Source organism: Capsicum annuum, chromosome 1 (genome assembly GCF_002878395.1).
Source record: "Capsicum annuum cultivar UCD-10X-F1 chromosome 1, UCD10Xv1.1, whole genome shotgun sequence".
In the NCBI taxonomy this organism is placed as follows: Eukaryota; Viridiplantae; Streptophyta; class Magnoliopsida; order Solanales; family Solanaceae; genus Capsicum; species Capsicum annuum.
In genome coordinates this window covers 73,667,252-73,739,340 of record NC_061111.1, presented here as the reverse complement: position 1 = coordinate 73,739,340, position 72,089 = coordinate 73,667,252, and positions in this window count along the sequence as shown.

Sequence of the window (72,089 nt, the reverse complement as noted above, 5' to 3'; positions counted from 1 at the left end):
TTGCAATAGGAGTAGTAGTCATAATCACTTGTCTTATACTGAAATCTTTTGGGGCTTGTCATTATGAAAGCTATGTAGAAAAAAGGCCAGTATCAGGAGAAGTAACGGAGGTTAGCTCTTGAAATTAATGTCTGAAGATAATTAACATTATGTTGGCCTTAGCTAATGTTGCAATAGGATCAACAATCATAATCACTTATTTTACACTAAAATCTTTGGGGGCTTATCATGATGAAGTTATATAGAAAGGTTAGTATCAAGTGAAGTAACCGAGATTTTTTAGGGCGTGTTATGATAAAAGCTATACAAAAGAAAGGATAGTATTGAGAGAAGTAACTGAGTCCTATTGAATTTTTCAATAGAAGAAAGTAAGATAAATTTATGAAACATGTGAAGAAGAGCCAAACTATGGTAGATCAAACTCTTTAGAGGATTTATACAATGGTAGAATATACGTAATCTGCTATGAGTATGACAATCTAAGAAACTATTTCTTTGATCCTTATGGTTATTGTGCAACTTTCAAAGAATGCTCCGAGGTAAATTATGCCTTTAACAGTCTCAATCTATGTTTCTTGGATTTTCCAAAAATGGTGTTGTGCCCCGTGTGAAGGTGTAACACCACAAACTTTCTTTAACGTCTCATTTAGCCTTTAGAAGATTAAGGGATGAATTCTTGAGTGAATAATGTTTAAATTGGATATAATTTCCAAAATTTTAAACTTTTTATCATGTGGGAAATTGAATTAGCTTTCCAATGATAGTAATTTCGCAAAAATCCGATATTGGGGTAAAAAGTTATGGACATTTTATAGAGAACTGTCTGAACTGCCCAGGAGAGACAGGCAGGCCGACTGACTGTTGCTCCAGCCGTCGCAAATAAGGAAGAAAACCCATTCAATATCCAAGTGTGATGGTCAGGTTGATGGACCATCGAGCTAGCGACGGACCATCGCCCAAGTCGTTGGAACTGAGGCAGTAAGCCTACTTTCTGGGCAACGTGCGATGGGCAGGCCGACGAACCGTCGAGCCTACGATGGAACGTCGCTCAAGCCATCGCACACTTCCATTCAGCAAATTAAAGTCATTTTTAATTGGGTATTTGAGTGTTTTTTCACCCTTTTTAACACCTATTTATATCAGATCAAGGCTCGTAACTCCATTTTCATCTATAACATCAAAAGTTAGGGTTTCTTTCAAGATCAAAAACCCAAGAACAAGATTCAAACCCTTCTTTAAGAAACTAAGAAATTCAAGTTCTTCAAGTTCAATAACCATCAAGAAAACATCAAGATCTATGTTTCCCGGTCCAAGAACGTTCAAGAAACGTTAGTTATCTTTTAAGATTCAAGCTTTTGAGGTATGTTAGATGTTGATTCTTGGGTTCCTTCCACCCAAGAAGTCCAAGAATCCTTTTTAAAATTTCAAAGTTTATGTATTTATGATATTTCATGATTTATGTGTATTAAAGTTTATGATTATGTGTTGTTGATTTTTATTTATGATTTAGACTATAGGTTTTAAGAATCTATTCTAGCATGTGATAAATTGTGTGATGTTCATGACAAACCCTCTTCAAGTTGCATGTTGGTTGATGAAATCATGACTCTTAGGTGCAGTATTTGTTGTATAACCAAAGCATGCTCCCCATATGTTTGATAAAATTCTTGTATGAAGGAAATAAGGTCATTATAGCATATTGACAAGAAATTCCCAAACTGTGTATAAGTTCATGTATGCCAAGTGTTTGTTGAAATGCCTTAGTGAGTGAATTATTATATGTTGCATGCATTCTTATGCTTGTGCATTCCTTATTGAATGAATTATGAGAAATTAGTATGCCTCCCTATACCTTTACATATTTTAAGATTCCCAAGTGCTTAAAGAAATACTTTAGTGATTGTAATGGTGAATAAAAGTTCATTGTCATGATTATTCCAGAATGGTTGTGTTTTATGTTATCGAGTCCTAGGGTAATTTATACTTGATAAATTTACTACATGTCTAGCGCCAGTGTCAATTTCAAGATACACTCAATCAAGCCATAATCACTAGAACTCAGTCAACTACAGAACTCAGTACTCTCAGACAGTTACAGAACTTAGGAAATCTCAGTAGTCTCAGTATCATTAGTATTCCAACTTCAGTTCAGTACTCAGCTCAGATCTTAGTAGTATTTAAGTGTTCAGTTCAGAGCTCAGTAGCATTCAAATAATCAATTCCAAATGTAGTATCTTTTAGTCAGATAACAAGATTCGGTGATATTTTGTCAGTCTTTGGAACCAAGTGAACTCAAGTTAAATCAGATAATCAGTATGATCAGTAACAAATTCAACTCAGTCTAGTATAGCTTAAGAAAAAGAATCAGCTCAGAGTCTTTCGGTTGGGAGTAGGATTTAACACTGAATGAACCTAGGGATGGGGGTTCACCCGGTAGAGAGGATTAAGATCCCTAGAAGCAATCCCTAAGTTATAGAACTACATAGCCAGTGTAGGTATGAGATGTCACCTATTAGATAGGACTTACATACTTAGGGATCACCCGTTAGTATAGGATTGATTCCAGGGGTTACCCGTTAGACAGGATTGACTCCATAGCAGAAGTGTATTTACCCATGGCACAGTACTAACACCCTTCCAACTGGGGTTACAGGTTGGACCCCAACTTAGCTAGAAGGGGCATGTCGGTTAGATGAATACTTCCCATATTCTCAGTTTAGAATAAGTCTCAGTTCAGAATAAGTCTCAGTAAAAGAACTCAACTCAGTAGTACAGATTCAAGACTGTTAGATACAATCGATCATTCTCATTATCAGCAGATTTAGAGATTACCCACTAGATAGGACTGATCTTGGATTTAGTCAAATAGTATCAGTATCATCATAGTTAGAGATCACTCGCTAGATAGGACTGATCTCAGACTCAGTTAAGCATTCTCATTATAATACAATTCAGAGATCACCCGCTAGATAGGACTGATCTTAACCTCAGTATTAAGTTAATAATATTAGTAGATTCAGTTATTCAGTATCACAGTATTAGTAAGCTCAGATGTCAGTAAAGAAGCATTTAAAACTCAGTATTCAGTATCACTATGATTTTAGTGATGGTTTATATATTTATGCTCGTGTCCTTATTTAGTATACTCAGATTATTTAGTCAGTATTGTTCATTCATATAAACCCTTGCATTCATTCTTATCTCATCTAGCATACCAGTACATTCAAAGTAATGATGCATACTTTTCTCTTGAGCTATGGTGTCTTATACCATAGGTTCCGAAGCGTGAGAACCAGAGCACCCTTAGTAGTCCAGGTTCAGTCAGTAGCAGTTGATAGCAGTGAGTCCTCATCATTCGAGGATAATACTTTTTTTATTATTCACTAGATTCAGTATTCTAATAGATGAATTTAGTTGGGGACTTGTCCCATTAACTCTACTGTTCAGATAGTTTAGAGGCTTTTAGACCAGTTGTTCTAATAGATGTTTTAGTTTTGATATTGGTAAACCTATTTCAGTTGCATTTTAGTAGTTTTGAACCTTATGGAAAGTTTCTACTAGTTTTTCACATTTTTAGAGTATATTATGCAACGCTCAGTTACAGGTACCAGAGGAGGGTTAGCTTGTGGTCCTTCGGGATCATAAGCACCGTGTAGCACCCGAGATTCAGAATTTGGGGCGTTACAGAAGGGATGTTACGGATTCATCCTCATTTTAGGAGCCTATTCTAAGACAAACGCACACAATAAGAACTAGGTGGTGTATGAACTGCAAAGTGCAAGAATAAAGTAAATAGTGGAGACAAGGTTTTACGTGGAAACTCCTTGCTCAAGGGAGAGAAACCACGACTTGCCTCCAGGATTTCTAAGCTCCACTATACTAAAACAAACTCCTTGAATACAGACTCCAAGGATTAACCTCTTAATCCTTTGTTTTATAGCAAAAACTCTATTACAAGGAAACTCAAGTAGTACCTTTACTACTTCAACCTCCAACTAACTATAACTAGACTCCATTAGCTAAATCTAGACTAAACAATCACCTAACTCTAGATGATTACAATAGAAAATTTTACACCTCAATACCTACTATAGTCATAAGCTAATATAGGTAAAAGTATAAGACCAAAACATAAATACTAAAGTACAAGAATTAAATAAAGATACAACTAGATAAACAATCAGTTCCCTATTACACACTGCAGTCTTTTGATTCACCACTTTAGAAAGATATTTTATTGTAATAATATAGAAGTGTTGGTTTTCTTATTGCAGAAGATGACACAAGAAAATCTAGGAGAGATCCCATTGGTTGAGGCAAGAAAATGGCAGCAGCTTTTTTCACCAAATTTTGTACTTTGTGTTAGTTATGATTGTTGACTGCAATAGTGCTAGGTGGGCCTAACCTATTTTGCTAGTTAGTAGTATCTTTTTCATCACAAAAATTCTAGGAAACAGGTCCCAACGTACAATCTACATATAGTTTGTCTATCATCAAAAGTAAGGACTTAACAATTTCCCCCTTTTTGATGATAACAATTCTATGCAAGCATTCAGCAATTTCAAAATATCCACACAATAGAGTCTACATCTCAGCAACATACCACAAGCTACAAAGCCATGCCAAACTATTTTTCCTAACCAATTCCCTCTATCACTGATACTTATAAGTATATAGGCATCCTACATCTTATTTCCTCTATCTACTAGTATTAAGTTCCCCTCCCCCTGATTGAGAGAACTTCTAACCCACACACCGCTATATATGAGTATCAGGTTTCCCTTGAGCAAGAAATTTTCTAACCCACACACCCCCTATCTAAACAGAGCAATTCAAGATAGAGGTTAAGCAGTAAACTAGATATAGACAAACAAATATGTTAACTTATAGCCATTGGGGCTAGACTTACATATGTAAGGAAGGGTACAGAAAAAGAATAGAAAACAACATCAAGATATCTCATGTAGGGACCAGGAGGTAGCATCATACACCATTAGACATAGGCCCAAAATAAGAAAAAATAGTTGTGCCAAGGAGAGAGAGAAAAGACTTCATGTGAAAAGGATCATCCCCCACCTTTTGCGATATATACATGAACATACACATATATTTTTTTGTTTTAATTTTTTTCTTTTGATAGTAGATTCCCAATAATAAGAGAATTATGGGCAATGACACCATAAAGAGTGACAAGTATATGGCGCTACTGCTAGTAAAGAAGAATTATGGCCTCTAGTCCAAAATAAAGTATGATAAAAACTTGAATAAGTACCAGGTCCCTACATGATGTTTTGAGGACGCTAAGGTACAAAGTACTTGAGCTATTTTATCTTTCTCCTTATTATTTCTTTACTGCCATGGGTGTATATCTACATGAGATATGAGGATGAGTTATACATAGATAAATCACCCAACATGGATACTCGCCCACTAAATCATAGCCATAACAGAAGGAGAAAGATGATTAACAAATATTTAGCTTAGTTTCATCAAGCCCAGCCTTGACCTATTTCTATCAAAAGATTCTCTACCAAGAGCCTTAGTGAAGATGTTAGTAATCTGATCATCAGAACTACTGAAAACCATCTTCATCTAACCCTTTTAAACATTATCCCTCTGGAAATGATGTCTAACATCAATATGATTTGTTCTTTTATATTGAACTGAATTCTTTGCCATATTAATTGCACAAGTGTTGAAGTATAATGGAATACAATCTGAGGATGCCAAATTCTTCTAGTTCTTGCTTAATCCAAAGAAGTTGTGCACAACATAATGCTACAGTAACATATTCAGCTTCATTAGTGGAGAGTGAAATTAAGTTCTATTTCTTAGTTCCCCAGGATATCAAATATGATCCTAGGAAATGAGCCATTCCTGAAGTGATTTTTCATCCACTAAGAACCCAATATAGTTAGCGTCAGCATATCTAGCCAAGTTAGGAGTTCTTTTGAGATATCTCAAGATCCTCTTGGCTGCCTTTAAGTGAGATTCCTTTTGGGTTTTCTTGGAACCTAGCACACATTCCTACACTAAAAACAATATCAGTCCAACTAGTAGTTAGGTGGAGAAGAGAACTTATGATCCCTCTATACATAGTTTTATTTACAGAGAAACCAGGTTTATCCAGGTCCAGTTTGAAGGAGGTGCCCATAAAAGTGTCAATAGGCTTTGCATCTTCCATATGAAAATGCTTAAGTAGTTCTTGAATATACTTTTTTGGCATTTAGTGGTTTCGAATCCACACTATTTAATCTGAACACTAAGAAAGTAGTTTAGTTCTCTCATTATACTCATTTCAAATTCACTACTTATTAGTCTGGGAAATGCATCACAAAGGGAGCTGGTGGTGGCTCTAAATATGATATCATCCACATAGACTTGAACACTGAAAAGATTTCTTCCTTTGACTTTCATAAATAGTATGTTGTCAATTTTTCCTATTTTGAACCAATTTTCAAGTAGTAATTTGTACAACCTTTCATACCAAGCCCAGGGATCTTGTTTCAAACCATAAAGAGCTCATTCCAGCTTAAATACATGATTTGGTAGATCAACATTCTCAAATCCTGAAGACTTCTTGACAAATACCTCTTCCTTGAGAAGGCATTTTCATATCTGTTTCGAATAACTTGAACTCCATGTATAAGGCAAACGCAATCAAAATTTGAATTACCTCCATACTTGCCATTAGAGCAAATGTTTTATTTTAATATATGCCCTCTTATTTGTTATAGGATTGCACAACCAGCCTAGAATTTTTCCTAATAGTATTTTTATGTTCATTTATCTTATTCCTGTACACCCACCTAGTTCCTATGATGGTTCTGTCTAAAGGCCTTGGAAGTAGATGCCAAGACTTACTTCGTTCAAACTGGTGGAGATTTTCTTGCATAGCATTGATCCAATCCATATCCTTTAGTGATTCCTTTACATTTTTGGGTTTAATTTGTGATAAGAATGCAAATAAGTCACAAATTTTCTTAATTCTGTTCCTTATTTCCATACCAGAGTTTAGAGGAGACATAAGATTGTCAAGAGGATAGAAGTATTGATGCTTCCATCTGGATCTGAGAGGAATAGGCTGATGAGAGATGGGACCAGTTTCCATTGAGATATCACCTTCACGAGACTGGTCATTTTCTTTAGTGGATGGAGGATCAAAATCGGAGGGAATGGCTTCATTCTATTGATTTCTTATATCTTCATCTTCTGTTCTTGATTTTGGACCTTGAGACATAGCATCATCATTTTCTTCATAGGGCTTTTATAGAGAAATTAGCGAGTTTCCTAATTCATTATCATCATCATTGGGTGAGCTACCCTTGCTAATATTTCCTGTTTATCAAATATGACATGAACACTTTTTCCACACAATGTGTCCTCTTGTTGTAGATCTTGTAAGCTTTGCTTGTGGATGAGTAACAAAAAAATATTCCCTCATAACTTCTTGGATCAAATTTTCCAATTTCTTCCTTGCTATTATTTAGAACAAAGCACTTGCAACCAAAAGGTTTGAATTAACTTATCTTGGGCTTCCTTTTTGTTAGAAGTTCATAGGGAGTTTTGTGTAAAATGGATCTCACAAAACACTTGTTGGTCACACAACATGTTGCATTGATGGTTTCTACCCAAAAGTTGTGAGAAAGTATAGAATCTAGCAACATGGTCCTTCTAATATCCATAAGAGTTTTATTTTTCCTCTCCTCAACACCATTTTGCTGAGGTATTCTGGGAGCTAAAATATTGCGACTAATTCCCAGCTCAGAGCAAAATTTGTTAAACTTGGCATTTTACAATTTTGTACCATGATCTAATCTAATTGTTGTAATATTTTCATCATACTTTACCTGCACTTTCTTAGAAAAGTCCTCAAACACATAAATGTCTTGTCCTTTGATTTCAGAAAGAGGTCTAAGTGAATCTAGAGCAATCATATGCAATAACCAAGACGTACTTCTTTCCTTTTTTATTGGCAACTATTACAGGTCCACACAAATCCATATGGAGAAGTTGCAAAGGTCTGGATGTACTAACTTCCCTTTTGGGCTTGAAGGATGATTTAGTCTGCTTCCATTTTGCACATGCATTACATACCTTAGAGCTGACAAACTTTACACTTGGTAGCCCTCGAACCAAATCCTTCTGACTAATTTGTTGAATAATTTACTGCTGACATTCCCATGTCTTTTATACCAAGTGTCAGCAACATCCTCTTGTACACTAAGACATGTCATGTTTTTTTACTCAGAGGACCTTAGATTAGTGAAACACATATTCTTGTTTCTCTAAGTTGTTGATACTTCTTTACTATCGTTGGTCCTAATGATAGTGTATTTTCTGATCTAAATCTTACTTTATTTCCCTTGTCACAGATCTGAGTAACACTCATCAAACTAAACTTGAGTCCATCCATAAAATGGACATCATCAATTTCCTCATTCAAACTGTTCCTGATTTTTCTAATACCAACAATATATCCTTTATTACTATCACCAAAGGAAACACTGCCTTCTTCAAGGATTGTAAGCGAGAGAAAGTTTTCAATTCTCCCTTTAATATGCCCTAAATAGACACTATCCATGATATAGTGGTGGATTCTTTCTCTAGCTTAGCCCTGCAATGAAAATTAGTGATCAATTTTTGGAACCCATTTTATCTTGAGCTTCTAGTGAGGTGTTTGAGGAAATATTAAGTTCTTTCTTCTCCAGCCAGGTAGATATAAAACGTATTCCCCTTTATGAAAGAAATTATTTCATCTACCTTAGAGAAGTAACTCTTGCAGGACATGAATCCTTTGCGTGTCTATTTTTCCACAGTGAAATCACAACAAATTATCCTTGACAAAGACATACTTGCTAAAAGGATTGCAGGCAAGGTACACACTGTGGACATCAATCCCTCTTTTTCCATTTGACCCTTGATGGACAAGACTTGATAGGGTATTATATGAAGTGGTCAACTTCATAGCTTTATTAAGCTCAGTCTTTATTGCAGCTAGGTCCCTCTCCAGTTTAACACTTCTCTCTAATGTGGAAACCATTTTATCATTAGCCTCACCCAGTTTTTCTTCTATATCAAGTGGAATTTATGATTTTTTTCACTTTTCCCTTTTTACTTGACTCTAGAAACTTTATGTCACAACACGAGGCAACCCCCTAGTCGTGGCAATAGTTCTTACGATTCTAAAGGACCACAAGCTAACCCATGAGCTGGTACTTGTTGTGAGCACTAAATAATTTAGTAACAAAATACATATGTGAAGAAATAGCAGAAATAATCCAAAGTAAACACTGAGATCATTACTGAATCAAGAGTCAGAAAATATATTGAAAGTCAAATAAAAACACTGACTAACTATCTATTGTCTGAAAGCCTCTAACTGACTAAAAAGAGTTAATAGGACAGGCCCCAACTAACTTCAACTGTCTAACTAAAATGAAAAGTTGAACTATTGAAATAACTAAAATAAATAACTATGTCCTCGATAGATGAGGACTCTCCACGACTACTGCTGCTGATAGGTGGATCTATTTAAGAATAGTTGGAAAACTGAGCGTCCGAACCTATGATCTAAGACATCATAGAGCAAATAAAATATGTGCGATCAGTACTTTGAATGTATTGGTATATGAGATAAGGTTAGGATAAAATTCATAGGCTTATGTGCATGAGATAATGACTGAGTGAAAAGCATAAGATGACTGAGTTTAAATGCATAAAAGCTGTAAGATCTGAGAATGCATGACTAAGAATATAACCTAATTTCTGAATTAGTTTATAAATTGAAGCACTAAAATACTGATAACTAGATAACTGATAGATGTATGCTATGCTCAAAGAAACCTAAAACTAAATTACATACTAAATACTGGACTAAGACTATGGGAACTGTCATCTAAGCGACATGCCCCAATATGAGCTAATTAGGGTCCAACCTATGAACCTAGTTGGAAGGGTGTCAATACCATTCCACGAGTACTAACAACGGCTGTATGGATCCACTAAACTAATGTTCCAAAGGACTAACAAGTCACCCTCAACTGACAGGTTCAATAATAAGATACGTGTCAACCCTCAACTGGCAGGTGGACATCTTAACCTACGTTGGCTACGTAGTTCTGGAACACAGGGATTGCTATTAAGGATCACATCCTTTACTAGTAGGTGAACCCCTGTCCCTGGGTTTGATCGGTGCTAAATCCTACTCCCAACTGAAATACACTAATTACCGGGATGAACTGAGTTTAACTGAGCTAACATTGATCATGATAACTGGCCGAATGACAATGCTCATAGTTTATATGAAATTATTATGGAACTACTGACATTCTGTAAATAGCTAAGTAACATGTGTTCATAACCCTCCAAGACTCGATAACAATAATACGTGGAACATACTAGATCTTTAAAAAACATAACAAGTAGCCATGAACCAAAGCCAATCATTTAGGAATTTCATCAAATACTTGAAATTAGTAGACATAAGCATGGGAATGGTTCAAAATATGTAATAATAGAATAATTAAAATACAAAAAAATCATAGGTTAAGGTTTAACATGCAAATAATCACCATTCAAATATGTCAAGGGCTAATTCCAATGAAAATACATTGTAGCATGATATATAATCTAATTTCACAAAACTTAATGGAGATCATTCATTGTAAATATATAAATTCATGATTTCAAAGCATAAATAGATTCGGGGACTCCATGGGTGAAATGGGACCATAGATGAACATCACACATACCTTAATTGAAGAATTTTTGTGAAGATTCTTGATGTTTTTCTTGGGATTTGAGCTTGAATTCTTTGATTCTCTTAAATGAGTTAGGGTTTGTTCTTGAGGGGGGGGGGGAACTTTCTTTGAGAGGAATTGTGGATAAAGGGGTAAATAATGCTCCTTGGGGACCTAAATATCATTTTATGGGTGAGATAGGGTGAGGAAAATGACTAAATTACCCCCATGGACCCAAAAGTCATTGAATTGCATAGTACCAATCGAAGAGAAATGCGACGTGTTGTGTTGCTCTATTGACATGATATGCGATGCGTTGCGTTTCTCCCTACCAATGCAAAATGTGACACACCACGGACCTATCACAGAGCCTCACTATTTTGACCATCCAAACAGGTTTCAAACCTTGCCCAAAAAATTCAAATCCCACCCGAAATATACCATCGACAACCCCGATCATGAATCAACTTAGAAATTAACATTCCGAGGTCAGGAAGGTCCAAAGAAGAATCATCAAAGTTTAGAGGCAAAAAATAAGGCTAAGTCCCCAATACTTAGCTAAATTTTTAGGTTCTAAGTCTCTTATGCATTCACTATAAGCTGAACTAAACTATAAAAAATATAGGGTATTACATTATCTCCTCCTTAGGAAAATTTATCCTCGAATGAGACTAATTAAGCTGTGAATACTGAGGAACCGAGATTATATACTGATCATGCATAACTAAAAATATGAGCACATGTTTGAGTCTAAAACATGATACATGACTAAACTAATTCGTGAATGCATGCAATGTCATGAGTATGATTACATAGCTAGAATTGAGAATGGAAAAGATACAATCCGAGGAAAACTATTACCTTAAGCATAGTCTAAGTTTTCAGAGAAAAGGTAAGGGTACTTGGTTTCCATATCTGCTTCTGCTTCCCAAGTAGCTCCCTCTACAGACTGATTTTGCCAAAGAACTTTGACCAAGGTAACTTTTCTGTTCCTTAGTCTTTAAATCTAATGATCGAGGATTTCAACTAGAATTTCTTCGCAAGAAAGGCTATCCTGAACATCTGTACTTTCTAAAGGAATGACTATAGCTGGATCACCAATACATCTTTAACAGGGAAGCATGGAATACTGGATGCACTGATGCCAACTCTGTAGGCAGATCAAGCTTATACACTACCTTTCCATAACAAATCAAGATCCGGTAAGGGCTAACATATCAGGGACTGAGTTTACCTTTCTTAACAAACCTCTTCACTCCCTACATGGGAGAGATTTTTAAATAGAATAAATCTCAAACTGCAAACTAGAGATCTCTCCTACGCTTATCTGCGTAAGATTTCTGAGGGCTTTGGGCTATCTTAAGCCTCTCCCTAATTAATTGAACTTTCTCTATCTCATCAAACACTAAATTTGTCCCTATCAAAGAAGTCTCACCTACCTCAAATCATCCAATAGGATATCTACCTCTCCTTCCATAGAGAGCCTAAAATGTAGCCATCTAGAAACTAGAGTGCTAACTGTTATTGTAGGAAAACTCTATCAAAGGCAAGTGATCATCACAACTACCCTTAAAGTCAATAACTCAGGCCCTCAACATGTCCTCTAGGGTCTAAATGGTCCTCTCTGCCTAACCATCTATTTGAGAGTAAAAGGTTATACTGAGGCGAACTTGGGTACCCAGACCCTTCTAAAAAGCCTTCTAAAAGTGAGAGGTAAACTCAGTACCTCTAACTAAAATGATAAACAATGGGACTCCATACAACCTAAAAAGTTCTCTAATATAAAGCTTGGCATAATCCTCAGCTGAATAAGAAGTATGAACTGGCAAGAAATAAGCTGATTTGGTTATTCTGTCTACAATAGCCCATACTAAATCATGCTAATGATGCATACGGGGCAACCCTATCATGAAATCCATGATCACCTCTTCCCATTTCTAAGTGGGGATGCTAAACTCCTGTATTATGCTACTCAGCCTCTGGTACGCAACCTTAACCAGTTGATAGTTGGAGAAATTAGCTACAAACTCTACAATATCCCTCTTCATACCACTCTACCAATAGATTTCTTGCAAATCACAATACATCTTAGTGGCTCCTAGATGAATAGAGTAACGTACACCATGCACTTCTACAAAAATCCACTTTCTCAATCCATCAACATACGGCACACACAGCCTACCCTGACACCGTAATATATCATCCCCCCCTTGGGAGTAAGCTTTTACTTTCTGATCTCTAGCTGATTCCTTCAACTTAACCAAGCTAAAATATCTATCATTCTTCTCATTTGCTTTAGAAACCAATAAAGACTCTGAGATATTCTAAACCTATACACTACCCTCAGATGAATCCACCAACCGCATACCTAATCTAGCAAGCTGATGAACCTTCCTGACTAACTGTTTCTTATCATCCTCTACATGAGTAAAACTACCCATAGACAGTAGACTAAGGGCATCTGCCACTATATTAGCTTTGCTTAGATGATACAAAACACTCAAACTATAATCTTTCAACAATTCTAACCACTTTCTCTGATGAAGAATTAAATTTTTCTACAAAAATACATACTGCAAACTTTTGTGATAAGTGAACACATCAACATGAACCCCATAAGGATAATGCCTCCAAATCATCAAGGAAAATACAATAGTTGTTAACTCAAGATCATGGGTAAGATAATTCTTTTCATGGGGTTTAAGCTGTCTAGACACATAAACTATGACCTTACCTCTCTGCATCAAAACACAACCCAAACCAACTCTAGAACTATCACGGTAAACAACAAACCCATCTGAACCATATGGCAAGGTCAAAACTAGGCTAAGGTGAGTCGAGTTTTCAAACAAGAATCTGACCACTAAAACTGGACTTTTTTCTGAGTTAATCTAGATATGGTGGATGAAATAGATGAAAACCCTTCAATAAACCATCGGTAATAGCCAGACAAACCCAAGAAACTCCAAATATTTGAAAGAGAGATAGGTCTGGTCCAGTTCCTCACTACTTCAGTCTTTTGAGAGTTAACTCTAATTCTATCACCGGAAATAATATGCCGAAGGAAAGCTACTGATCTTAGCCAGAATTTTCACTTACTAAATTAAGCAAATAACTAATGGGCTCTAAGAGTCTGTAGAATAATTTTGAGTTGGTCTGTATTGTCATTTTCACTACAAGAATAAACAAGAATGTCATGAATGAAGACTATGATGAACATGTCCAAGTACTGCTTGAACACTCTATTCATCAAGTCCATAAAAGTTGTTGGGGTATTCGTTAGTCTAAAATACATAGCTAAAAACTTAAAGTGACCATACTGAGTCCTGAAAGCTATTTTCAAAATGTCACATTCTCTAACTCTGAGCTGATGATAGACGAATTTAAGGTCTATCTTAGAGAAATAACTGGCATCCTGAAGCTATTCAAACAAGTCATCAATTATGGGAAGTGGGCACTTATTCTTGACTATGACATTGTTTAACTGGTGGTAATCGATACACATTCTAAGAGAACCATCTTTCATTCACATGAAAAGGAATAGAGCACGCCATAGGGAAAAACTAGGCCTAATGAATCCTTTACCTAAGAGATCTTTTAGTTATTCTTTCAACTCCCTAAGCTCAGCTAAATCCATTTTGTAGGGAAGAATATAGATAGGATGGGTATCTGGAAGAAGGTCTATTCCGAAGTCAATTTTCCTTTCGAAAGAAATTCTAGGAAGATCTTCAGGGAACACATTAGGAAATTCGCTTACCATCAAAATAGACACAAGACTGGGAGCCTTAGAATTAAAGTCTTTGACACGAACAAGATAGTAAACACATCCCTAGTATATTATTTTCCTCTCTCTATGATATGACATTATTTGACCCCTAAGCTCTGAAGTGCTACCTCTCTATTCAACAATTGGTCCATTTGGAAACTAAAACTGAACGACTTTGTTTCTATTGTCAACTAAAGCATAGCATGAGTGGAGCCAATCCATGCCGAGAATGACATCAACATCAGTCATCTCTAATTCTACAAGGTTTACTGAAGTGACTTTCTAAGATACTGTAATCGGATAGTTCTTGAATACCTGGTTAGCTACAATAGAAACAACTACTGGAGTAGACACTGAGAAGGCTTTTGCTAAAGTTTTAGGACTGACACAAAAATTAATAGTTATATAAGGGGTTACAAAAGAAAAAGAAGCTCTAGGATCTAAAAAAGAATAAACACATAAATGAAAGATCTAAAATGTATCTGTAACCACATCAGGAGAACTTTCCTAATCCTATTAGGATTGGAGTACATACAGTCTGTTTGGGCGCTGACCACTGGTTACGTTGGAAATGGCACCCTACTGAGTTGGGTGACCAGATGGAATTGGGGGACGAATGGACTGACCCTACTGACCAGTCTTTGGGAAATCCATGATCCTATGGACTAGCTTTCCATACCTAAAGTACACATCACTGTCGGCTCTACACACACCCTGATGATTTTTACCGTATTCCTAAAAAAGAGGATTAGTGCAACCCTTGTTTACTGCCTTAGGACTTAGAGCATAGCCTCCTATCTCGATTATGATTTCAGAACTTTGGCACTGGTTCACTAGCTGAAGATTTTTGATAGAATTAAGGGCGATTACCACCCTCCAACCTCCATTGAGCAAAGTTAAATTTTCCTATCCTAGCCTTTTTATTCTCCCTCTCCTTCTCCTTAACCTTTTCTTCCTCAATCTACTGAGCATGGACCATAAGCCTAGATAATTTCATCTCCTTAATTAACATTATAGTCATACACTTTTGACCACACTATCATCTACACTAAAGACAAACTTACTCATCCTAGACTGGTTATCATCCACTATAGAAGAAACATACCTGGCAAACTGGGTAAGCTTAAGCGAATACTCTCTCACATTCCTATTACCCTACTTTAAGTTTATGAACTCCTTCACCTTAGCTTCCCTCAACTCCAAAGGGAAGAATTTGTCTGAAAAGGTTGGGGAAAACTCCTCCCACTCTACAGGCCCTGCATCTTCGCTTCTATCCCCCTTTCACTGCTTATACCAGGTGTGAGCTACATATGTAAGTGGTAAGCAGCCAATTCTACACTCTCACTAGATGTGACACCCATAATATCCATTACCTTTTGAACCATATCAAGGAACTCCAGTGGATCCTCATCAGACTTGGATCCCAAAAACAAAAGAGGATTCATTTGGGTGAAGTCCCGAATCCTGGTTACGGCAGTATTAACCACTGGATTGGCTGGGATAGCATCTTGTTGATTATTCTTAGTGAAGGCAGCTCTGAACTCGGCATGAGAAACATACTCATTCAGGGGATCTTCCTTAACAGGCAGAGGTGCAAGTTGATTCTCATTTCTTCTTTTGTTATTTTTTCTATGAGTTATGTTCTGAAAACGAAAGAAAGATTAAATTAGAAAAAGAGTTTAAATAGAGTGCATGCTCTTTTGCATGACATGAACACTTAAAGAAAGGACACTTTTCCTAAAATATCTTGTAGCCTCTTGTCCATAAGTGTGGCATGCTTTATACCTATGCATAATACTCTACTCAACATGGCTTTCAAACTCCCTAGGACACTTTAAAGCCTTAGGCTCTGATACCAAGTTTTACCCCCTAATCGTGACAATGGTGCTTATGATCCCGAAGGACCACGAGCTAACCCATTGCTGGTACCTGTTGTGAGCACTAAATAATGTATAGAAATAACTGAAATAATGCCAAATGTTTAAGAAATGAGATTATTACTGAATCATAAGTCTGAAGACATACTAAATGTCAAATAAAAACACTGATAAGCTGACTAATTGACTATTGTCTAAAAGCCTCTAACTGACTAAAAAGAGTTGATGGGTTAGGCCCCAACTAACTCAAACTGACTAACTAAAATGAAAAGTTGAACTACTAAAATAACTAAAATAAATAACCATATCCTCGATAGATGAGGACTCACCATGACTACTGTTGCTGATAGGTGGATCTGTCGAATTGCAAATAGAAAACTAAGCATCCAAACCTATGATATCAGAACCATAGTGCAAAGAAAACATATGCGATTAGTTATTTGAATGTTGGTATACAAGATGAGGTTAGGATAAAATGCATAGGATTATGTGCATGAGATAATGATTAAATGAAAAGCATGAGATGATTGAGTTTAAATACATGAAAATTGTAAAATCTAAGAATGCATTACTAAGAACATAACCTTATTTCTAAATTAGTCTATAAACTAAAGTACTGAAATACTGATAACTGAATAACTGATAGTTATTTGCTCTATGGTCAAACAAACCTGAAACTAAATTCCATACTAAATACTGGACTGAGAATGTAGGGGCTATCATCTTACCAACATGCCCTAATATGACCTAATTGGGGTCCAACCTGTGACCCCAGTTGGAAAGATGTCAGTACTATGCCATGGGTACTAACAACGGCAATGTGGATCCACTAAACGAAAATTCTGAAGGACTAACAAGTCACTCTCAATTGGAAGGTGCTCTAATGAAATATGTGTCAACCCTCAACTGACAGGTGGAAATCTCAACCTATGCTGGCTATATAGTTCCAGAATGCAGGCATTATTACTAAGGATAACACCCTCTACTGGTAGGTAAACCTCTGTCCCTGGGTTTACTCGGTTCTAAATCCTACTCCCAACTGAAAGACACTAATTATTGGGCTAAACTGAGTTTAACTGAGCTAACATTGATCATGATAACTGGATGAATGACAATGCTCATAGTTTATATGAAACTATTATGGAACTACTGATATTCTATAAATAGATAAGTAACGGGTGTTCATAACCCTCCAAGACTCGATAACAAAAACACATGGAACGTACAAGAGCTTTAAAAAACATAAAAAGTATCCATGGTTCAAAAAGACTAATCATTTAGGCATTTCATCGAACACTTGAAATTCATAGACTTAAGCATAGGAATGGTTCAAAACATGTAATAATATCATAATTGCAATACAAAAAAAAATCATGGGTTAACATTTAACATGTGAATATTCACCATTCAAATGTGTCAAGGGCTAATTCCAATGAAAATACATGGTAAACATGATATATAATCTAGTTTCACAAAACTTCATGAAGATCATTCATTGTAAACATGTAAATTCATGATTTCAAAAAATAAAATAGATTCGGGGACTCCATGGGTGAAAGGGGCCCATGGATGAACATCACGCATACCTTAATTAAAGAATCTGTGAAGATTCTTGATGGTTTTCTTGGGATTTGAGCTTGAATTATTTGATTCTCTTGAATGAGTTATGGTTTGTTCTTGAGAGAGAGGTAGCTTTCTTTGAGAGAAATTGTGGATAAAGGGGCAAATAATGCTACTTGGGGATCTAAATCTCCTATTATTGGTGTGATGAGGTGAGGTAAATGACTCTATTACCCCATGGACCCGAAACTCATTGAACCGCATAGTACCAACCGATAAGAAATACAACATGCCATGTTTCTCTATCGACGCGATATGCGGGGCGTTGTATTGCTCCCCACCGACACAAAATGCAATGCGTCGCGGCCCTATCGCGGAGCCTCACTATTTTGACCATCCAAATAGGTCTCAAACCTCACTAGAAAAATCAAAAACTCACCAGAGATGTACTATCAACAACCTTAATTATGAATCAACTTAGAAATTAACATTCCAAGGTTGGGAAGGTCAAAAGTAGAATCATCAAAGTTTAAAGGACAAAAATAAGGCTATGTCCCTAACACTTAAATAAATTTTCAATTTCTAAGCCTCTTATGCATTCACTATGAGCTAAACTGAACTAGGAAGAATATGGGGTATTCCACTTATTTAGTTTTTCATTAAGGGACTCATTAGCAACCGGTAGTGATTCACCAATGGCCTAAAGTTCAGTTACTAGTACATTCAACTCAACAACTTCTTATTCATATTTTTCAAGTGATTGACCAATGGCCTAGATGGTACACCCTACATTTCTAAAATCTCACAGGCGATATAGAATTCGCCCTTAACTCGGCGGCCAAGCCCCCAACCCATGTTTTCCACAAGGGATGGAGTTTCTAATATCTACTATGCCACAAGGTCATTTTCAGCATACCATCCCCTATTTCAAGGTCAAATAAAACCTGTGTCGGCAAAATGCAATTTTTAGCTATGAGTTATCTAAACTAGTGCCTTCTTTGGGTAATTGTCTAACTTTCTTCAATCCCAATTTTACCCTTTGAAAAACATACTTCATGCTTATACATAGTTCTTTTCTTATTCTGTTAAGGGCATATCATAACAGGGTATCATCGTACCTAAACTTGCTAGTCATTCATCTCATACCACATCATATTCATAGTTGTTCTTATTTAAAAACACATTAATGACCACCCAAAAGATTTAAACATCAAGTGAGAGTTCTTATGTCAAATAACACATAAAACTTATGCAAGAAACTCTCTTTTTCATACTAAAATATACAGCGGTAAATTCTTATATAAGTTTTGTGAAATCATCCATTTAATACAATAGAACAATTTGGAATAAAGAAAAGTGCACTCTCTTGAAACTCAAAAGACAATACCAATTCAACCTGGATAGTAAAACTTATAACCCAAACTTTTAATCATGCAGTTGAACAACCCATAACATGTATAAATAATGGATTTCACGACAATAGAGGGAATTTTGTAAGGAATGCTCTCATATCAATTTTCGAAACTCATAGTCCATGTACAAATAAAAGTAATTCATGTTTATGGAGAAATTTATTGAGAAACACGTACTTTCATAAAGATGGGTACATAATACATTCCCTTCAAACAGTTTCAAAAACCCTTTTCATATACACATAATCATATATTCTTAAAGCTTGTTAAAAATGATAAAATTAAACCCATGAGGTTTACAATAGTCCCATATACCTTTTCGATGAACAAAAATTTGAGACCTCTTAAATCTATGCCTTGAAAGCATGAGTTTTTAAAAGAAACCCTAACTTTTCTCTCTTGAGAGTGGAGATGAGAAGGAGCGATGAGAAACTAACATATAATGGGAAAATAGCATTTAAATTTTTGTTTCAAATCGTGGAGGTAGGGTTTGAGGTAATAAAAAGACCAAAATACCCCTAGAAAAACTGAATAAAATTGCAAAAAAATTTAGTTGATGACTTAGGTTATAGATTATCACCTAGTTGATGACTTATCATCCTAGTCGTCATCCTTTAGCTAGACTTGGACACTTTCTAGTTAAGGGTGAAGACTTTAATGATATCTTATCCCTTAAGTGATAGCCTATAACCTAGTCATCACCGTTCCTGAGTGATTTAAGGTATTTTCTAGTTAGGGCTAACGACTAAGTTGATAGCTCATCACTTAGTTGATAGCTTGTCAACTCAAGTCGTCACCTTCTCTCAAACAGACACTCTAAGGTAAAAATGATTATAACTTTCTACTCTGCTTTTGGATTAAGGTGAAACCAGATGAGTTAGAAATAATACTCGATGATAATTCATTTGATATAAGGTAGTTCTCCTAACTCATTATATTCTAGAAGTAATGGTCGTTGGAATTTGACCCAAGTAAGGATGTCCACTAAAACTTTATCGATAGAAAGGTCCTCCACTCATCTTTAAGTTTGGAGATTTTTATGATCTCACTCAACCTCCAAAGATGTAAACACACATTAGACTTTATCATCACACTTATATTGACATCAAATAATTGGGGGTCTATACACGTAGGAACAACTATTTGAATTCTAGCCCGAAAATATGAGGTGTTACATTATCTCCCCCTTGGAATCATTCGTCCTCAAATGATGGGTAGTAACTTGTTGATACTATAAAAATATGGAATAAAGGACATATATCACATTAGGAATTTTTCCCTTAACAAAACATACATCGGCATTTAAGAAGAGCTTTATGTCATAACTAAGTGAATCGTGTAAGCACAAATCGTGAGACAACAAAACTTGATATAGACATGATCTAGGCATGTGTTTTATGGAACATAATAATAACATTGTAAGGCATGAATTTTCCTAACAATCCTCGGCCTGATTAAGATTTGTACAAGACATGAACTGAGAATTTCGTGGGACATAAGAATAGAATAGAAACATTCTCTACCTCAATTGATATGTCTAATAGCCTTTAAATTTTTGCGACGCTTCTCAACTATGATTTTAGCTATAAATACCACATTTCGACATCTCAATGTTATAATTCCCCCACCAAATACATAAATTCAATAGCTTGAGTCTAAGTATATAGCGCTTCAATATTGAAGCCTAACCCAGAGTAAAAAGGTGCTAGCTTAAGCTATGGGACCCTATACTCTACATCCCTTTAAGAATATTACTTCACCTTATCACCATAATCGAACAGCCTCAAGTCATAATCAAGGAGTACTAACCACATAGCACATTGGTTTGTGTATCTGTAATACCTCGAAATTGGGTCCCGAGATGTCACACAGTGCTAAGGATAACAAGTGATCCCAAGCTAACCCTTCTACTGGTATAACTTATAAGCAACTGAACAAAATGTATAAATCTATACAAATATGCAGAAAATAACTCTTTTCTGAATATGATAGATACAAAACTAAATTTACAAGATTACAACTCTGCTTTTACAACAAAAACTGAAACAAAATACGTCAACATCTACTGACTGTCTATGAAGCCTCTACTAGTACTGACTATAGGTAGTCGGGTCATGAATCCCGACTAACCTAACTCAATATGACTGAATATAGATAATACAACACTTCTCGAACTGTATAACTAAATCGAGCCCTTGAATCAAAAGGACTCATCACCTGCTGACTGGATGCTGCGAACTGACTAGATCTAAAGATGTACACTATACCTTGTACCTACATTCCATAAAAATGTAGCCCACATACGAATATATGGGTCAGTACCATGGAAATGTACCGAGCATATGGGGGTGCAATGCATATATAAAATAATATCTTAATGTCATCACAGTTTATAAAATTATGCATGCAGATATAAATGACTCACTTAGCTCGAATTAAAATCATCATAATCATAAGAGAGTAAAATATATTGGGTGAAACATGTGAGCCGTCATAATAAATCTCAATTCACTTCCATCTGGATTCCAAATCATCAAAGCAATAGAATCTCATAACAATTCTCTTTGGAATATATGTTCATTAAATCTTGCGAAAACAATGACTTTCTCAAACTCAGTCTTTCAAAAAAATATGTTTTCATCTCAGATAGAAGAATAAGACTTTTCTTTATAGATAGGAGAATACACACACACACATTGGGAGTCTCTTACAACCTACATAACCATATGAGCTACATGGAGTCCAATGTCTAACCCACGCTGGGGAGAGCTGTCCTATCCTTGCCATCGGAGTAGGACCTTAAATCATCAATCCAAACACTAATGATCACTATATAAATCAGCCTAAGGCTCACAACCTATGGGGGAACGTATTTTTAGGGATACCTCCCGCTCGGTGCTAAAGACTACTCCCGGACTTAGCTCATATCTTTTCAAAATAAAATCCACAAATAAACAATTCAACAATTCACAACGGGAGCCATCGTGCTACCTTTTTTATAATAATCAATAAAAGTGGATTTCTTTTCTCATCTAGGGTTCAAATCAAACCCTTTTTATGAACAAAAGGTCAAAGCTTCATTATAATCTCAATTCGTTCAAACACAAAGTGTTTATAACACATGATTTCTAAAAAGAACAACAATCTCAATTTGAGTTCAAAACTCATGTCTCAACATCATATGAAAATTTATCAAGGTTCAAGATTAACATCATAAACATATAACTTCCTTCAAAATCTGGAAATTTAGCCATAAGGCACACAATATCGTCATTCTCATATAATTTCATTTCTAAAATATCAAAAACATCATAATCTAATGATAATCAATATAGGATATAAATTCATGCTTCAAAATCATAGTAAAACATATAAAATCCATAACTACATAGAAAGTATTTTGTGGCACAAGAAAGAAAGGGTTTTCTTGTTGAAAAAACCTACATACCTTAAACTTGAAGCTTTGAATGACTTTCCGAATGACGTAATGCTATTCACAAACTTTTGGGTGTCACTCATAGCCTTTGTAACGGGGATTCCGAATATGTAAAATTTATAGAATTCTCACGGTTGAATCTCTAGCTATGGGGGTTTTTATGTTGAAACCCTAAAGGTTGTTCTCGGTGATTTTGAGAGAAAGTAAACTTATTTTGATGTTGTGGGAGTTTAATCCCGTTTTATAGACATATATAGGGGTGTTTTGGGCACTTGGAAGTGAGGTATAAGGCGCACAACCTATGGCAGACCTTAAGGTATGCGTTGGACACTTTATGGAAGACATTTAAGTGTGCCTCTCACTCCCAATCTCACACATTTGATTGGGTGGCGCATTGCCCATCGCACTCCCTTACTGACTCTCAAAAATGGGCATAACTCTTCGCTCGGGTATCGGATTTTTGCAAAATTGGTATCATTGGAAAGCTAATTCAATTATCTACAATTTGATAGGTCTTGGGATGAAAAATTACATTTATATTTAGAGATATTCACGTTTGAAGTTGACCCTTGTAGAATTGAATCTCAAACTTTGGATGAATCAATTGATCTTAGCTCAACCTTGTTCTATGTCATTGCTATAAACATTTTCCACATCTAAACTACTCCATAGACTAGGATAATGATCATGAAACTTGTATTCACGTGATAATCACTTGGATTAGAGCTTAGATGCGCAGGAACGACGGTTAGAATTCTAGCATGAAAATATGGGGTATTACATTATCTCCCCCTTGGAACATTTGTCCTCGAATGTGAATAATTAACCTGAAACACAGAGGAATATTAGTCTTTAACCTATCATGTGTAACTAATAAAACTGAATCACTGGATCTCAACAATAATGATCTACTGAACTAATCTACAAGTGCATGAATCCTCAAGAAAAATAACTATATGGCTAAGATAGAAACGAGGGTGTCAACTTATGAGTAACCATTACTTTCCACTGGATCTGATCTCATGAGATAGGATGAGAGGTTTATGACATAAAAAATCAGGGTATTACAACATCCCCCTCTTGGGATCGTTCGTCCCCGACTGATAATAATTTGATGAAAATACTAGGAAGAGACTGTGATACTACACAGGATACTTACGAACTGAATCATGACTTAATATTTGAAACTAAAAATGATGCATGAACTGAGCTGAATTCATAGTTTAATTGTACACAAACACATTGCCTCTTGGAATATACATACGTATAAGACTGTGGATAGTAAAACTAGCTGGAAAATTAAGAATCTATAGGAGCTTATCTCCTTGCTTGCTAAACTAGATTACAGGCTATATGGACTGGATCATACTGACTACCCATACTCAAATGGAGTATTTCTTTAGCACTTTTCTACGAAATTCTATTGACATTAGGGAGCAAAGAATTTTGGGCATGCTCTGAACAAGACATTTGACTAAGGAATTACAAAATTGATATAACTCTATAGCATGGAATATAATTATATAACTCATAAACTAGGATTGGATTGGTAGGCCGTAGTCAACGCAACTTCTTACTTTCAAGCTTAGCATCACTTCTCAAATGCTCTCTCAACTATACTATTCCCCTTAAATACCATACTCATTTGATTCAACTTATAATTCTCATATTGGCACTGCGAAATCTTTCTACTAAGGTCTAAATTAAACTAAGTTCTCTCACCATGATCAAGCCTAACACTAAATCACAAGATACATCATGCCAAACCACAATACTAGTCTAAACAATAAGGTTCAGTATTCTATATCTTCTTAGAGCTCACACCCTAAGCATAACATGCCTTACCACTTCAATTACTATTTTAAAAGTCTTGATATGGATTCACTAGTGCATATTGCATTCATCATCTTACACCCAACATGACATTCAAGCCTATCATTAAAAATCACATATAACTTTAAGGAAAATACCCCTAAAGGCATACTTCGCATATTCTCTAAACCTTTATCAACAATAATTTTCTTGCACTATTCTTAAAAACATATACACAATTTCTAATTAACCATGATATGTATCAAAGACTTGGCCTCAATCTTACTTCACACTTTAGCCTTAGATAGAAAAGCATAAATAATCTTTCTTAATGAGGGTCATCAACTCTCTCACATATAAACCATTGCTTATCCACTATCATCACCACTATCTTAATATAGGAAGAGGTTACCGAAGGGCTAACATATATGAACCAGAAGCATGAAAACTACAATACATAACATTAACACTTATCTTTTTCCTGAGGAATAAAATATCAAAGGCATGGATTCATTAAAGAAATCTAAGCTGAGGACATGCATGATATAATGAGAACTTTGCTAGTATCATGATTTTAAAAACTGGTCATACTCTGAAACATGAGTTTATACTTATCATGAGCTATTCAACATAAGACTGGAGTTCATAGATTCATAAGAGATAACTCGAATCACAAAGTAAAGCTGTTATATACTTGCTAGAGCTGAGAATGGGCTTGAGCACACATGATAGGTATAAGCATAGGCTTGTGGCATGGATTTGTCAAGCAAGTGATGGATTTGATGTTGTAATGACTGAAATCCAAGGAATACTCTAGAGTAAGAAGGGATCACTATCTCATCATAACTCATTATTGACATGTATCACAATCTAATTCTCAAAACTCGATTTGGTTCTTCACTCCCCCTTAGGTCAAAGATTGTATTCTAAGTATGATGGTCTACTCCATATCCTCGAGATTAAGCCATAATTTCATCATTCTGTTATCAACACATAAATGCTAAACTCATAAGAATAAACTAATTTCAAACTTACCGACTTCATTCTTGAACAACCCATCCATATGCCATCCTTAATTCCTAGCTTCAATAATCATCATCAAAGACTTACACTCTCATTTGAAACCATATCTACATCTCCAATTACATAATCATCGTCTTCCAAGATCACACTTCTATTCTTATATTTTTCCCAAACCATGAGAATAAAATTATACTAAAAAGACTCAACATCTTCAATCATAAATCCTTAACTTAGCTATCAAGAACAACATAAATTATCTAACTAGCCTTGCTCCACCTAAAAACTCAACGTTACTACTAACCACACAATATGCAATAATCCTCAAAAAAATAATGCAGCCTCATATCACCTTGGGTACACCTCTACACCATACTTAATTACAAACACATGGTCTTATACTCTTGCATACACTGTTCAGGCCTACTAGATCACCTCCATATAACTAGCATCAATAACCGAACCATCAACTGTTCAAACTTAATGTCTAGAGCTAAACATTATTTACAACCCAATCTCACACACAATTTTCACTTCAAAACTATAGAACATAGGATTAAGAAAAACTAGTACACAATGACAATCGATCATAATCATATGGCCTATCTTATTCATAATCTGTTAACACATCCTCCTTCTTCACATCATTACTATTTACCCATATTCACACCTAAATTACTTTCATAGCTCTATAAATTTCAACTAAACTTCCTCTTACAATTTAAGGAAAGCCTAAATTAACAATACTCAACCACCAAGTACTTCCATCAAAACCTATACTTTCCTAGCATAACAAATACCATCAATAACTCTTTTCATACTTCAAGCAAACAACAATCCACCTTAACTAATAATCTCCTTCTCTAACTTCACTAAACTAAAAACAAGGGTATATCACTTCATTACTAATTCAATCATAAGCAAAAATTCAGCTATACATATTCAATAAATCGCCCTCTCTACCATTCTTGCCACTACACTTCTAAACCCACAAGTTCAACTAACACAAGACTTTCAACTAAACGTTACTATTTATTTCACTACACAGAAACCCACACTTTTAACTAACACCAGAACAACAAGATAAACAACAAGTTGCTAGTGAATCAAAATAGGCCTCACACTGCTTCACTAGACTTTGGTTTTGTGTTTTGATTAAGAAAATTATATGAATAACAAAGTAACTATGCTAGTGAATCAAAATAAGCCTCACACGGCTTCACTAGACTTTGATTTTTCACAAACATAATGATAACAAGATTACATAATACAAGAGATAGAAACTTGACACACAACATTCAACGATCTAAGAATACACCTTAGTCTATCTTAATTAAATAACTCATAAGAACGAGGAAATCACTTAAATTTGAAGGACATACAACACACTAGAAGGCTCCTCTCAAGAAACTTTATGAAACTTCTGAAACGTTTGCCAGTAAATATAAGAGCATTATCTAGGGAGGAAATTGGAACTTACCGAACATGTTACCTCAAGAATAGTACATAGATAGAGAAGTATAGATTATCATTATGGATTCTAAGGAGAAATTTAAAAGCATATCTGACACGGGCTTAGTGCATAATTTCTACATGCTTGATAAAGCACTTCAGTTTTTGGAACTCAAAAGTACTGATAGGATACTTTTGTAGCTCTCTTACAATTCCATAACTATCTATGGAAAATTAAGCTCAACTATTTCTGATACCTTAGAAATAAGGCAGAGATGGCCTGACTAGAGTAAGATAAGAATCTGTATAAGTTTCTTGAACAACTTTTCTATAGCATGATTTAAGACTTGAAAGAATGAAAACATTTCCTAAAAGCCCTGTAGCCTCTCAAAGAAAAGTACAAAGCTCTTCGTACCATTCTGCAAGGCTCTACTAGACATGGCTTCATAGACACTCTAGGATACTTGAACTCTATGCTCTAATACCAAGTTTGTAACGCTTCGAAATTGGGTCCCGAGATGTCACACGGTGCTTAGGATCACAAGTGACCCCAAGCTAACCCTTCTACTGGCATAACTAATAAGCAGCTGAACAAAAAGTATAAATCTATACAAATCTGTGAAAAATAACTCTTTTCTGAATATGATAGATACAAAACTAAATTTATAATATTACAACTCTGCTTGTACAACCAATACTGAAATGGAATACATCAACTTCTACTGACTGTCTATGTAGCTTCTACTAGTAGTGGCTGTAGGTAGCCAAGTCATGACTCCCGACTAACCTAACTCAATATTACTGAACAAAGAAAATACAATACTTCACGAACTATATAACTAACTCAAGCCCTTGAATCAAAAGGACTCATCACCTGCTGACTGGATGCCGCGAACTGACTGGATCTCAAGATGTACACTATACCTTGTAACTACATTCTAAGAAAATGTAGCCCACATAAGAATATATAGGTTAGTACCATGGAAACGTACCGAGCATATGGGGATATTTAATGTCATTACAGTTTATAAAATTATGCATGCTGATATAAATGACTCACTTAGCTCGAATTAAAATCATCATAATCATAAGAGAGTAAAATATATTGGGTGAAACATATGAGTCATCATAATAAATCTCAATTCACTTCCATCTTAATTCCAAATCATCAAAGCAATCAAATCTCATAACAATTCTCTTTGGAATATATGTTCATTAAATCTTTCAAAAACAATGACTTTATCAAACTCAGTCTTTCAAGCAAATATGTTTTCATCTCAGATAGAAGAATAAGACTTTTCATATAAGATAGGAGAATACACACACACACATTGGGAGTCTCTTACAACCGATATAAACTATGTGAGCTACATGGAGTCCAATGTCTAACCCATGTTGGGAAGAGCTGTCCTATCCTTGCCATCGGAGTAGGACCTTAAATCATCAATCCAAACACTAATGATCACTATATAAATCAGCCTCAGGATCACAACCTACGGGGGCATGCAGTTTTAGGGAAGTACCAATCCTGCTATACCTCCCGCTCGATGCTAAAGACTACTCCCAGACTTAGCTCAGATCTTTTCAAAAGAAAATCCACAAATAAATAATTAAACAATTCATAACGGGAGCCATCGTGCTACCCTTTTTATAATAATCAATAAAAGTGGATTTCTTTTCTCATCTCGGGTTCAAATAAACCCCTTTTTACGACCAAAAGGTCAAAGCTTCATTATCATCTCAATTCATTCAAACACAAAGTGTTTATAACACATGATTTCTAAAAAAACGACAATCTCAATTAGAGTTCAAAACTCATGTCTCAACATCATAAGAAAATTTATCAAGGTTCAAGCTTTACATTATAAACATATATAACTTCCTTCAAAATCTGGAAATTTAGCCATAAGTCACACAATATCATCATTCTCATTTAATTTCACTTCTAAAATATCAAAAACATCATAATCTAATGATAATCAATATAGGATATAAATTCATCCTTCAAAATCATAGTAAAACATATAAAATCCATAACTTCATAAAAGAAAATATTTTTGGGCACAAGAACGAAAGGGTGTTCTTGTTGAAAAACCCCACATACCTTTAACTTGAAGCTTTGAATGACTTTACGAATGACATAATGCTATTTATGAACTTTTGGGTGTCACTTGTAGACTTCGTAATGGGGATTCTGAATATGTAAAAATTTTAGAATTCTCACGGTTGAATCTCTAGCTATTGGGGTTTTTATGTTGAAACCCTAAAGGTTGATCTCGGTGATTTTGAGAGAAAGTAAACTTATTTTGATGTTGTGGGAGTTTAATCCCGTGTTATAGACATATATAGGGGTGTTTTTGGGACTTAGAAGTGAGGTATGCGGCACACAACCCATGGCAAACCTTAAGGTGTGTGTCGCACACCTTATGGAAGACATTTAAGTATGCCTCGCACTCCCTATCGCACACATTTGATTAGGCGGTGCATTGCCCATCGCACACCCTTATAGCCTCTCACAAAAATGGGCATAACTTTTCACTCGAGTATTGAATTTTTGCAAAATTTGTATCTTTGGAAAGCTAATTCAATTATCTACAATTTGATAGGTCTTGGGATGAAAAATTACATGTATATTAAGAGATATTCACGTTTGAAGTTGACCCTTGTAGAATCAAATGTCAAACAACCTTGTTCTATGTCATTTCTATAAACATTTTCCACCTCTAAACTACTCCATAGACTAGGATAATGATCATGAAACTTGTATTCGTGTGATAATCACTTGGATTAGAGCTTAGACGTGCAGGAACGACGGTTAGAATTCTAGCATGAAAATATGGGGTATTACAGTATCTAGCAATCACAACATTCATTCCTATCTCTACTATACCCATTTTATAGATATCCCACTTAAATCTAGCAACTTCAATCACTCTCCGAAATATTTTGGCACATATTCCCTTTCTAACTATTTCACACAATAAAAATTCATCTCCCTCTTCCCTTTTCACCAATAACCTTAACTTGAGTAATCACTCCAAACTTTTCACAATAAAGAACATCTGCTTCCTTATCTAAAGCATTACTCCGCTGCCATTATCGCTATCATCCTAACATAAGCAAGGTCATAGAAGGACTATAGTACAAGCATTAAAAATGGGGGTGATACTACTCGATTATGACCCATATTTGTTGTACCACTCAAGGTGAGATATGCAAAGTGAGATACGGTACAATAGGCATGAAATACTTTATAGAAAATACCTAGATCATAAATAGAGGGTCATTCAAGCATAAACATAACATAGCATGAGTTCTTTGGATTGGACACAATGAGAGACATGAGTGCATATATATCATAACTTGTGTATCATAAAGTCAGAATTCATGTAATCAACGATTGATACAAGGATTGCTACTTAAAGTTATTGCTCCTCTTTTTAAGAACTAAAAATGGCCATGAGTTTGCATAAACCTTATCGTAATGGGATAGACCCGACTTAAAATGAATTGGTTTCATACAGAGAGAACAGTTTCTCAGAACTAAGCATAAAGTGAGATATGAGTTTATGGATCATAAGCGTCATAACATGGGGCTTAAATACTTGGAAGCCTAGATTGCTAAGAGATGTTATTATTTCTAGTTCAGTGGTTAGAGCATGGACATAATTTGCATAGAGAACTCGAACCTTAGGCATAGGCACAATTTGAATACATAAAACATTGTTAGAATGTTCTCTTGATCTGAAGTAGGAGAATTTTACTAGAATAAGAATAGAGTTATCATGGCTCTTTCCTGAAACTTACCACCATGAGAAAACTTAGGATCTGGTTTAGTTCACCATCTCCCCCTTAGTTCAAAGGACACCATTCTAGACTTGAGGATATATCATCTCATTAAATCTACAAGCATAACACTCAGCACAATGGAGTTATCACCATACACGTGAATGTCAAACTCTCCTGATAGCTATAATATGAATACATTAACCTTCAAGGATACTAATCTTAAATTTTACAAGGTTCTATAGGCATTACCCTGTAGCTCATACTCTCTTTATCTTACACATTCACCCTTCTTGACAAAAACAATCAATTCTTCACTACGTAGTATACTAGCATTACACCTCTAATTGTGTATCCTCATAACTTAACAAAGTTTTAAAAACTAGTCCAAGAGTACACATTATCTATCTATATTTCCCTCAATTTATCTCTAAATAACACCATAGATAGATCTCTAGCCTTCTTCATATTAAGGAATTCAAGAACATGAACTAGAAATACATGAAACTTATACACTTTGGACCTCATCTGACAACAAGCTATTCGGGTTTAACTTATTCTTATAAACCCAACATTCTTATCCACCTAGTAACGCAACCACAATTCATCATTTTAACATTAATCCTCATGTATATATATCACAATTTTTCCAATCAAGTTTTCCATAAGTCTCTACCCTAGGCTATGCCACACATCAAATCAAGCCTACTAACTTACTCCCAAAATTCTTGTATCACTACTCGTGAGTTAGAGTTCTTACATCCATAATTTATACATAAAGTTAGAACCTAGTGTCTAACACCAATCATGTACAACCGATGAAATTCCCACATAATATACTAGTCCACCTTATAGAGAATCAACCTACATTCCTTACTTCTTTTAACTACGACATACAAGCACATTTTCGTTCATAATGTTAGTACTATACCTTAATATTTATTACACGCTTTCTCACATACTGTGCTAGCTTATAACTACAAGATAAAAGAGAATTAAGGGGGGTGAAGTCAAATAATAAAAATAGTTTACATTACTCTTACATTATAACCCATTATGATCTATTAGTATATTCTACTTTCTCACATAACATATACTTACTCATGCATACATCCCAACTACCTTCAAAATTCTATAACCATCAATGAGTTCCACCTTATTATATTTCCCAATTGGATGCAAAATTATAAATTATAAGCCAATTTACATAATTCATAAATGAGAGACCCCATAACATGCTATCATGAACATAATTCATATGAAATAAAAGTGAGGAAGATAAAACTAAAATCCAAGTTAATCTTATGATCAAAATATGTCAATGAACTTATGACAATATAATACTCAAATTCCATCTACAAAGCCTTTATTGAAACTAACTGTCTAGGTCAAGACAATGCCCCCAGCTGGACCATAAACTAAAAGAAATCAACATATGAATAAATTGCCTTTTGGAAAAAGGATGGCTCACCAACTCTGTCATATCCAAATGTTCTACTAATGTGATGGACCAAGGGATTATACCTCAAAACTTGTATTAAAAGGGTCAATACTTGGAAAATAATGGTATGCAGATCAATCCAAAATAACATATAGTTCATCTAAAATATTTTAGAGTAGTTTGAAATCAATTTACCATAATATAGGTAAAACACATGGGCATAATTCAAAGACTTCAAAACATTCTTGTAAAACAATGACTCTATTATTTTCTTTAATTCAAAGCTAGATGGTACAACCTATATTTCTAAAATCCCACGAGAAATATATAATCCGCCATTAACTCGGTGACCAAGCCCCTAACCTAAGTTTGCCGCAAGGGATGGAATTTCTAATATCTACTACCCTACAAGATCGGCATCAGTGTACTATCTCCTATTTCAGGGTAAAATAAAACCCGTGTCGGCAAAATACAATTTTGGGGAATGAGTTATCTGATCTTGTGCCTTCTTCAGGTAACCATCTGACTCTCTTTATGTCCAATTTTAGCATTTTTGCATGCTTAAAAATAGTTTTTTTCTTATTCTATTAAGGGTATATCATAACAGGGTGTCATTATACCTAGACTTGTAAGTCATTCATCTCATACCATATCATATCTATAGCCCTTCTTATTTAAAAATACATTAATGACCACCCAAAAGATTTAAACATCAAGTGAGAGTTTTTAAGTCAAATTACTTATGAAAGTCTTGCAAGACACTGTCCTTTTCATACTAAAATTATGGTGGTCAATTCTTACATAAGTTGTATGAAATCTTTCATTTAACAAAACTGAACAATTTGGAAGTAAGGAAAGTACCCTCTCTTGAAACTCAAAAGACCATACCAATTCAACATCGATAGTAAAACTTATAACCCAAGATTCTAATCATGCAGTTGAACAACCCCAAAATGTATAAACAATGGATTTCACAATAAGAGAGAGAATTTTGTAAGGCATGCTCTCGTATCAATTTTCAAAACTCATAGCCCATGTACAAATAAAAGCAATTCACGTTTATGGAGAAAATTCATGAGAAACACCTACTTTCATAAAGATGGGTTCATAATACATTCCCTTCAAATGGTTTAAAAAACCTTTTTCATATATACATAATCATATATTCTTAAAGCTTGTTAAAAATGATAAAATTAAGCCCATGAGGTTTAGGATAGTCCTATATAAAGATGGGTTCATAATACATTTCGTTCAAATGGTTTTAAAAAACCTTTTTATATATACATAATAATATATTCTTAAAGCTTGTTAAAAATGATAAAATTAAGCCCATGATGTTTAGGATAGTCCCACATACCTTTTTGATGAACAAAAATTTGAGTCCTCTTGAATCTATGCCTTGAAAAAATGAGTTTTTGAAACAAACCGTAATTTTTCTCTCTTGAGAGTAGAGAGGAGAAGGAGAAATGAGAAACTTACATATAATGGGTAATAACATTTAAAGTGTATTTTAAATCATGGGGGTAGGGTTTGAGGTGAGAAAAAGATCAAAATACCCCTAAAGAAATTGAATAAAAATTGTAGGATTTTTTAGTTGATGATTTAGGTGATAGCTTATCACCTAGTTGATGACTTATTATCGTAGTCGTCACCCTTTAGCTAGACTTGGACATTTTCTGGTTAAGGGTGATGACTTAGATGAAAGCTTATAACTTAGGTGATAGATTATCAACCTAGTCGTCACCTATCCTAAGTGATTTAAGGTGTTTTGTGGTTAGGAATGACAGCTAAGTTGATATCTCATCACTTAGTTGATAGCTTATCAACTCAAATCATCACCTTCTCATAAATAGATACTCGAAGGTAGAAATAATCATCACTTTCTAATCTGATATCATATTAAGGTAAAACCAAATGCGCTGAAAATAAGACTCAAAGATTTTTCATTTGATATATGGTAGGCCTCCTAACCCATTATATTCTAGAAGTAATGTTTGTTAGAATTTAACCCAAGTAAGGATGTCTGCTAAAACTCTATCGATAGAAAGGTCCTCAAGTTTTATTTGAGTTAGGAAATTTTTATGATCTCACTCGAACTCCAATGATGTAACCACACTTTAGATTTTATCATCACACTTATATTGACATATAATCAATGGATTTTAGTATAAGACCCCGCAAAATCCTAGTTCAATTAGTCCCTTCGAGCATGAAAAAAGGTCCCAGACTTAGAAAATTTTAGCTAAGTAATAACACTTGGTCATATTTTAGGGCCACGATATTTCCATGATTTTATTTATGACCCTTATGAACTTAAAATTTAGATTTTTAATTCAATTCATGATCAGGGATGTCAATGGGTATTCTCGGGCGAGTTTTAAATTTTTCAAACCTCGATAAAAGGTCATTTGGATGTCAAAAATAATGAGTTGACCTGATCTTAATGCGTCGCATCGCTTATCGTATCGATGGATATTTTTTCCAGTATTTAGTGCAAATTCTAGTGAGCCGATGCGATATCGATACTTTGCGATGGCCATCATCTCGACCCCATTGCTGCATTAACCCCATTGACGCAATGCATCGGCCATCGCATCAACCCCATCGATGCATTGCGTTAATCTGCGCGTCGCTGGGCATGACTTTTAGTAATTAAAATTCCACATCTAGAAGGGTATTTGGGATATTTTTCTACTTATATTTAGCCCTAAAACACGAGATTAAACTATCCTAAGGGAAAAACCACTCACTTTATCTCAATTTCTCTCAAATTTTTCTCAAGAACAAACTCTAGGGCATTCAATTTCAAGTCCAAGCTCTAAGAAAACACCATCAATCTTCACAAATTTGATTACCAAGGAATGTTAGGTGTTCATGTAAGGGTTTTCTTCCACTCTTGGAGCTCAAGAATCCTCTTTTAAAAGTACAAATTGATTGTTTTCATGAATTTCATGTAGAATTTGATTGTATTCATAATTATGATGTTATTTGGGTTTCTAATCCATGATTTATGACAAGTTTCATGTAAAGTAACTAACTTGTGTGTAGTATTATGTGGATTTATTTTAAAATTCCCTTTGAATTTATGAGTTGGTATTATCATGATGCTTGCATGTTGATTTTTATTAAGTGCATGAATTATGCTCCCTAAGTGTTTAACAAAATGTTCATGTGAGTTGAAGGGTGAAATCATGAAATAATAGTATGTGCCCAAGTTCATGCCTCTCAAGTGTTTGACAAAATGTCTAAATGAAAGCATTATTAACAAGCTACTATTGTTATGCTATTAAGATCATGCCATGTTTTACTTTCAATGCTATCAAGTCCTGGGGTGTTAAATACCCAAAATAATCTAGTTGTTTCCCTAGAATTTCAGTAGCTATAGAATAGTGTCCGTAATATCATGAAAAGTAGTACCCAATCAGTTATAGAACTTAGTGAACTCTATCCAGTTCAGTTAGACATCACTATTAGTAACAGTTCAGTTAAGCCTAGAACAGTCTAGAAATCAGTTCAGTGTCTATTCAGTTAGGAGTAGGAATCAGCACTGAGCGAACCCAGGGATGGGGGCATTCCTAACAGTAGAGGGTTTGGACCTTAGTAGCAATCCCTGTATTACAAAAAGACATAGCTAACGTAGGTTGAGATATCTTCATGCCAGAAAATAGTTGATGCATCTCGTTCGAGTTTTCCTGCTAGTGAGGGTTAATGAAATGTCTTCCTGCCAAATAGGGTTAACTCACAGCCATTGTTAGTATCCCTTAGCAAGGTGCTAGCACTCTTTAAATTGGGATCACAGGTTGGACCCCAACTCAATTTATAATCGGGGTATGTTGGTTAGATGAACATTCCCATAATTACAGTTTTTGTTTCAGACTCAGTATAGAACTCAGTTAAGTTCTATAGAATCAGGACTGTCAGACACAGTCACCTAGCTCAGTATGGAACTAAGTTCAGTTCTACACGATCGGGACTGTTAGAAACTGTCACCCAATTATCAGTAATACAGTTATTAGAAAAACTTAGATATCAGTCATTTAGTTATCAGAACTATGTATCCAGTAATAGTATGATCTCAGCTACAGTATATGTAGTTTTACGCACAGTATTGTATAATCAGTGTTTTAGAAGTTTCAGTCATACATGTACTCTTATCCAGTTTTATTCATACTACTCAACCAGTTATTGTTCATGCATATGAACCCTTGCATATCATCTTACCCCACTTAGAATACCAATACATTCAAAGTACTAATGCATAGTCTTTCTTTTGTGATATGATGTCTTATATCATAGGTTCGGACGCACGGGCTCTTGACCACACTTAGCAGCCCAGACTATCAGCAATAGAATAGTGGTAAGTCTTCATAGTTTGAGGACAAATTTATTATTTCAGAATTTTAGTAGTTCAGTACATTCAGTGGTCGAAATTATTTGGGGATTTGTCCCATCAACTCCATATTCAGATAGTTAGAGGCTTTAGACTAGATTATTCAAATAGATGTTCAGTTTTTTAGTATTTATTTATCAATTTTTATTTATCAGTTATGAACCTTATCGAAAATTCACCATAACTTCTATTTTTATTTCAGTATTATTATTCAATGCTCACAACAGGTACCATTCATGGGTTTGCTTGTAGTCATTCGGGGTCGCAAGCATCATGTGACTTTGGGGTATGGACTCAGGGCGTTACAAACTTGGTATTAGATCCTAGGGTTTAACAGATTCCAAACAAGTCTGAAAGCCGCATCTAGTATAGTCTTATGTATGGGCGTGTAGCGCGTCATACTTATGGAAAAGAGGCTATGAGGAATTTTTAGGAAAAAGTTTCCCTTCTTTCATTATTCATATCATGCAAGTGAGCATAAGCTCAATTTAAACTCTCTATCTAATCTAATGTTTTCTTCCACTTACAGAATATGCCTCCCAAAAGAACAAATAAAAGAAGAACTAGAAATCAGCCAGCACCTTCACTCGTTCAGGTTGATCCTCTAAATAAGTACATTTCTCACGCAAAATTCAGAGCAACTTTCACCACTCTAACTCATTTTATTGCAGCCCAGAATAAATGCCCAACTACTGTTCAGACCAACCTAGTGGCCAGTATACTGCAGCTACAATTTGGGACTTTACCCGAATGAATCCTCCATCATTTACAAGGTCTAAGCCTGAGGAGGACCCACAGGAATTCCTTGACATGGTGTTGAAAGTCACAGATATCATGGGGGTGACTTCCAGTAAGAGTACGAAGTTAGTTGCATATTAATTGCAGGATGTGGCTCATTTATTATTTAAGTAGTAGAAGATGGATAGGGGCGCAGATGTAGGGTCCATAGAATGGGAGGAGTTTGCTACTGCTTTCCTTGATAGATTCTTTCCACCAAATTTGAGGGAATCTAAGGTTTTGGAGTTGATTAATATAAAATAGGGAAACATGATAGTGAAAGAGTATTCTCTCAAGTTTACTCAGTTAGCTAGATATGCCCCTCATGTGGTAGTAGCTAGCAGATCTAAAATGGGTAAGTTTATGTTGGTGTGTTTAACAATGTGGTCAAGGAGTGTAGGACCGCAGTGCTAGTTAAGGATATAGACATATCCAGGCTCATGGTCCATGGTCAGCAGATAGAGAAGGCTAATAATAAGAAGAAAGAGAGAGAGAATAAGAGAGCTAGAACAGGTAGCTTGAGCTTCACTCAGCCTAAGTTAGAGATTGGTAATCATTCTCAATTTCACCTAAAATATTCAGTTCCAGCTCTATCTTCATCCAATGCTCTAGTGCCAAAATTCATCGATGGAAGTAAAGATAGGGCACCAGTCCCTAAACACCAGGGTAGTGTTAGCAGTGCCAGAACAAATCTTTTTTGCCAGAAGTGTGTCAGAAACCATCAGGGTGTCTGTCGAGCTGGCAGTGATGCATGTTTCAGATATGGCAAGTTAGACCATATGGTCAGAGAATGTCCTCAAATTGGTTCACAGAGTCAGCATAATCATCCCCCAGCTCAGCTCGAATGCCCGATTCAGCAGGGTGCCACTTCCGGTGCCACCAGTGGGCAACACCCAAACAGACTCTATGCACTTCAATAACGACAGGATCAGGAAAGTTCTCTTGATGTGGTCACTGGTACATTACAAGTTTATCATTAATATATTTATGATTCTCTAGATCCAGGAGCTTCTTTGTCCTTTGTAACTCCTTATATAGTTGTTGACTTTGGAGTATATCCCAAAATCCTAGTAAAGCCCTTCTCATTCTCTACCTTAATGGGTAAATCTATCATATCCCAATGGGTATACAGGAACTGCCTGGTTATGGTATCTCAGAAAGTTACATCAGTAGACTTAGTAGAGCTAGAGATGATAGATTTTGACATTATTCTCGGCATAGATTGGCCTCATTCATGCTATGCTTCAGTTGATTGTACAAACAGGGTTGTCCATTTTTAGTTCCCAAATAAACCTATCTTAGAATGGAAGGGTAGTACTTCAACACTTAGGGGTCGGCTTGTTTCATACCTAAGGATGAGAAAAATTATATCTAACGGGTGTGTCTATCATCTTGTTTGAGTTAAGGATTCTAGTTCTGAGACTTCCAATCTTAAGTCAGTTCCAGTAGTATGTGAATTTCTAGATGTCTTTCTCGAAGATCTTTTTAGAGTCCCTCCCGAGCGAGAAATTGACTTCAAAATAGACCTTCTTCCTGATACTTAGCCTATATCTATCCTGCCATATAGAATGGCTCCAGCAGAACTCAAAGAGTTAAAAGAACAATTGAAGTATTTCCTAGATAAGGGACTTATCAGACCAAGCATATCCCCTAGGGATGCACCAGTTCTATTCGTGAGTAAGAAAGATAATTCTCTTAGAATGTGTATTGACTACCATCAGTTGAACAAAATCACGGTCAACAACAAGTATCCACTTCCCAAAATTGATAACTTGTTTGACCAACTTTAGGGTGCCAGTTACTTTTCTAAGATAGACCTCAGATCAAGCTATCATCATCTTAGAGTCAGAGAATGTGACATTCCAAAAACAACTTTCAGAACTCAGTATGGTTAATTCAAATTCCTAGTCATGTCATTTGGTCTTACCAATACCCTAGCAGCTTTCATGGACTTGATGAACCGTGTGTTCAAGCAGTACTTGGACATGTTCATCATAGTTTTCATTGATGACATTCTTGTCTACTCTCGCAGTGAACATGATTTTCCAGACCATTTCAAAATACTATTACAAATTCTCAAAACCAATCAGTTGTTTGATAAATTCAAGAAATGCAAGTTTTGGCTAAGGTCAATAGCTTTTCTTCGTCATATAGTTTCCAGTGATGGCATTAGAGTTGATCCCCAAAAGACCGAAGAAGTAAGAAACTGGACTAGACCAATCTCTCCGTCAGATATCAGGAGTTTCTTTGGTTTGGCTGGCTATTAACAATGGTTTTTAAGGGATTTTCATCTATTGTATCCCCCATGTCTAGATTGACACAGAAGAAAGTTAAGTTTCAGTGATCGGATTCTTGTGAGAAGAGTTTTCAAGAGTTGAAGACTCGGCTCACTATAGCCTTAGTTTTGACTTCACCAGATCATTTAGATAGGTCTGTTGTATATTGTGATACTTCTAGTGTTTATTTAGGGTGTGTTTTGATACAGAGAGGTAAGGTCATAGCCTATGCCTCTATATAGCTTAAACCCCATAAAAAGAATTACTCCACTCAAGATCTTGAGTTAGCAATTGTATTGTTTTCCTTAAACATTTGGAGGAATTATTTGTATTGAGTATATGTTGATGTGTTCACAGACCATAAAAGCCTACAATATGTATTTTCTTGGAAAGATCTAAAGTTATATTAGAGAAGGTGGTTAGAGTTATTGAAAAACTACGACATAAGTATTTTGTATCACCCGGGCAAGGCCAATGTAGTAGTTGATGCTCTCAGCAGGATGTCCATGGTAGTATTGTTCATGTGGAGGATGTTAAGAGGAAGCTAGTTCAGAAAGTTCATCAACTTGCCCGACTAGATGTCCGCTTAGTAGATTAAATAGAGGGTAGTGTATGGGTTCAAAATAGCTTGGAATCATCTCTGGTTTTTGAAGTAAAAGAAAAGCAGGACAGGGATCCGAGTTTAGTTAAACTAAAAGAGTTAGTCAAAGATCAGAAAGTAGTGGTTTTCTCCCAAGGGGTAGATGGTGTGTTATGCTGCCATGGTAGACTATTATGCCAAATGTGGATGGTGTGAGATAGCAGATTCTTACAGAAGAACATGGTGTGCACTACTCGATTCACCCAGGGGCCACCAAGATGTACCACAACTTTTGGGAAGTCTATTGGTGGAGTGTGATGAAGAGAGACATTACAGAGTTCGTAGCTAAGTGCTCAACATATCAGCAGGTTAAGATCAACCATCAAAAGCCTAGTGGAGCTATGCAGGAGTTCAGTATTCCCACCTGGAAGTGGGAGAAGGTAAACATGGATTTTGTGATGGGTTTGGCCCGTACTCGTTGCTAGCATGATTCAATTTAGGTCATTGTGGATAGGATGACTAAATTAGGCCATTTTTTACCAGTTCATACCTTTTATTCATCCGAGGTTATGCCAAGATCTATATTAGAGAGTTGGTCAAATTGCATAGAGTTTTGTTGTCTATTATTTCAGATAGAGGTACGCAGTTGAACTCTCACTTATGTAAAGCCTTCCAAAAGGGACTTGGGACCTAGGTTCACCTTAGTACAGCCTTCCACCCTCAAAAGATGGTCAAGCAGAAAGGACCATCCATACCCTAGAATATATGTTAAGAGCATGTGCCATTGACTTTAAGGGTAGTTGGGATGACCACTTGCCTTTGATCGAGTTCACATATCGTAAAAGCTATCATTCCAGCCTTCAGATGGCTCCTTTTGAGGCGCTATATGGGAGGAGGTATAGATCTATCATTGGTTAAATTAAAGTGGATGAGGTCATGGTGGTAGGGCTTGACTTGGTATTTTATACCTTAAAAAAAGTTCAGTTGATCAGAAAAAAGCTTAAGTCAGCTCAAAGACGGCAGAAATCGTATGCTGGTGTAAGAAGAAAAGATCTCGAGTTTGAGATTAGTGATTTTATATATTTGAAAATCACGCCTATGAAGGGAGTGAAGAGGTTTGGCAAGAAATGGAAGCTCAGTCCTCGATATGTCTGTCCTTACTGAATCCTCAGCCATTTTGGAAAGGTAGCTTACAAGCTTGAGTTGTTTTTAGAGTTAGCTTCAGTGCACCCAGTGTTTCACGTCTCCCTTCTTAAGAAATGCATCGGTGACCCAGCAGTTGTAATACCTATAGAGGGTATAGATATTTAGAATAGTCTCTCTTATGAAGAAGTTACAGTCAAAATTATTGACTGTCAGGTTCGCAAACTGAGGAACAAAGAAGTTCCTCTAGTCAAAGTTCTTTGGCAGAATCAGTCCGTTGAGGGAGCTACTTGGGAAGTAGAATTAGATAAGTGGACCAAGTATCCTCACCTTTTCTCCGCAAACTCAAACTCATCTCAAGGTAACAGTTTTCCTTAAATTTTCTCAGTTCCATGCTCAGATTACATTTACAAACTCGGTATCGGTTTCAGTTACATAACATTCTCATATCATGCATACCTTTATAAAACAGCTCAGTCATGTGTCATGTTTTCAGAATTCAGTCATGCTTTAGTTGTGCATATTCAGTATATAAACTTAGTCTATTAGTATTCTCCGCTTAGTCAATCTCATTCAAGGACGAATATTTCCAAGGGAGAGATATTGTAAGACCCTGCGAAATCCTAGCTCAAATCAGTCATTTAGAGCATGAAAAGAGTTCCCAGACTTAGAAAATTTTAGCTAAGGAATGACACTTAGTCATATTTTAGGACCTCGGTATTTCCATGATTTTATGTATGACCCTTATGACCTTAAAATATCGATTTTTAAGTCGATTAATGATCAGGAATGTCAACGGATGTTCTCGGGCGAGTTTTAGATTTTTCGAACCTTGTTAGAAACTTGTTTAGATGTCAAAAATAGTGAGCCAATGCGATATCGATGCATTGCATCACTTATTGCATCAACGGATATTTTCACCAGCATTCAGTGTAAATTTTAGTAAGCCAACGCGATATCGATGCGTCTCATCGACCTTATCGATGCGGCATGTTGATCTGTGCGCCGTTGGGCACATTTTTCAGCAATTAAAAGTTTGCATCCAAAGGGATATTTGGGTCATTTTTTCCACTTTTATTCATCCCTAAAAAACAAGATTAAACTATTCTAAGGGCAAAACCACTCAATACCTCTCAAATTTCTCTCAAGAGCAAATCCTAGGGCATTTAATTTCAAGTCCAAGCTTTAAGAACACACCATCAATCTTCACAAATTTAATTACCAAGGTATGTTAGGCGTTCATCTTAGGGTTTTCTTCCACTCTTGGAGTTCAAGAATCCTCTTTTAAACTACAAGTTGATTGCTTTCATGAATTTCATGTTGAATTTGATTGTATTCATGATTATGATGTTATTTGGATTTCTAATCCATGATTTATGACAAGTTTCATGTGAAGTAACTAATCTGCGTGTAGTATTATGTGGATTTATGTTAAAAGCCCCTATGAATTTGTGAGTTGGGATTGTGATCGTAATGCTTGTATGTTGATTATTATTAGGTGCATGAATTATGCTCCCCGAGTGTTTAACAAAATGTTTGTCACACCCCTTTTCTAACTCCAAAAGATAATACATTTTAACGTTCGAAAGGGTTTTTAATATTAAAGTGACAAAAAAATGAAAATTTTTATTTCGAAAAGTATTATTTACATTTAAACTCAGAGTCTCTACTTGGCATAATCAGGTGTGCCAAGTCACCTTTGAAAATCCATTTCGAATTGATTTGACTCTTTAAAAAAAACTGATTTGCGAATAGAGATTTCGGCTAAGGAATTCTGTTGACCGAGGGGAAGGTGTTAGGCACCCCTCGATCCCGTGGTTTGACCACGGTCGCTTGGTGGAGCGTATCAGCTAGCATGACACTATGAATGTATAAATCATGAAAACACATAAAACAATCAAAACAAACAAACAAAAATTCAAAAGTTAATGTCCAGTCCAATTATACAGTCCATAAATAGAAAATACGAAAAATATAAATCCTATTCTAGACTAATCCTAAACTATGCTCCAATGTTTTACCCGACGCCGTGGGCCTTCATCACGACCATCTTCCGCCAACTTGATATGTCGGGACATTCCCCGGTGAATAAATACAATGAGTCTCGGGGCATTCTGTGGCTAAATAAATACATTTTTCAGTGCGAGAAAATCAAACTATTCAATAGAACTTCAAACATTCCATGGAATTTCCAACAGTCAACTGAAGCCACAAATTCTAAACTTTGCCTACCCAACCTATGTTTGCCTAAACTAGTCAACGTATTGTGATACTACCAAGTTCAATTAATGTTCATTTCAAGTCAAACAACCAATGAATCAAACTAATCAAAATTCACCAATTATATTAAGTTTTCAATTCTCACCCCCAAATTAATTCTCAAAATTCCAATAATTCACAATCACCACTTTAACAATCCACAATCATTATCAACGAAACCAAACAAACAAATCGATATCACCCAAGTATTTATATCATGCTTCACACAAACCAATCACATGTATATAATGAAATCAAAATGAGAACGAGATAGAATTAGAACTCAAATCGAGTTTTATTGTGCAAATTATGCAATTAGGTGATGGAATTGAACCTGAAAACCTCAATCGACTAACCCGCCTCAACTCGAACCTCGAACGACGAACCAAATCTATGGGAACATCTCAAAACTCAATTCGAAAAAAACTCTACCAAGAACAAATGAATTAGTGGCCGGAATTAACATTTTTCGGCTAGATTTAAATTGAAAACGAGCAATGAAGTGGCTGTTCGATATGAGATTGGCTGAAATGGGGCTGGTTTTCCATTTCTGCTTGGTCGGAGCTCCGGGGAGCTCGGCAGTGATGCAACTCAAAAAGGGACTGATAGAAAACTTTTTCGGCAAGAAAACTCACCTGAAAGAATTTCTTTCGCTAGTTTTTATCCTTTTTTCCTCTGTCGATCTAACTACTCTCCTTGTTTTATTTCTCTCAATCTTGACTCTCCTCATCCCTCAATGTTTTTTCCTATTTTTATGTGTTTATGTATCTATGGTGAGTGTGTGCGTATTTTTAAATTGGTTTATCTGGAAAATTCCAGTCAGGTGATACCTTGTAAAGAAGATAATAGAGAAGAAAAAGTAGGTCTCTCTCCTCTTATTCCATGGAAATAAAAAATGGATCCCTTTTTGTATATTCTCCCTTCTTTTTTTGTGGGCTCCCTCTTTAATATTATATATATGGTCAAAAGGAACAAAAATATGAGAGAAGGGGTGGGCTGCCTAAGGGTGAGATAAGGTAGAGATGGGGTAGTGAGGTAGGGGGTGGGGTAGGATAGTGAGGTAAGAGTTGGTAGAATAGAATTAAAACAAGATAAAATTTATTAGGGATTTTGTTAAGGGTTGTTATTTTTGTATTTTTGTGGGAGGGATAATTAAACGGGGTAGGGTATGTGTTAAGACAAAAGTAAAAACAAAATGGATAAAATTGGACTTCAGGAGGGACAAAATTACGTGTCTATAATGTTCATGTGAGTTGAAGGGTGAAATCATGACATAATAGTATGTGCACAAGTTCATGCCTCTCAAGTGTTTGACAAAATGTCCAAATGAAAGTTTTGTTAACAAGCTACTATTTTTATGCTATTAAGATCATGCCATGTGTTACTTTCAATGCTATTGAGTCCTGGGGGTATTCAATACCCAAAATAATCTAGTTATTTCCCTATAATTTTAGTAGCTAAAGAATAGTCTTAGTAATGTCATGAACAGTAGTACCCAATTAGTTACAGAACTCAGTAAACTCAGTCCAGTTCAGTTAGACATCACAATCAGTAATAGTTTAGTCAAGCCTAGAACATTCTAGAAATCAGTTCAGTGTCTATTCAGTTGAGAGTACGAATCAGCACTGAGCGAACCCAAGGATGGGGGCATTCCTGATAGTAGAGGGTTTGGCTCTTAGTGGCAATCCCTGTGTTATAGAACTACGTAGCCAGTGTAGATTGAGATATCTTCCTTTTAGATAAGAGTTGATGCATCTCGTACGAGTTTTCCTGCCAGTGAGGGTTGATGAAATATCTTCCTTCCTAATAGGGTTAACTCATAGTCATTGTTAGGATCCCTTGGCAAGGTGCTAGCACCTTTCCAACTAGGGTCACAACTTAGTATATAATTGGGGTATGTCGGTTAGATGAACACTCTCATAGTTATAGTTTCAGTTTCAGACTCAATATAGAACTCAGTTCAGTTCTACAGAATCAGGACAATCTAACATAGTCACCCAGCTTAGTATGGAACTCAATTTAGTTCTACAAAATTAGGACTTTAAGAAATAGTCACCAGCTATCAGTAATACAATTATCAAAAAAAACTCAGATATCAGTCATTTAGTTATCAGAACTCAGTATCCAGTAATAGTATGATCTTAGCTACGGTATATGTAGTTATATGCACAGTATTGCATAATCAGTATTTCAGCAGCTTCAATCATACATGTACTCTCATCTAGTTATATTCATACTACTCAGCCTATTATTGTTTATGCATATGAACCCTTGCATATCAACCTGCCCCACTTAGCATACCAGTACATTCAAAGTACTAACACATACTCTTTCTTTTTCTCGATGATGTCTTATATCATAGGTTTAGACGTACTGGCTCCTGACCTTACTTAACAGCTAAGACTATCATCAGTAGATATAGTGGTGAGTCCTCATAATTCGAGGACAGATTTATCATTTTAGCATTTCAGCATTTTAGTAGTTCAGTATTTTCAGTAGTCGAAGTTAGTTAGGGACTTGTCCCATCAACTCCATATTCAGATAGTTAAAGGCTTCAAAATAGATTTTTTAGACAGATGTTTAGTTTTTTAGTATTTACTTATTAGTTATGAACCTTATGGCAACTGCAGCCTAACTTTTACTTTTATTTCAGTATCATTATTCAGTGCTCACAGCAGGTACCAGTCATCGGTTGGCTTATGGTCCTTAGGGGTCACAAGCACCGTGTGATGTTCGGCATGCAGACTTGGGTGTTACATTGGGTCTATACTCATAGGAACGATGATTTGAATTCTAGCCTTAAAATATGGGGTGTTACAATTATAGTCACCAAAATAAATGTTCTCACTGATTTTTCTAGCGTTGTATACAGAATCGCACTTACTTTCATGGATGGTACACTTGAACATGCACCATTTATCATAATCATATCACCCTTCTTTGATCTTCTTTTTCATCCACAAGAGTGTACCATGGTGTTCTTCGATTTGAGTTGCTCAATCGGTAGTTCAGGAGAATTCTTTATACTAATTTCTCTAGTTGATACAAGAACAAACATATTTAAAATAGGAACATCTGATCCATTATTGCCTAAAGGTTCCATATCTTTTCATGTTAGTGTGACATCTTCAAAATTTTGAGCATTTAATTTTTGGCTTTCCCTCGTTTGAAACATTGATTTTTGACTTAAATTATGTTTAGATATGTTATTAGGGAGTTTTGAAAGTGTTTTAGAATTTTCAAAAAGAGTTCAGTGTTATTTTGAAATTCTGAGACAGTATGTCTCTACGATATGGCTGTGTTATAGAGGATAATCTCTGCAATAAGCAGTGTGTCATGGAGGATAATCTCTGCAATAAGCAGCATGGCATAGAGTTTAGCCTTTACGATAAGGTCTATGCCACGCCACTATGTAAAATTCATGTTGTCTTGTTTTATTTCCCTTAGGATGAGTGTTAATGAGGTTTTTTCACCTATGAACGACCTTTAAACATTATATGAACCTATTTTCATCAGTTTTCAAAGAACAAAAGCTATTATTTCACTCTCAAACACAAAACCCAAGAAAAGCTTAAGGATTTCATCGTATGTTCATCTTTCGAGTTCCTAGTTCCAAATTACTTCTAGATTCTTGTGTGTCTAAGTCATGTTACTCTTTCCCAAAACTTATTTTGTTAAAAGCATGTATTTAATTATTATCCATGTGGTTTAATTGTTGGCTTTTGAATGTGGGTTGAGGTGTTTGGAATGGTTATTGCATGAATTGAATTTTCATGGTTTTGAATTGATTATTTATACTTTATTTTATTGATTTTGAACTAACTAAATGCATGGGTATGGGAATCAAAATAGGAACATGGGATCCCCCAAATTGGTGGTTTAGTGGTTTGGAATTGGCTTTAACCTCAACCCAATCTTGTGAAATTGACTTTGATTATGAGTGTATTATATACACTGGACTATTTTAAAACCTTGCAATGTATAAAAGGTTACTGAAATGTAAATTGGTTTTAAATTGAAAACTTTGGAGTCCTATTGGATGACTAGGTTAGAGTCCCATTGGCTAGATGATTTGGTTCCTACTTGGGACTTTGGATTCCTATTGGCTTACTGGGTTAGAGTCCCATTGGCTAAGCGGTTTAGTTCCTACCTAGAACTTTGGAGTCCCATTAGCTGATTGGGTTAGAGTCCCTTTGGAGGATGGTTAGATTTGGATAAATGACATGCGCTTACAAGCTATAGTCGGTATGACAATACCACCTGATACTACCTTAATGAATGACTCTTTTAATGATTGAATGGGTTATGTGATAAATATTTTAATTGGGCTTAATAGGGGTTATATAGTGAAGCCGTGAAGGTGTGGGTCTCGAATGAATTACACTAGAAACTCATATTTTCCAATGTGAGGTTTGATTTTGATGATCGCGTGCATATGTCACACTTGATATACATTTTTGGGGATGGATAGTTGCCTTTGTATCTTTAGATTTCCCTCGGTTTTTCTCTAGTTCGTATGGCTGACTTGAACTAGGACCTTCCAGTAGGGGGTACCAAACCCATATAGCACGCGGGTGCCTTTTATGACGGTTAAGCTACATAGTCTAGGATAGTATTTTACTTCATTCTAAGTTTTGTTCCCTTTCCCATTATATTATTTATGTATATATATTATGATGTTAGCATTGTTTGAATTGGATTTGACTTGGCATTATACTTTTCCCTATCCCTGAGTTACATGCTAGTGCTCAACCCACTAACCGTCTCCGAACGCTGTATCCCCACACTATGCAGGAATTAAAAATACTTCTACTTTTCCTACGCAGTGACTAGGTGATCGTGGGATAGCTTGTGAGTCAAATTGAAGTGGTGGGCTTCCATAATTCGGAAGACCTCATTTCATGATTTGGGTTTCTTTTTGTTATCAACTTTTTTCTTTGGTCTTATTGTTGGCTATTGTCAAGGACATGCCCCGACTTTTATTGATATTCAGTTGGTTAGAGGCTTTGTGGATTAATGTGGACTTGGGATTAGTTGTTGAATTCTTAGACTTCTTTTGAGTCATACTTATCTATCTTGTGATATGCTCGATATTCTTCTTTTATACTCACATTGTGTTCCATTTGACTAGGCAAAGGGGGAGGTCTCCGTCCTCGGTGGACTTGAGATACTCGTCATTGCCAGGCTCTAGTTTGGGGCGTGATAGTTAGCTTCTTCATCATTTCCAAATTCTCTCTAAACCCTTTTTATTAGTTTGCAAGATGTGCTTAGAATTAGGAAAAGATGATCTATCACATTTTTCATGAGATTCACCATCAGCACCTTAGGGCTGTGCATTTATCACAGTTCTATGAATTTTGTGAATCAACTCTTGGAAATCCAGGAGTAGATTATACTTTATCCTAATCCTTTTTATAGTAGCCCTACTCCATGCCTTTCTTTTCTTGTATGTTTATCTTTCAAATTATTGATGTGTGAGATTATGTAATGATGGAAAACCATACAATCTTATCCAACCATTATATCTATTAAAACAATACAATATAATGCAATACTCTATAAAAACAATTAGTAACAACCATCAAAATAGTAGTACATCATATTTTGGACATAATTTATGTTATATTATGATGCAAAAATATAAATTTATGTCCAAGCAAAAATTATTTGTTATTTTGCATCAAATTTATGCGGCGAAATGGTATATTGGATCCTTGTACTTGTATAAATTTGTATTCTGGACCTTTCTGCTTAACCCTTGCCAACTGGACCCTTAAATTTAATAGAACACAAAATTTTAAATCTTTTTCCTCATTTGATTAATTTTTGAGTAATACAAATGCATATACGTGAAATTCTACGTCATTTTTCAATGACACCTAGGAAATTAACCCTTTTTAATAAAAATCAAATACCCTTCCCCACTCCTCTACTCGTTCACCCTCTGCCACCTCCATTTTTTCTTTCTTCATCGGGTTCTCACTGCCCACCTCATCCATGTTCTCTTGTTCTCCCTCCATCTATTAACTTTGTTATTTAATTAATTACTCTTTACATGACCCATGTATAGAAAATTGAATTCTTTAATGGAAAAAATATATAAAGTAGTATACTTAACTATTAAATTATAAAAAATAACAATATTTTTATCAAATTACATTTTGTAGCATATGTATTTGTATGTATTTATATTTTTGTAGCAACAGTTTGCAAAAATACAAAATACATATCGATCATAAGGATAGTAAAAATTATATGTATTTATATTTTTGTAGCAACAGTTTGCAAAAATACAAAATAAAACTTGTTATATTATGTAATTATGAAACTATTGCTATGAAACTCATAATTAAGGGGATAAGTATGCTACTTTTGAATTTTTCCCTTCTTTAATTATATTGGGGAAAAATTTATTGGGCAAAAATTAAGGCAAAGTCCACTTGTCAACTAGCTCAACTGATCCTCTGTGAAACTCTTTTTCTGCAACAGATGTACATGATTACTTTATTATTCCTAAGTTATGATTTGATATAGTGAATTTCATATTTCTACCATGAGTTGATATTTCAAGTGTTTTCAAGATATGATTTATGGAACTTTGAATCGTCCAATATTGGTATACATAATAACCTTATTATCTTGTTTTCTTGAATTGAGATTTTATGCCATAAATTGCATACCACTACTATGAAATTATTTTTTTGAGGATTCTTGATATAAGAGCCATAATTTGAGTTACATTATGACATACAAAATCTTACTATGATTTGAAGATCTTAAATGCTTTTCAAAAGCTATTGTCATGATTTGAATAGTGGAATGAAAGAATGATCATTTGAGTATATTGATTTGCATCTGCAGAGTTAGGATGATTTATATTGATTTTAAGCTCGTAGAGATAAAATGTTGTGTTATTGATACCATGTTGATGTTAAGGAAAATTAAAATGTTTTGAGCTAAAATGTATTGAGTTAGAATCCACAAATTGATATGATTTGATAAATGAGAAAGAGATTTGATTTGGTCTTTATGATAGACCCTTGCGATGTTGTGGTGGATTTCCAAAGAGATTTGATTTGGTCTTTATGATAGAACCTTGTGATGTTGTGGTGGATTTCCTAACGCGTTCTGAGCTAGTCGGGGAGTATTACTTAGCATTGAGAGGGAAATTTGGTATTTCCCCAAACCTATTTGCCACCGTAGGGTTGTTGATGATGATATTGTTGGCCAGAGAGACGAATTGTGATTATGAAAGCTTTAAGGTTGTACTCCCTGGAAAGAGTACAACAGTCCCGCCAATGGGAGTACTCTCCCTAGGAGGGAAAACGTTGGTATTTCATGCGGCTCACGTGGGGTTGTCGGTTATAGAAAACTCCCTTGTCCATAGGAGTATGTTTCTTGAACTATCGAGTCGCTTCGAGTCTTGAGTTGATGAGTTTGGTTGTCTATGATGAGTCATGAGAATTTATGATGAATATTGACGATTTTATGATGATTTATGGGATTTTACTTATTTTTTCCTCTCTATAATATTATGATAAGTATGGATAATGAAATTCAAGCCATGTGAGTCTTCATTTTCCGTACACATGTTTTACCAAATGAAAGATATTATTCAAATTATTACATGCACCCCCACATATTCAGTTTCTTATAAGGAGTCATGGTGAGTTATGTAACTACTTCCCACGGTTTCTGTGTCAGTATAAATCTTCAGGAGTCAGGGGTGTGAGTGTATTTGATTGATCAGTGTTGGTATCCTGTGATTCAGTAATGCAGTACCCCAGTACAGTAGTGAGTTTTGAGAACAGTAAAGTGGTATCTGAGCTATGGTATCTGGAGTCGTTATAATTATTATAGTGGTTATGAACTATACATTCATATATGTGTACTCATTCGTTATTCTCATGATTATTCTGTTGATTAAATGTTCATGCATAAGACCTTGCATTTAGCCTTCCCTGCTTGCATACTCAGTATATCTTAGTACTGACACATTCGCGCTATGGTGTTCTTTTATTTTGGGGCACCATAGGTTCAGAGGAGTGAACTTGGAGCATCTTAGAAGTCACTTGTATAGCAGTAGTGGGTGCAGTAGTGAGTCTTCATCATCCGAGGATGTTGTTATTACAGTATTTGATTTTAGTAGATGGAGTTAGTTGGGGGAATTGTCCCTTCAACTCCACACTTCAGGCAATGTAGAGGCTTTTCAGATAGATGTATTAGTGTGTGGTTTAAGGTATTGTATATTTCTAGATGTTTAAACCTTATGGCAAGTGATAGCCAGTTTTCGCATGTATTTTATTATATTATGCAGTGAATAGGTACAGATATCAGAAAAAGTATTAGCTTGTGGTCCTTTGGGATCATAAGCACCGTGTGACATTCCGGTTCTCGAGAATTGAGGCATTACAATAACTGTTTAAGTGATGAGCCCTTCATCACTCAAAAGGCCTGATTTGCTTTAGTCTTTTATTATTTTAGTACTTTCTATTAATTTTTATCTGGCATAGTCGGGATCATGTTGAGACTTGATTAGTATTCTTGGTTAGCGGTTTTGTGGATAGTGTTGGGGTATTACTTTGTGGATTTGGTTTTTGACTTGCAAATTACTCTTGGATTATTGCATTCCTCTTATTCTATTCGGTTAGATTTCACCATCTATTATTATTATTATCATACTCTTGAGGTAAGGCTAAAGGGTTATCTCAGGCCTTAAATTATTTGGGATGCCTGTTACGATCAGGGCCCTAGTTTGGTCATGTTAGTCCTGCTCCTGTTTCGTCTGAGGTCACTTAGGTTGGCCAATTTATGAGGCTAAATTCCTTAATCTTTACAGGTTATGAGGTTGAGGACAATCCTCAGAGGTTTATTAATAAGATGAAAAATATGTTCAGAGTTATGCATGCTAGTGACTCGGAAGGGGTTGAGTTTGCAGCTTATCAGTTAAAAAAAGTGGCTTATCAGTGGTATGTGGAGTGAAAAGAGTTAAGGGGTGAAGATTATGAGTCAGCTGTGTGGGAACAGTTTTTGGGTGCTTTTCTTGATCACTTATTTCCTTGGGAGTTGAGGGAAATAAAAGTTGAAGAGTTTGGAAATCTGAAGCAGGGTAACATGAGTGTTAAGAAATATGCATTGAAGTTTACCCAATTGTCCCATTATGCTCCTGAGATGGTGTATAGTATGATGTACAGAATAAGGAAGTTTACTTTAGGTCTATCTTATGACTTGGTTTTAGAGTGTAAGGCTGCTATGCTGAACAATGACATGGATATAGCGATATTGGTAGTTTATATAAGTAGATGAAATGTGAAAAGAGAAAGCAAGTAGAAATAGGAGAAAGGCATAATAAGAAGTTTAAGTATGCAAAGCAGGGTGTAACCTAGTAGAATAGTGGAAAAGAGGGTAGGCAATGTCCTAAGAAGAAGAACTGGGGAAATTCTTATTTGTCAACTAGTGCTCCTGCTTCTAATCCTTTAGGTGATCGACATTTTTAGTTTAGCAATGATTCTAGGGAATAAGGTGCCCAATCTCAGGTTAGTGGAGCTTCGTTGATCCCATCTCATCCATCTTGCTATGGTTGCGGAAAGCTTCACTATGGTTATTATGAGGAGAGAAGAAACCGGTGCTTTAATTATGGTCAGCTTGGTCATATATAGTGAGATTGTCCTTCAGTTAGTGGTGAATCTGGGTCTAGTAAGGTGCAGGATGCTACTTCTTCATCTCTTGTGGCTAAAGTCACTACTTCAGGGATGGGAACCGGTCAAAATCGCCTATATAAACTTTCTACTCGTTAGGAGTTCAGCATCCCTGGATGTTGTCATTGGTATGTTACAGTGTTTCTTCCTTGATATTTATTGCTTATTTGATCTGGGTTCTACCCCATCTTATGCAACTCCTTATGTGGCTGTACACTTTGTTTTGGTCTTGAAAGTATTTTCGACCCCTTTTTAGTTTCTACCCTGGTGGGTGAGTCTATTATTGCTAGAACAGTCTATACGGGTTGTTTGGTGTCCATCTTTCATAGAGAGACATTGGTAGATTTAATAGAACTTTATATGGTGGATTTTGATGTGATCTTAGGGATGGACTGGCTTCATTGGTGCTATGCTTCTATGGATTATAGGACTCAAAGGGTCAATTTTTTATTTTCCTAATAAACTCATAATTGAATGGCAGGGGAGTTCCGTAGTACCAAAAAGGAAGTTTATCTCTTATCTTAGAGCCCAAAATTTAATATCCACAGGGTATTTGTATTATCTAGTTTGGGTCAAGGATTCTAACTCTAAAAGTCTCTCCATGTAGTTTGTTTCCATAGTTAATGAATTTCCTAAAGTTTTTGTCGATGATCTACCTCGGATTTCTCTAGATAGGGAAATAGACTTTGGGGTTGATCTCTTACCAGATACTCATCCTATTTTCATTCCCCTTAATAGGATAGCTCCAGCAGAGCATAAATAACTAAAGGAGTAACTAAAAGATCATTTTATAAGGGTTTCATCATCCCAGTGTTTCTCCTTGTAGTGCTCATGTGCTTTTTATACGAAATAAAAATGGATTTCTTTGGACATATTTAGATTATCGTCAGTTGAATAAGGTCATCGAGAAAAATAAGTGCCCTCTTCCTAGAATCGATGACCTCTTTTATTAGCTTCAGGGTGCTAAGTATTTCCCTAAATTAGATCTCTACTCGGTCTATCACCAATTAAAGAAAACAGAGGTTGATATTCCCAAAACTATTTTTCAAACTCGTTATGGCCACGATGAATTCTTAGTTATGTTTTTGGTTTGACCAATACCTTGGCTGCTTTCATGGACCTTATTAATTGGGTGGAATTTTTTGGATTTGTTCATTATAGTCATCATTAATGACATCTTGGAGTACTCAAATAATGAGGAGGATCATGCAAATCACCTCTGAATTGTGTTGTAGACTCTAAGGGATTAGAAATTGTATGCAAAATTTTCTAAGTATGAATTTTATCTAAGTGTTATAACTTTTCTTAGTCATGTTGTATAAGGTGAAGAAATTAAGGTTGATCCATAAAAAATTAAGGCGGTTAAGAAGTGGCCTAGACGTATGACTCTAATCGATATTAGGAGCTTTTTGGGCTTGGCGGGTTATTACAGGAGATTTATGGGGAATTTCTCGTCTATTGCTGCTCCACTTACTAGGTTGACTCAGAAAAAGGTAGACTTTCTATTGTTCGATTCTTATGAGGGCAGTTTTGGGAAGTTGAAGGATAGATTAAGTTCTACTCCTGTTTTGACCCTACCCCAGGTACTGAGGGGTTCGTTTTTTATTATGATGAATCCCATATGGAACTGGTTGTGTTTTGATTCAGCATGGTAAGGTTGTGTCTTATGCTTCCAAGAAGCTTAAGGTTCATAAGAGGAATTACCCAACTCATGATCTAGAGTTGGCGATTATCGTTTTTCGCATTGAAAATTTGATGTCACTATCTGTATAGGGTGCATATGGTTATTTACTCAAATCATAAGAGATTGAAGTATGTGTTTACGCAGAAAGAATTAAATCTCAGGCAGAGGTAGTGGCTTGAATTACTTAAGGACTATGACCTAAGTTTGAACAACCACCCAAGTAAAGTTGATGTTGTTGTTAATGCTCATAGCAGGTTATCCATGGCGCGTTTGTCTTATGTTAAAGAGGAGAAAAGAGTATTGGTAAAGGATAGACATCGGTTAGCCAACCTAAAAGTCTATCTTTTTGACTCCAAATATGAGGGATTAATCGATCAGGAAGTGGCTAGGTCAACTCTTAGGGCTGAAGTCAATGAGAAGTAGGGTTCGGATCCCATACTTATACAAATCAAGAAAGATGTGGGTTAGTAGAAAGTTATGACCTTCAAAGTTGAGAAGATGGCATTCTAAGATATCAAGGGAGGTTATATGTTCTTGATGTTGATGGGTTGGGGAATGGATTTTGATCGAAGCCCATGTGTCCAGATATACAGTTCGGGTTCGACAAAAATGAAAGAAATTTATTAGTGGAATAATATGAAGAGGGATGTGGCAAATTTTATTGCCAAGTGTATGGTTTGTCAATAAGTTAAGGTTGAGCATTTAAGGTCAAGTGGAACCTCTCAAGATATAGAATTTCCCATGAGGAAGTTGGAGATGATTAATATAGATTCTGTTACAGCCTTCTGCAGTCTTAAAATCAATACGATTCTATTTGGGTCATTTCGATAAAATGACCAAGTCCACTCACTTTTTTCTGCGAGGAATAATTACTCAGGAGATGATTATGCTAAGTTATTCATTCAAGAGATAGTCAAATTGTATGGTCCCCGGTGTCTATGATTTTTGATCGAGGTACACAATTTCTCTTATTTTTGGCATTTTTTTCAGAAAGGGTTGGGTACTCAAGTGAACCTTAGCACTGTTTTCCACCCTCAGATTGATGGAAAAGGGGAGTGTACTATTCAGACTCTAGAGGATATGCTAAGGTACTGTGTAATTGACTTTAAAGAAAGTTGTCTTGATCATTTTCCGCTTATTGAATTTTCTTATAATAATAGTTATTATTCCAACATCCAAATAGCCTTTTTTGAGGACCTTTATGATAGAAGGTGTAGGTATCTGATTTGACGATTTGATGTGGCTGATACTAGATTATTTGGGCCTGACTTGGTACATCAAGTGATAAAAAAAATTAAATGTGATTCGAGAAAGACTTAAGACTGCTCACAGTCGCCAAAAGTCTTATGCAGATTGAGGCAAAAGGAGTCTGAGTCTTAAGTCAATGATTGAGTGTTCTTAAGGATTTCTCCTATGAAAGTAGTTATGAGATTTGGAAAAGGGGGAAGCTTAGTCCCTATTACATTAGTCTGTATTAAATTGCATGGAGGATTGGGAATGTCGCATATGAATTGGAGTTACCGGTGAACTTGGCCTCGGTTCATTCAGTTTTTCACGTGTCTATGCTCAAAAAATGTTTAGGTGATCCTTCCTTAGTCGTGCCATTTGTAGATATTAGTGTTAAATATTTATTTTCCTATGAAGAAATTTTGGTTGAAATATTAGATAGGCAAGTTCAGAAATTGAGAACTAAGGAGATAGCTTTGGTGAATGTGCTTTGGAGGAACCAAAAGATAGAAGAGGCTATATGAGAATTGGGAGAGGCTATGAAAGCTAAATACTCATTCTTGTATTCAATGCTGAATGAAAGTGTTTGAGGTACGAACTTTACTAATTCTCTTGACACATTTTGAATTTGCTCTTGAATCCCTTTATGTTTTTCCTATTATCATGCTACGGGTGTCCTAATCTCTCATTAGAGGACAAATAATCCTAAGGGGGAGAGGGATAATGTAAGACCCCAAAATTTCAATGATTTTATTTTGGACCCTCCCTCATGTTTGATGATAATTTGTTATATGAATTTGTTGGAAAATAAAATTCTCGAGGACGAAAATAACTAATCGAGACTAGAAAAATATTGTAACAATCGTTTTATTATTTCAATGAGTGAGTGTTACAATCTCTATGATTCCTCTTATTTTCCTTTTCAAATATAAATTCAAGGGCTTAGGAGCTTGATCTTGAATTTGATGGATTTAATCTTGACTTGTGCTTGAATCCAAGGGTTTTGTAGGTTGTTCTTTAATCTTGCAGTCATGATCTTAAATCTTGATTTGTGGATTTGATGAACTTGATCTCGACTTGTACTTGAATTCAAGGGACTTTGAGCCTCTTCTTGAATCTTGTAATCTTGATCTTGAATCTTGATGAACTGATCTTGAATTCTTGAATTTATAGACAAATCTGAGGCGTTTGATCCACGAGCTCTCTCTTGCTTCTTGCTGGACTTGTTTATCCCTTTTTTTGAATTATTAGACATCTATTTATTATTGTAAGAAGTAAAGATTCATGATAAATATAAACTTCCTTTGACCAACCAAATTTAAGTGACATGACACCTTTTATGGACTTTTAATTTCACTAGGTTTGCTGCATCATTTTTACATGTGGCATGGTCCTATTGGCTCCTTTAATTGACTTAGCATGCAACGTCATTTGACACGTGGCGCTTATTTTGGCCTCTTGAATATGACAAGATCTTGGGCTTAGCAAAGTGGGCTCATCATTTTTAGCCCAAATCAATGGACTAGCCCGATAAACATTGAACTTTAATTAAATCCATACGTGTTTGGACTTAAATAATCAATCCAATTATATTAATCCTCAATATTTATTTGAAATTAATATATTTTAAATTTAATATAATCCTAATTCTATACGAATTTTAATTTAATAAAATTTCATTGCCCACAAAATGCCCCCTACTTCAATGCTGGTCGAGCGTATACTTTAGAGACTAGACTTGAAGAATAATTATTTAAATATGTTTCCTTCGTGCTTCAATGATTTTCATACATAGGAACATCCCATTCATTAGTTGAGAAAATTTAAAGTTCAACCATATTGATATCGCCTCTCAAAAACTCTCTTATTTCTTTTATGTGAATCTCTACACGTAAAGCCCATTGGTGAGGCATGATATCCAATTCCAAATAGATTTTGGAAAACTTTTTACTGTCTTACTTATCAAGAATAAAACTCTTCCAATTTAAATTTATATTGGAGAAGGAAACCACCTATAATTTAAATTTGTATGGGAGAAGGAAACACCTTCAATTTTAGTTTATATTGAAGAAGAAAACAACCTCCAATTTGAATTTGTATGGGAGAAGAAAACAACGTCTAATTTGAATTTGTATTGGAGATAAAAGATCTTCCAATTTGAATTTATATTGGAGAAGAAAACAACCTCTAATTTTTATTTGTATAGGAGAAGGAAACACCTCCAATTTGAATTTGTATTGGAGATGGAAACTCTTCCAATTTGAATTTATATTGGAGAAGGAAACAACCTCCAATTTGAATTTGTATTGGAGAAGGCAAAAACCTCCAATTTGAATTTGTATTGGAGATGGAAGCTCTTTCAATGTGAATTATATTGGAGAAGGAAACAAACTCCAATTTGAATTTGTATTGGAGATGGAAGCTCTTCCAATTTGAATTTATATTGGAAAAGGAAACATCCATCCTACAACTCTATAAAGGATGTAGGTTCCCTACTTTTCAATATCAATTTTGGGGTTTCCAAGCCATCAATATTATTGAAAATTAATCACTTCTTTTTCAGCACATCATGTTAGTGGTAGAAAATTCATATTTTATTGTAGAAAGATAGAAATTATGAATTGTTTGATAACTAGACTTCAAGATCTACAACATATTCAAAATTCAGCTTTAAATTCCTTCAATATAATTCTCGATAATTTTTTAAGTTAGTCCTAAATTTTATCATAAAAAAATTTTTGATCTACACACCTCTACTAAAATTATTATATATCGATGTAGGAACGATGATATCATGAGTCGCGTCATTTTTTATAAAACTATACCCAGAGATATATAACATATCAGAAATTCATAATTTAATACCTTCAGCATTATTTTAGACAAAATTTTGAAGTTAACTTTACATTCTGCCATGCTGAAAATTCCAGATCTGTGTGCCTTTACTGAAACTTTCATATCTCAAAGTAGAGCAATGAAATTATGAACCTCTTGATGTTTTCGAAACTAGACTCGAAAATATAAAATATATCCGAAATTCATGATTTAAAACTTTCAGCATTATTCTAGACAAAATTTTGAAGTTGACTTTAAATTTTGTCATGCTGAAAAATTTTAGATTTGCGCGCCTTTACTGAAACGTTCATATCTCAAAATAGGAGTGACTAAATCATGAACAACATGAGTTTTCAAAACTAAACTTGCAAATATATAACATATCCGAAATTCATGATTTAACAACTTTAGAATTATCCTAGATAATTTTTGAAGTTGCCTCTTCATGCTGACACATTTTCAATTTCAGGTTGCGTGGCTTCACGAGACAAATCATTTTTAGACGTGGGAACGTTAAAATTATGAGTGGATTTTTCCGTTGGAAAGAGGACTCTAATATTTATAACAGTTTTTGTAGGCAAGAAAATTCAAGGGTGTAACTTGATCCATGTTTGACGATCGAGATCCTCACCATATTTGGGTGAGCATTCTTTCTTTTCGCTCTCGTTCCCCTTTTTTTTAGGTGAATGACAAACTCTTGTTCAAGATAATGTCTTCTATTCAAAGGCTATAATCTTATGGTACAAAGAGATAGATACTTGTCATATTCCTAAGAAGAGGTAATTTTATGATAATCTTAGGGCGCATAAGGATGACTACTCATCTCTACGCTAAGAAAAGGTAATTTCATGGTAATCTTATAGTGCATAGGGATGGCTACTCATCCCCACCCTAAGAAAAGGTAATTTCATGGTAATCTTAGGGAGAATAGTTCGGTTACTCATCCCCACCATAAGAAAAGATAATTTAATGGTACTCTTACGATGAATAGGGATGACTATTCGCCCCTACCATAGGAAAAGGTAATTTTATGGTAATCTTACGGCATATAGGGATGACTGCGCATCCATTATATGAAAGATAATTTTATGGTAATCTTAAGGCACATAGGGATGACTACTCATCCTCGCCCTAAGAAAAGGTAATTTTATGGTAATTTTACGACACATAGGAATGGCTACTCGTCCCCACCCTAAGAAAAGGTAATCTTATGGTAATCTTAGGGTGCACAAGGATGTCTAGTTGTCCTCTCCCTAATAAATAGTAATTTCATGGTAATCTTATGGCACATAGGGATGGCTACACGTCCCCTCCCTAAGAAAAGTTAATTTCATGGTAATCTTAGGGCGCATAGGGACGGCTACTCATCCCCGCCATAAGAAAAGGTAATTTTATGGTAATATTATGTCTCATAGCGATAGTTATTTGTCCTTGCCAAAAGAAAAGTTACTTTTATGGTAATCTTATGGCGCATAGAGATGACTACTCATCTCTGCCATAAGAAAAGGTAATTTTATGGTAATCTTACGGAGCATAAGGATGACTACTCTTTCCTACCATTAGAAAAGGTAATTTTATGATAATCTTACAGTGCATAGGGATGGCTACTCGTCCCCGCTCTAAGAAAAGGTAATTTCATGGTAATCGAAGGGCGCATAGGGACGACTACTCATCCCGCCCTAAGAAAGGTAAACTCAAGAAGGTTTGAAGGATTTTAAGACTTCAAATTATAGACCAAAGCACCTGATGACTCCAACTTTCAGACTTGGAAGGCTTCAATATGGAAGATTTGAAAACTTCAACTTGAAGACTTTAACTTATAAACATATAGCATATGAAGACTTCAATTTGTGAACTTGTCGACTTTAGTATGGTAAATTTGAAATCTCCAACATGAAGACTTAGTGAATTTGAAGACTTTAACTTAAGACATAGGTCATCTAAACACTTTAACTATCAGACTTCATGAAGTTGTGGACTTTAATATGGTTAATCTAAAAGCACCAACATGAAAACTTAGTGAATTTGAAGAATTAAACTTATAGCACAGACCATCTGAAGACTTCCACTTGTGGACTTTACTGTGGTGAATTTGAAAGCTTTAATATGAAGACTTAGTGAATTTGAAGACTTCAACTTATATGCATAGGTTATTTAAAGGCTTCAACTATCAGACTTCATGAACTTGCAGGCTTTAATATAGTAACTTTGAAAGCTCCAACATGAAGACTTAGTGAATTTAAAGACTTCAACTTAAGACATAGGTCAACTGAAGACTTCATTTATCAGACTTTATGAATTTGTGGACTTTAATATGGTGAATCTAAAATTTCCAACATGAAGACTTAGTGAATTTGAAGACTTAAACTCATAGCATAGAGCATCTGAAGACTTCCACTTGTGGAATTCAATATGGTCAATTTGAAGACTTCAACTTATATGCATAGGTCATTTGAAGAGTTCAACTATCAGACTTCGTGAACTTGTAGGCTTCAATATGGTAAATTTTAAATCTCTAATATGAATACTTAGTGAATATGAATACTTTAATTTATGTCAAAGAAGCTCATATTTCATAGGGGTTTTCCCCCATCGAGCCACTAACACTAGGTGAAAGTCTGAAGATTGATGAAATAAAAAATCTCTTAAAAACTAACTTTTTATATGAGCGGGAACATGTAGTTTTTTACAATCATACAACTGAACTGAGAATAAAATTTCAGTCTCTTATGTACCTCAATAAAGAGGATCAAGTCAATATGTAGTTCTGGGTAAGTGTTTTTTTATATGTGTCCTGATTTTTTGCGTAGGCTATATTTTTTGAGGTTTTCAAACTTACGGACATTTCTTTTAGCCTTACACAGTTTATACTCTTGCGAGCTAGGAGTGGACATGCAATTTATACTCGTTCCTTAAAGAGTGTCATCTTCTTTCAAGGATAGTACTTCTTGAAGAACTTGGTAGTTATAGGTCCAATCTTCATGCCATCTGCATCGATAAGCTTGTAAGCACCATTGGAATATGCTTATTATATGACATATGATCCATCCCATTTTAGGGTGAATTTTCCCCCAAACTTATGAGAAGTAATAATGGGACTTCTTACTGCAAGGACTTAATCTCCAACTCGGAAGTACCTCAAGCGAACTCTTTTATTGAAAGAACGTGATAATTATGATATGGTCTTAAGTTAGGATTTCTGACTTCATAGCTTCCCACAAGCTGCTTGATCACCAATTGGGAGTCCCCAAAACGTGTAATTGTAGTTCATTCATGTCTATATCCATCTTAAGTCTGAGCATTAGCGCTTCATATTCAGCAACATTATTGGAGCAATGATTTGTCAAGGTAAAAGAGTATGGGATGACCTCTTCTTGTGGCGTGACAAACACTATACCAGCACCAACTCTATCTTAATGTGCGGTACCATCAAACTGCATCTTCATGGTGATCTAACTTTAACAATCATTGAATCTTCATCAGGAAGTTCATCGGTCAAATCCCAATCATCGGATATCGGTTGGTCTGCAAAGAAGTCCGCCAATACTTGTCCTTTTACACCCTTTTTGGGGATGTGTACGATCTCAAACTATTGAAATTGGAGGTACCACCTTAAAAGTTGGTCACTGAGGACTTGTTTGTACATTATAAACTTGATGGGATTTTCCCTAGACACAAGACGGACAACATGAGCTTGAAAATAGTGTTTCATCTTTTGAATTAAGAAGGACAATGCCAAACACAAATTTTCTATTAGAGAATAATTTCGTTCATTTGGTGTCATCATCCTACTCAGATAGTAAAGAGAGTTTTCTTTGTCTTCACTATTTTTTGTGCTAGTAGTGCTCCAACTAAGCTTTTATGTGTTGCGATAGAGAGTATCAATGGTTTTCTAGGTATAGGTGCTGCAAGAACTAGAGGATTTACTAAGTATGATTTGATACTCTCAAAGGCCTTGCTACAAGCTTGGTCCCATCTGAAAGGAGCATCCTTCTTCATGAGATGGCTAAATGGTTGACATTGCTAACCAAGATCGAGATAAACCTCCTTAAATGAGCTAGTCTTCCTTGTAGGCTTTTTAATTCGTGAATGTTTTAAGGCTCAGGCATCTTCAATATTGTGTTGACCTTGTCTTGATCAATTTTAGTTCCTTGATATCGTACAATGAAGTCAAGAAACTTTCCAGAAGTAACTCCAAAGGCATACTTCAATGGATTCATCCTAAGTTGATGTCTTCAAAGTAACTCGGATACCATTCTTAGGTCTTTTAAATAGTCATTTCTCTTTCTTGACTTCACCACTAGATCATCCACGTAATATTCAATATTTTTATGGAGTAGGCCATCAAAGATGTTTTGTATATCCCTTTGATAAATGATGCCATCATTCTTCAAACCAAAAGGCATCACCTTGTAGTAATAAATACCTTTGCTTGTACGAAATACAGTGACCTTTTCATCCTTTGATGCCATGCAGATTTGATTGTAGTTGGATAAACCATCTATGAAGGACATTGCCTTATAACCAGTGGTGGCATTAATCATAAACTCTGGTATGGGGATTGGAAAATCATCCTCAGGGTAAGCATTGTTGAGATCCTAAAATTTGACACAAACTCAAATTTGGCCATTCTTCTTTCATACTAGAATAATACTTGAAATCCAGGTGGGGTATTTAACTTCATGAATAAATCCAGCTTAAATGAGTTTGTTAACCTTATCTTCAATCAATGAAACAAACCCTATCCTAAAATGCCTTTGAGCTTACTTAATAGGACGAGCACCATTCTTGACTGCCAACTGATGGACTGCTACTTTTGGGTTTAAGCTAGGCATTTCCTTATAACTCCAAGTGGAGATATCCATATATTCTTTGAGTACATCCATATAAGTGATTTACTCTTCTATTTATAGAAATTCACTTAGGTATGTTGGTCTTGGTCTTCATTAGTTCTAAGACTAACTTCCTTTAAAGGATTTGTTGTGGATTTCACTCCTTTCTCAAGTTGCGATGGATCATCTATAGCATCTTGCTTCTCTTGGGGGTCATCATCATTGATAGATATATGATAAAACCAAAAAGCATCTTCTATCTCTTCGTCAACCTTTATTTAAGATGAGACATCTTTCTTATTTTGGATCATAACATAATATGAGAAGCCAACAATTTCTTCATCTTTTTTACGGTCCTTGGTATAAACCACAGTATGAGTTTTTTCTTTTAACACCTTGTTGCATAAAACCACCAGTTTTGGTTAATGCCTCATTCTAAAAATATTAAAACTTTAAAAATCCTTCTGGATCTTAGGCGAAGAGTGCATTATTGTACTTTGATGACTTCTCCGGCACTTGTTACTTTTCTTCTTATTTAGAGGACCCAACCTCTCAAACACAAAAGTTCTTGCAGTTGATACTCCAAGTTGATCAAAGAAAAAAGGTCTTTTATTAGAATTAGTGGATTCTTCTTCCACGGTGATGTAGTTACAACTCCTTTTCTTATAGAGATAGGAACTAGAGATGGCGACGTGTACCTTAGGCCTTTACATACCCGCCTGTTGTATTTTCTAACAGAATTATACCCAAACTTAATGGATTATTAGGATTGTATCTAGCCTTACAAATAACTTGTAAGAAATTAGATCAAAGCCTTCTTTTGTACGTTTCGAAGGGAGTGTCATATCTTGTAGCAGATTTTGAGCCACAAACTCTCCAAGTAGCCTTGAGAATGAATTTATTGCATCGATTCTCCTGACAGGTAGATTTATCCCCTTTAGTACATTATCATTATCAGATGAATGGTCTTTTTCTTTCTTTACCTTTGGTACGTAGGGAAGAACAGGAGTTGCCTTCTTTTTCACGATGCTTTCTTTATTCAAAGTGGAGATAGTTTTTTTGGTGGTGGTTTTTTACAGTCACAATGACATTCTCGGTTGTAAGATCATCAGACTTGGTCTTGGTAACGTCGTTAACCCTTTTCTCACTCACAACATAATTATTCAAGTAGAATTTTGCATCGACAAAGTGTGACTTAGCTTAAGTGAAGGGTTTATCATCAGCAACTATCTTTTTTCCACTCTGCCTTCAAGGTACTTCAAGCATTGATAGTAAGAGGACGAGATGATTTTTTCTCATGTACCCAAGGCCTACCAAGCAATATATTGTATGAAGTTTTGGCATCGTTCATATGTATCAATGCATTTGACCAAAAATCATCCATACAAATCCCCAACTTGATTGATTCCACAGCCCTCTAGACCCCTTAGTTGAAGCCTTGGATCATCAAACGACTTTGCGCCAGTTTGTCAGTAGCGATGCCAAGTTCCTTCATTGTGCGTATAGGCAGGATGTTGACTCTGGATCCTTTATCAATCAAGATTCCATTTATTTTCTTTCCTAGAACATGACCCACCATGTACAAGGGATGCTTGTGTAGGGTTTCTCCTAGTAGAAGATCGTTATTTATAAATGTAACTTTTGTATTACATACATGTGCCTCTTAGCTAAGTGGTTCTGTAGACTTTTTAGAAGATAGGGAAACTCCCACGAGTGGGTTTTTACTATTTTCCCCCTCTTTTCCAGTATTAAAACATGATGTCTCTTGGTTTACTTGATCAGTCTTTGCATGGAACCAACTTGATAAGAATTCTTCCAAAGTCACTAGACATCGTGATTTTCGGTGGTGAAGCTCCATAACCCTCATCTTTTTCAAAAACTCAACTAGCCTTTTGTCTTATTAATTTCCATACCATCCTCCTTCTAGTTGGTTACTCGAATGACTCCTTTTGTATACTTATTTTCTTGCGTCTGCGCCTAGTTACAGGATTCCAATCTTCATCATCACCTTCATCAACTGAAGACTTGTCATGCTCTAATAGTTTCTCATTATGCCTTTTAACACATATTTGGACCGAATCAAGTGAGCAAAAAGTGATAGATATTTTATAAGAACTGTTCATCTCATCATTGAGAAAGATCTTATTCTCATTTTCTAATTGCATGACTTTGTCCTTAAAGACAAAACACTTTTTCCAGAGGATAACCCACAAACCTATGAGACTTGCAATAATTTGGGTCATTGGTCTGTCCATCTTCATTGGGCTACTTCATCTCTAGGATCTCAAAGAACTTATAGTCAAGGAGTTCATTGAAAATCTCAGCAACATCAGAATCAAGAAAGGGGTATTCCTTTTATTGCATCTCCTTTAAAGTTAGCTTCTAATTTAGACGTGTTGGAGAAGTCGTCTTCACGCTTTGCTTCTTGCTCACCTTCGTGGTGATTCACAGAAAACACGTCGATCTTCATGGATTCCTTGTTATTATTTTTATGGACAAACTTTCCCTATCTTTTGGGTTCCTACTTATCCTTTCCCTTCGAGGGTCATGGATAGGGATTACTCCCTTTCTAATAGAAGACATGCTCAACTCTATGTCGTGCTAACTTTTCAAAGGATTTTGGTTTAATTCCTTTCAAGATATAGATAAGCTCCCAGTGCATTCCTTAAATGCACATCTCTATTGCAGAAGCTTCACTGAGCCTATCTTTGCAATTTAAGCTCTCATTTCTCCATCGATTGATGAAATCAATGACTGGCTCATCCTTTCTTTGTCGAGTATTTGTGATCTCTACCATGCTCACTGTACACCTTGTGCTATAAAATCGATTCAAGAACTCATGCTCCTATTTCTCCCAACTATCGATGGATTTAGGCTCAAGGTTCGTATACCAATTAAAAGCATTTCTATTTACGGAACAAACAAACTATTTGACAAGATAGTCACCATAAGTTCCAAAATTATTACATGTCTCAACAAAGTGTGCGACATATTTTTTTGGGTTTCCTTGTCCCTCAAATTGTTGAAATTTGGGGGGTTGATAAACGACAAACATTTTGAGACCATCAATTCTCGCAGTATAGGTCTTGGCATACGCAAGGTAAGACTTGGTGACAACATCATACTTTTCTTTAAGGGTCCCTTCAATGAATTCATTCAATTGATCAATCGGGATCATTCCCTCAGAAAAAACTTGTACCTCTTTAATAGGTGGCGTTTGTTTCATAGGATGCTTTATTTCGTGACCTTATAGAGCTTTCCCAGGTGAATGGATAGACTCTTTGTATTTTAGAACATCCATACTATACACTAACTTATCAATCTGAGCATCTTGATTCTGAATATATTTGGTCAGACCCTCAATTGCCTTTATCAGATTCGCAAGCCGCTCCTCCATACACAATCCCTTAGTCACTATTGCTTGCATGATCATTGGAGACATTGGAGAGCAACATGGATTCTCACATAAGTTGATTTTTGAAGTGCTCATCATATGTGGTGTAAGTGGAGATGAGGCATTTGTTCAACGACCATCGCTCTTTGCACCAGATTATTTTGAATCAAAGTGCTCAAGTAGAGCAAGACTCTTCTTAAGTGTTTCTACCATGTTTCTTCCTCACCCTAAATCACTTACATTGGACTTCGTTTATTTTAGGGTTGAAGATTAAAAAATTGAAGTTGGCACGAATGACACTAGATGTGTTTGTTATCCTAATATGTTGTCCGTGCTCCTTATGACAGCTCCCAAGCTTTCAAAAGTAGCACCAAGGATGCTTTCTACTTTAGTAAAGAACTTTGAATCAACAACCTTGGAAGCAGTTGATTGAGAATTGACCTTCTTAATAGTCATTTCAGCGTTCTTAATCTTTAAAGTTGAAAAAGTTGAGATGAGAGGTAGAGATCGTCCTAATGGGCGTACCAGAATTTGTTGGACAATAAAATTTGCGAGACCGAAAATAACTAATCGAGATAAGAAAAATATTGTAACAATCATTTTATTATTTCAATGAGTGAGTGTTACAATCTCTATGATTCTTCTAATTCACCTTTTCAAATATAAATTCTAGGGCTTCGAGCTTGATCTTGAATTTGAACTTGAATTCAAGGTTTTTGGAGCTTGATCTTGAACTTGATGGATTTGATCTTGACTTGTGCTTGAATCCAAGGGCTTTGTAGCTTGTTCTTGAATCTTACAATTTTGATCTTGAATCTTGATTTGTGGATTTGATGAACTTGATCTTGACTTGTACTTGAATTCAAGGGCATTTGATCTTGTTCTTGAATCTCGTAGTATTGACCTTGAATCTTGATGAACTGGTCTTGAATTCTTGAATTTGTAGAGAAATTTGCGGTATTTGATCCACGAGCTCTCTCTTGCTTCTTGCTTGACTTGTTGGTCCCTCTTTTTCTGAATTATGAGACCCTTATTTATAGTTGTAGGAAGTAAAGGGTCATGATAAATACAAACTTCCTTTAAACAACTAGATTTAAGTGACATGACAGCTTTTATGGGCTTTTATTTCACTAGGCCTATTTGCATCATTTTGACATGTGGCATGGTCATATTAGCTCATTTATTTGACTTGGCATGCCACATCATTATACACATGGTTCTTATTTGGGCCTCTTGAATATGACAATATCTTGGGCTTAGCAAAGTGGGCTCATTATTTGTATCTCAAACCAATGGGCTATCTCAATAAAAATTGGATTTTAATTAAATCGATACATGTTTGGACTTAAATAATTAATCCAATTATATTAATTCCTACTATTTATTTAGGATTAATATATTTTAAATTTAATATAATTCTAATTTTATATGATTTTTAATTTAATAAAATTTTGGTGCCCACAGAATCATGATAAGGTATGTTTAATGGAATGATTGGGGAAAGTTTCAAAATTTTGGAAAGAGTTCAGAGTCATTTCGAGATCCTAAATCAGTGAGGGTCCGTAATAGTGACATGACATTCCCTGGGCACACCGTGATAATATTATGTCATGCCCTTGGTCCTCCGCGTTAGCGGCGTGCCATACCTAAAGGCACAAAACGTACAGTTTTAATTTTTTTAGTTGGGTGAGGGCCTTTTAGTCATTAACCCTATTAAATTAAATTAAACATTACCTAGTCCTTATTAAACTATCAGTTATTAACTTTTATCATTGTTCTTCCTCTTTTCAACTCTCAAGAGAAGTAAACTAAGGGTTTTCTCAAAATTCAACTCTCAGAGCCCTAAACTCAAGTTTTTCCCAAATTTACTCCATCAAAAGACGTGTTGGACACTCTCTATTCTAATTATTATATTAATGCTTCAAATTACATGATATTTAGATATTCTTGAATGTTTACTTCAAACAAGAGTTGAGGGTTTTTGGTTGTTATACTTTTGCATTGTTTATCTCTTAATTTAATGGTTTATCCATGGTTTTAAATAGTAAATTGTAAACTGAAATTGTGTCTTGTAATAATGGTGGAATTTGATAATTTAGGTCTCTCAATATTTATAGATTTTGGCATGATAATGACATAAACCTCAACCAATATCATAATTTAGTCTTTACATAAGAATTTCATAGTATCTAAACTATCCTTTGAAAAATTGCATAACTTTAACTAGTAATAAGGTTTTGGAAACACCCTTTGGGTCAATACTTATGGATTTTTAAATGGGATTTGGTGTCTAAATGGTTAAATAGTTATGGTATGACATAATTGGAATGGCTTGCAAGTCTTTTGATATTATGATAACAATTTTGGAATGCCTTAACCAAAGACTCCTTGGTTATTAGTATGTGAAAACTGTTTTAATTGTACTTAAAGAGAATTGTGTATCTTCACTGAGAAGGTGTAGTCACGGGAGAACCAATACTGAAAATCACGTTTGTCAATATTGGGGGTCTATGACTATTGTTACTACTTTACAAAATATAATTTGGGGAGGATATTGACTATTGGTGACATTAGCCTAATTTCTCCGATCCATGCGGCTAACATGGAATAGGGCTCTTCCAGAAGGGGGGTCGGACCCATATATCCCATAGGTATCTAATGATCAATATAATCTACGTAGTTCAAGACTAAATTACAAATGGTTATGTATTATGTTCCTTGTCTCCTACCCCATCATTCTATTACATCTATGATTATTGTACATGTGATTTATGATTGGTTTTTGGTAAATGTATATATTTTTATCCCTTTTCTTGGGTTGCATGCCATACTGACCGCCCCTGGATTCTATATCATTTCATGATGTAGGTTTAGAGGGCTTTCTTGTCACCTTGTTCAGCGTTAGGTAGTTCGATATTCATATGAAAGATGTTGAAGTGGTGAACCCTTCATCATTTAGAAGACCCAATTTCCTTTAGTCTCTTATTATTTCAGTACTTTCCTTTTATTTTCTTCTGGCATAGTCAAGGTCATGTCCTAACTTGATTGGTAATATTGGTTAGAGGATTTGTGGATAGTGTTGGCGTATTACTTTGTGGATTTGGTTTTTGACTCACAAACTTACTCCTTGGTTATTGATTTCCTCTTATTCTATTGGGTTAGCTTCCATAATTTATTATTATTATTATTATCATACTCTTGAGGTAAGGCTAAGAGTTCAACTCATGCCTTGGATGATTTGGGATGCCTGTCACGGCCAGGACCCCAATTCGGATCATGATAGATTTCTCTACTCTTTTTACCTTATGCAACATCTCACTAAAAATACCTCTTTATTATACCTTGAGTTCACTAAGTCCATGATAAGTGGCTGCAAACACTAAATAGAGCATATTTGTGTCTAATAGAAACATCTTTACAACAACACACCGGAGTTAACGATGAATCAAAACAAAAAAAAATAATTAAATTTGACTGACATAACAATTGAAACTTTAAAGTATTCCATCAAGAATAAAAATTCTTTTATTTATAAGTGAAAACTTACTTGATCCTAAAGTAGCTAGTCCTAACTTTGGGCCAAAAATATAAAGTGGACATCAAATATATTTATAACAGTGTCAGTGGCGGAGCCACCTTTGATCCGAATCCCCTTCAACAAAAAATTATACTATTTTTACATGATCAAAAATATTTTTTATGTATATATATATATATATTAGATGTTGAACCCCCTTTGACTAGTCCGTATGTTTACTTTTGAACCCCCTCAATAAAAATCCTGGCTCCGCCACTAAACACTATAATTATATTTTCGTAAATCATAATTAAAGGTCTCATTCAATATTTGATCAATCAAATTAAAAGGACCAGACATTTAAGCATATTATCATATTGCATCAGAGTCCTTACATTAGATCATCCAAGAAAAACATGCAAAGAAAACACAACAGTTAAAAATTAAATCTTTATTTTTCTTCAAAACGAATGTTTATCATCAAAAAATGGTCTAGTCATGGGAATTATTTTATATTTATTAATTTCTTACTATAGACACCCAAAGCCCACATATATCAAATACTAAACTTTGCATAAAGCAGAAAATTGAGATAATATTAATAAAGCATTCAAATTACTCCATTGTCTTACATAGCTTTGCATAAAGCAGAAAATTGAGATAATATTAATAAAGCATTCAAATTACTCCATTGTCTTACATAGCTTTAGAAAGCAAAATTGTACTTTATTCCACAAAACACATAGGAAACAACCCATAGCACTGAAACAATAAAATCTTTCTCCTCTTCCATAGCTCCCAGACAACTACGGCCAAAAGAAAAACTATATCCCTAGAAACAATCTAAACATAATATTCTTACCAAATAACTAAAATAAGGCCTTCATTCATATTTTGCTCAATCAAAGTTAGAATGATCACACAATGTCGGCATATAATTATATTATTCCTTGATTGGCCTTATATTAGATTATTTTAAAATATCAATTGACACACAAAAAAAGAAAAAGATAGTTGATGGTCAATTGCAAAAAGAATGACCCAAATTTGATCTATTGAACATAAAGTATGCTGTCAACCCATTTTATTCCCCAATTTGAAACCTATCAATTAGAATTAGCTTGCATAATGGGTATCGAATGACCTTTGTTGGAGCATTAAGTTATGCTAGGA